This window comes from Phodopus roborovskii, unplaced genomic scaffold, assembly GCF_943737965.1.
Source record: "Phodopus roborovskii unplaced genomic scaffold, PHOROB, whole genome shotgun sequence".
Taxonomy (NCBI): domain Eukaryota; kingdom Metazoa; phylum Chordata; class Mammalia; order Rodentia; family Cricetidae; genus Phodopus; species Phodopus roborovskii.
This window is the reverse complement of record NW_026126482.1, coordinates 10,646,364-10,718,452: the sequence shown is the minus strand read 5'-3', so window position 1 is coordinate 10,718,452 and position 72,089 is coordinate 10,646,364. Positions and strand designations below refer to the sequence as shown.

Below are 72,089 nucleotides of genomic sequence, written 5' to 3'. Positions count from 1 at the left end.
CACAAACACACATATACACTAATTAAAAATAAAATAGAACTTTAAAAAACAGAAAGAGTCCTTCAAAGCATATAGCTAACACACAGCATACTATTACATGACTGAATTTATAAGAATCTCAACAATTGTAACCATAAATTAAACAGTTATCCACGAGGCCTGAAAGGATTGCTCTGGCTGTTCTCTCAGATGGCTTCCGTCCTCCCTGGAAGCCAGCCAGTGTTTGAGAAAGAGAAAAGTCCTAATAACGGACTGAGTAACGACACGGAGTTAAAACAGACATGCAGATAAGTCAACAGAAGTGGTTTTACTCTTCCTAATTTACGCTGCTTGATGGTTCACCTCAGAGTTGTTTTTTAATGGTAAAATTTTTTACATCCAGCTGAGAATTCATCCATCATTCTAAGATAAGCTTAGATGAATTTCTCTCTGCATAGAAAATGACTTCTGCTCCTACTGAGCAGAGCTGAGGTCTGTGCAGGGCCATGCTGGCTTGTGAACACTGTTTGTCTGTGAGTAACCGCAGGGCTGGCAGGGTATGGCCAGCACCGCCGTGGGCAGGAAGTGCTGCTCTTGAGACACTAATTAGCAGTGGCAGCTCTGTAGGGGATTTTCCTCCCCCTGCCTCCCATCTATTTGAAAACACAAACAAGAGTCCAATCCAGTTCTTAGGACAAGAACTTGGCAATGGCTTTGAAGAGGGTATTTAACGGGGCTGAAGGAGGGAGACCCTGGGTGTCAGTATTCTATTTTGCAGAGTTGTGGGTGGCTTACATTCTGTCATTTCCTCTTGGTCTCCAAGCCGATCTGCTGCGCTGTAGTGGCTCTCTTTAGGTCACACAGACAAGCCAATAACATCGGCAGCTATGGGCCTCTGAGACCCCCGTAGAGAAGTTCATGCCCACAGATCATGAGACACTTTACAACTTTTATTTTAATATACTGTATTGAAAATGAACTTGATATCTGTCCCTATAATCTGAGAAACCATCACTTTAGGGCATTTTTCCTGAGCTCAGTAGTTTTGGTAGAATAATGAAATCTTATTTTCAGTTTAAGCCCAAAAGGGAAACAAGACTCTAAAAGAAATTGTTTTAAAACATCTATTTTTAATTAGCAAAATATGAATGCGGAACACTGTGATTTTTCAACTCTGTTAACTATATTTTGGGCTACCATGGTAGTTTGGATGAGAATGGCCCCCACAGGCTCACATATTTAGAAATTGGTCCCCAGTTGGTGGAACTGTTTGGCAAAGAGTTGGAGGTGTGGCTCCATTGGAGGAGATGTGTCACTGGGGGTGGGCTTTGAGGTTTCAAAAAGCCATGCCATTCCCAGTTAGCTCTCTCTCTCTCTCCCTCTCTCCCTCCCTGGCTCCCTCCTTCCTTGTCTTTTCCTCCCCCTCTCTCCCCTCCCTCTCTTTTCTTCCTCTTTCCCTCTTCCTCCCTCCCCCCTCTCTCTTCCCTCTCTCCCTCCCTCCTCCCTTCTCTGTTCTCTTCCTCTCTCCTGCCTGTGGATCAGCATGTAAGCTCTCAGCTATTGCTCAAATGTCAGGCCTGGCTGCCACCATGCTTCCTACCAGGGCCATCATGGACTCATCATCTGAACTGTAAGCAAGCCCCTAATTAAATGCTTTCTTTCAAGTTTCCTTGGCCATGGTGTCTCTTCACAGAAATAGAACAGCAACTAAGAATACCTCCAGCTTTTAAAGCACTGCCTTTTAGCTACACATTCCTACTTAATCATCAAGTCAGACTAGCCCATGGCAGGAAGGGCAGGCATCTGTAAGAGATTGGAAACCATATCTAGTAGTGGGTTGTATTTTAACATTTGTGATAGCAGTAGTAACACAGCCATCTGATTGTGTGGACCCAGTTAAATATCTCCCTCCCCCCAATGAAGAAGTTTAATTGTTTTGAACTGCAGGAGTTTAGACTTGAAACAGAGGTACCTCCTAACACATTCTTTTAGGAAGATTTTAAATATGTCTCCATCAATATAAAGCCCGTCCAAATTTTAAATCCAACTTATACTGAATAATAATTGTTTCTTTAAATGACGACACTGAATTTTTTTGAATATTTTGAAACAAAGAGACTTGATTCAAGAAAAGCAGGAGGTCTGGGGACAATTGAAGATTAGTGTCACTTTGTGGTGATGTCTCGTTTGTGCTCTAACAAATAAAGCTTGCCTACAAATCAGAGGGTGAGCTAGCCACTGTTAACCATAGAGGTCTGGAGGTCCTTACAGAAAGGAAGTGATGTGTCTGGGCAGAGAGAGAAAGTGATAAGGTAGGAGGAGACCGTAACTCAGTCTCTTTGGTCTGGAGATTTCATAGAGGTAGGAAATTTAGTGCCTGGCTGCTCTCCTTTTCTGATCTTTCAAGTTTTACCCCCTGACATCTGACTCCAGGCTTTTATTATTAAGACCAATTAGAACTCATGCTACATCACTTAGCTTCTCCAAAGGGATAAAATATAAAACTATGGGATTGGAGAGATGGCTCAGTGGTTAAGAGTGCTTGCTGCTCTTTCAGAGGACCCAGATCTAATTTCTAGAACCTGCATGACAGTTTAAAACTATCTATAACTCTTGACTCAGAGCATCCAATGCCCTCTTCTGGGCTCATGGAGCAATGAATATATGTGGACATATACAAATATGTACATTTATAAATTAAAATAAGACAGGTTTAAAAAATTAAAGCTCTGTTCTCTAAGATCACTTTTTAAATGAAATAAAGAGCCTTATTGTTTTAACTATGAAGTTAGGTTTTGGTTTTACATTGAAGCCTTTCATTTTTATTTAATTATAGAAACTTTATTTATTATCTTTTGGTTTTATCTTTTACAAATATTCTTATGGCATTTGTCTTCATCTCTCTTTGCCACACTGGGATTGGGAAGTTAGATCATTCAGAGTTTATTTTTAGTTTCAACACAATCTCTAAAATTTTCATATGGATGCCCTAGTCTTAAAACTTGCTCTTTTTAAAACTGATACATTTCTAAACTGCCTATTGATTTCTTATAAGTTAGCAATTGCATGATGTCTTCTCTGAAATGTTGTCAAGTTTATTTAAGTGAACTGTCACCTGTTATCTTCCATTCTACAACCCAAAACTTTCAGCTTGGCACACACACACACACACACACACACACAAACTTGCTTAAAAATAGGGTCTATCATACGTTTATTTTTTTTAAAAAACAGTTGAATTTTCATAATTATCACTCATAAAAACAACTGAAGTGCTTAATGCTATTTTGCTATAAGTCTCCCCCCCCCCATTTTGAGTTATGTTGCCCACTTAATATCTGTTTGTTTTTTTTTTTTTTTTTTTCAGGAACATTTCTTAAAGGGCAATGTTCTACATTAGCTCTATGTACCACTCACGGGAAGAACTCCATCAGGTCTCACTTCAGGAGGGCTGGTCCTGATGGGGCTTGGGTTTGTGCTATAGGTTTACAGGAAAATGAAGGATCTTGAGACACCCAGTGATCATCCTTGTCTTCCCAGTGAGTCCGTGTTCCTTCCTTCACAATGATGGGTTTCCTTATATAAACATTTCATGTCCTGGGTAGTAGTTCCCTTACAGCTCCACCCTTGTAGGAAAGAGGGGACAAATGATTCTTATCTTCAGTGTCTCTTTTTCAACATATATTTTATTTTTATTTATGTATATGCATGCCAAGTACCTCTAAAGACCAGAGAGTGTGTTGGATCCCCTGGAACTACAGTTACAGGCAGTTAGTTGTAAGCCATCTGGTGTGAACGCTGGGAACCAAATGGATACCTTCTACAAGGGCAGTAAGTGCCCTTAGCCACTGATCCACCTCTCCAATCCCTTTCCAGAATCATTTTTGTAAGCTTGTTTGTTTATTTATTCAGTATCGTTGTGATCAGGTACATTATAGATACGTATTTCTAATTTAGACACAATGTCTAAACTACAGGGGGTAGTTGCAAAATGGACAGAAAATGAGGCTGTTAGATACAGGAGGAATGGCATGAGAGAAAGGCAAAATGCTGGCAAACAAATGCGCTTGCTGAAGGCTCTGAAGCAAACAAGAAGGAACCCAACCATGAGCTCAGAACAAAGCAAAGGGGAAGGCAGGGCCTCAGGAAGGCCTCACTGACAGACACCCCAGGAGAGGAATCTCCAGTGAAAGTTAATTGTCCTGAGGGCCCCACACTGGGCACAATTGTCAAGCAGGAAACAGCTCCGATCTCAAAGGAGATACGTTGGTAGCTGTAAACCTGTGGGTCGAGATCCAAAAGACATCGGAAAACATAGATATGTACATTACAATTCATAACAGCAAAATTACAGCAATGAAGTACAATAAAAATAATTTATGGTTGGGGTCACCACAGGGTGAGGAATTGTATTAAAGGGTCGCAGCTTTAGGAAGGGTGAGAACCACTGGAATAAGGTTTTATTCTGAGCCTCATAGGAAAGGCCCAGGAGCATGGATTCTAGTCACCCCAAATGACACCCCAACATAGAAGCAGTTAGAGAACAAAAGAGACCCATGAATCAGGGCACCTGGCAAACACATGGGTGGGGACAGTAGGCCAGTGGGCTACAGCCAAATCCAGGGATCTGCAATAGGCTTGCTATTTTACCTGATGACACTCTTACTCTGGGCTGGTAGGGCCCAGTGCTATGCTGCGAATACACCCAAAGGTATTATCTGATGGCCAGGAGGGATATCCTATCAGAACCAGACGGAGGGCATTTGATGGCTGCCATGGGAGTGGTGAGATAATCTTAACTCTGAATCTCTATAAGGTTCCAATTCTGCATAATCATACCGTTCCAGCCAGCCTAGCTGAAAGGTCATCATATGTGTGACTGTCTTTCTGGAAATGCCCATATGTATGTATGTATGCATGCATGTATGCATGTATGTATATGTATGTATGTATATGCATATGAAAGACAGAATCTCCATAACATTCTGCCTTTGTCTCCTCTGCGTCCAGAGACCATTGAATTTCCTTTTCTACAGACTGGGATGTGAGTGTGGTACTAGCGTATTTTGACTATGAGCTAATGATGATGCTGAGGGTGTTTGGTGTTTGACATAGTGTATGAGAGAGGGAATGTTCTGAATTTAGCAATGGAACTGCAGCTCTCTGGTGAGACAATGCAGTCTGATCCATCTCAAAGCTTGAGGGTGAAATGTAAAGTTCTAGGTGGTCAACAGAGGGTATTCGGGGGAGACCTGGCTAGACATTGGACTTGGCTTTACACCAGAGAGACCCTGCTTCTGACAACTAGAAGCCTTCTGACAGGAAGTTTGCATTGACACTTTTTAATCCATTTAGAAGGGAAAAAAATAGAAAAATAGTTGTCTTGAAAGCTTAAGAAGTGAAATAATTTTAATTCTAGAAGTAATTTGGTAGACTGTGGAGTCTTGAAGCCTTCTGTTGCTCTGGCCTTAGCCATGGTGGCAGCAGTTAATCTCAAAGAGCAACATGATTCCAGTAAAATAAGGAGGAATTAAATGAGAAGAAAATGCAATCCAAAGGTGTATTGTGACAAAATGCCATCACAGTGAGTTCACTGGGACACTAACTAGAATGTACTTCTATTTCTGGAATAACACCCTCCCCAAAGTCAAATGTGTAAACTATTCTATTTTCAGAGTCTGCAGACAGTGCTTGCTTACACTCTGTGTGAATATGTTGGGTATTTTGTTCTGTTTATGTGGTTTGCTGGTCCCTCATGATCACAGAGCTAGACAGCTCATGGAGTCAAGGTTTTTGTACCAAGAAAGCTGACCCGAGTTCAGGCCCTAGGACCCACAAGAGGAGAAAGAACTGACTCCTGCAAGTTGTCCTCTGATTTTTACACATGTCCTGTGGCAGAGCATAGCCCCCCAATAAATAAATAAAATGCAAAAGAAAAAATTGAGAAGTCATTTCTCTTGAACACGCATACCAGCAAATACAGCATAGGAAGATATCCTCCGTATGTAAAGCTTGGGTTTTCGGTATGTTAAGGAGCAAATAATAAGCATTCAGCTAAGAAGGGAAGGAAAGAAATGAGGGGGAAAATGAGAACAGGCTCCTTACTGTGCAGTTATCCTCAGACTTGGGAAGACCTAGCTAGCTATTCCCTAACTCTCTTTTGAGTCAGGCTGGAGTTTTATAATTCCTGGACAATCCAGTAGCCACAAGGCTGTGCTCTGTCAGTGGGACTAGAAAAGGCTTGTACCCCTTCCTGTTCTCCACCCTAAACTTTTTGGGCAAGAATGTCCCTAACCCCTTCCCTTCCAGCTGTGGCCTGGGGAAACACATGTAGAAATGGGTGGAGCAGAGGGAAGAGCCCACGTACTTGCAGGATGAACAGGAATGGTCAAGTGTTTAACTTTGTGCATCTCTCAAATGAGGTCTAATGTGTGGATATCTTAGATGTGCTAGATCTTCTATTTTTGAAATAGTTTCAGTGAAGAAAAAATTATAGACAAATCCATAGGATTCCTCAGGGGAAATATATACAAATATATCTTTAGGTGCATGAACACTTAGGACTGTTGTGTCTTCCTAATTATTTAGTTGTATCTCAAAAGCTTTTAATCTTTGTGCCCATTACCATACAACTCAATCGGTCTTAAAATTTGCTTTATAATACTTTATTTGACTGGTTATTCCCTGGTAAGCATGTTAATTGCCAAATATTTTAGGAATATGTGTGATATCTTTCTTGCACAAATAAAGCCTGTCTGGGGGTGGGGGTCAGAGAATGGAGCTTGCCCTTACCTAACCATAGAGGCCTGGAGGTCTGAACAGACAGACAGGAAGTGACGTAGCTGGGTAGAAACAGAATATAAGCAGGGAGAAACAGGAAGTCGCTCTCTCGTCTGCCGGATGCTCAGGAGGTGAGGTGTGCGGTGGCTTGCTCCTTCTCTCTGATCTCTCAGCGTTTCCCTTTATAGCTGACTCTGGGTTTTTATTTTCTAGACCAATTAAGAACTCCTTTTACATCTCACTGCCACCCCTTTCTGTATTCCATCTGTGTGTGTAGATGTACATGTTTGTGTGAGTGTGGGCATGTGTGTGCACACGCACTGAGGTCTGAGGGTGACGTTAGGGTGTCACTACAGGACTCCTTCAGCTGCCCTTCACCTTAGGGTCTCTCGCTGAACCTAGAACTTATGATTCAGCTAGCCTGGCTGGCCTGTCCGTTCCAACGACCCTTCTACCTTTGCCTCATCACAGTGCTGGAATTACCAGTGTTGCCACACCCACCGTTTTATGTGTGTCTGGGGTGCTTTACTGACTGAACATCTCCTCAGCCTCTGCTATTGATTTTCGTGGCCAAATACATTTTCTGTACTGTAGTCAATATCAACGGGTTGTGGTTCTTATATGGTTGTCGTAGCCTGGTGTGGTTCGTGAAACTCATATCTATTCAGAATGTATATTCCACTCCCTTTGGATAAAATATTCCATAAACTCTTCAAAGCAACACAAGGGAGAAAGGGTTCATTGGCTCACAATTACAGGTTATAGTCCGTCAGCACAAGGCAGTCCAGGCAGCGAGGACTGCAAGCAGCCGATCGTGTCACTCCCATAGTCAGGAGCAGAGAACGATGAATCCACACATGCCAGTGCTCAGTTTGCTTTCTCTGCTCTCATACAATTAGAATCCCTTGCCAAAGGAATGGCGCCACCCACAGTGGGCAGGCTTTCCCATCTCAATTAGCATAATCCAGATACTCCCACACACAGGCCAAGAGAACCACCTCCCATGTGATTCAAACTTCTGTCAAGTTGGCAATGGTAGCCATCACACATGCCCATCAGAGCAGTTGACTGATTGTAATTATCCTTCCATTTTAATCCTGTTAATTACAGATCATTAAAAAAAAAGGTCTTAAAATTGATAATCTGGATTATGAATTTCCTTTCTTTTTTGGTTCTATCAGAAGTAGCTTCATGTGCTTCGGCATTGTAACAGTGCATAAACACTGGTGGTTTTTATTCCCTTGTAAATTAACATCTCTTCACTTCCTGTGATATTCTTTGCTGTAAATAGCATTCATAACGTGATCATAGCGATTTTATGCTCTGTGTGCAAACATTTCCAATCACTTGACTCTCTTTCTCTGTGCCTATACACTTAAAAGTCTTTAGCCATGAACAGATAATCAAATCTCAAGTTTTAAAATCTACTCTTTCTAGCCTTCTCTATAAATAGTGTGGGAGGAATGGAACATCCACAAAAATAATAGCAAAAGTCTTCACCCAAGCCTGATACATGATAAAGATAAGAACTCTGAATGGACAGCGAACTTACATGTACCTCATGAAAGTTTAAAATGTTCAGAAACACCAAACACAGGACTGAGCTTCAGGAGTTAGAGTCTAAGAGAAAATCTCATGATCTATAAGGGGGGAAATAATATAAGAATTCATCAAATTTTAAAACATTTGCTTATGAAAGACTCTCTAATGAGTTCTTCTCTGACTTCTGACTGTGGCATGTGAGCATCTATACATATGCATGCATGACAAATAATAAGTAAATAATAAACAGTAAAGAAGATGCACAAGGAATCTCTGAGCAACAAAACACCCTCTATTCCCACAGGACACTGCACTCCCTCCAGATCCTTCCATGGCCCGAAGGAAGACTCTCTCTCCAAGCATCTCTTCTTGACTTCTCCACTGAACTCGGCTGCACAGTTGCCAAGAAGGAGCAGAGGCTACCAACAGCCCATTGCACAGTCAAGACCCACCCAGCCCCTTCCACTTGTGAAGGGTCCATTGTCTACAGCCCCTCTTTTTCCTCCCCCCTCCTTCTATGCCTCTTCCTTCTTCATGTATATGTACATTCATACGTGTGTGTGTACATATGTGCACATGTTTCCTGAGCAGCACAGAACATGGTCTGAGTACATACAGAAAGGAGGCAGAAAGCTCCCACAGCAACAAATCACATAATGTCATATCGATTGGGTCAGGAGAATCTGCTGCCTCAAAATAAAGGTGAAGAGTAGACAAAGAAGATAGCCCATGCCAGATGTCCACATCTGCACAGACACAGGCACCTACAAGCACATGAACATGTATGCACACATGCACACACACACAAACACACACACACACCAGACATATATGTCACAGAACTACATCTCACTGTTTTCCACAATTCCTGTTACAGTGGTGAACTAGCCCAAAAATATTAAATGGAAATTTCCAGAAATAAATTATTCGTAGGCTTTAGATCATCTTTATTACAGTGTATCATTGCAGTTGTTACATTTTATCACTAGGCGCGCAGACTCATTTCTAACTTCGATTTACATGTCCAGGTCTATGGAAGGTATGTAAATGCACTTGGAGTTACAGTCTTGAGTGTGACCATGCATTGCAGGTGTAACTCCATGGGTTCGTCCATAAAAACAGGTTTTCACAGCCATGCCTCATCCCAGTCTTACCATTGCACAGTTCTTCTTGCCCCAGATGACATAAAGCCATATGGCAAGGAAGTAGTATCCAGGAGCTCCCAGGACTGAATGGTGGAGTCGGGCACTGCATCTTGCCTTCAAATTGTCCACACATCTTCTCTGAACTGATAATGATGTTTTAAAACTACATGACTCACAGCTAGAGAACGGGATATGTTATTTTTCTTTCACTTTACAATTATTGTCGTGGCTGACACATGGCTCAGAAGCCAAGTTGTGTGTGTTGGTTTTGATTTTATCATTGAAAACAGGGTATTAATTACACCCCAGGAGCTGGGCTACACTAACCACATCATCATCTCCATGATACAAAATCAGATTTCCCTTGTTTTGTTGCAGATTGTGATTTTGCAAAACAGATTGCCCACCCTTTCGTGTGGAGAAATGGATTTTAATAAGGCAACTGGGCCTTGTCCATGCCTCCCTCCTCCCTGGCAGCTCCAGAGATAACAACAGGGCCCGAGAGGCAGTACAGGACCAGATGCACATTTCTCCCCTTGGCAACGTGAAGCCAAGCGGAGAAAATGCAGTGAGTCATAGGTCTTCTGGCCCACATGGCCATCACCATGGCAACCATGACTGCCAGGTGGAGCATTCTATCATCCGTCATAATTGCCATGCCCACATTAAGCAGATTAGGAAGGAAAGTGGTCACAATTGTGTCTTGGATTAAAATACTTTCAAGTATCTAGCATGGAAGTGACATCATTACCATTAATGAACTGTAATTATGTCATCATTATGGCTATAAAGAGTATGTATTTATACATAGGAACACTGGATATTACAAACACCCCTGGCAACTCCTGTTTAATATCCGGATAGATTTGCAGTTAACAAACTTGAACCCAAACAATTCTAAGAAAAATGAAGTTTTTCATGAGTTTCCACAAAGATGAAAATGATGTGTTTAATGTCTTACCATCCTTCAAGTGAGGAAAAAAGGCTGCATCAAATTCTGAATCAGTTCCCTGGAACAACAGTATGGGAAAGCTGTCATTGAACCTGCTAGAGAAGATTCTGGATAAGCAATGTGTCCATTTGTCAATATGTCTAAAATAACCTGGGAATGACAGATGAACTCATAATTAAATCCCAGAAATGTAGATAAGGACCCACCTGGGCTCTATAATTTATGTTGTCTTCCAGCTGAAAGTCAGAGCCTGCCTAAGTGATATTTTTTCAAGCTATATAGAAAAGGCAGCCTTCCCTATTAACTTAGGTATCTGCCCAAGACTACAAAAGAGTGTGGTGTTATTAAGATTTGCCTTCACAATGTTTTCTATACCTTTTAGTTTGATATAAGTGTACAGACTTCTCTAAATCACAAGATCCACGTTTGCATTATGTCTATTGGGGCAGTCCAGTCTGTAATGTGCTTTCTGTGGAAAGCACGAGGACCTGACTTCAATCCCCCAGAACACACATTTAAAAAGCAAGGGTGGTGGTGTGTGCTTGTAATCCCATTGCAGGGAGCTGGAGACAGGCAGGTGACCAAGTTTCACTGGCCAGCCATCCTCATTAAATCAGAGAGTTCCAGGCCAAGGAAAGACTCCGGTGGGGGGGGGTGAAGACAATATATGAAAAATGACACCCATGATTGACACCTGGCCTCACACACATATGGGCACACATGCACACTCACCTGAACACACAGTGTTCCTGCACACGTGCACAAAGAGGCAAGTCAGGCCAGCTGCACATCCTGGAGCCATTATTTCCAGCATCCTAAGGAGATTCTTGATTTTGTATTTCAATATTAAAGGGTGGCTAATTTTCTCTTTTGAACTTAAGAGAATATTGAGAGCATTTCTACTGGAAGCAGGAAGAGCACCCTTTAATGTTAATCTGTTTGAAAATAATATGAATTCAGAGGATGCATTAAAAGTTAATGCACACTCTTATATCTAGAGACTGAGAGGTGAGCTGGTGTAATACTGAGCCATCCTCAAATGAATAAAAAAGGGACTGAGCTACCCACTGGAAACACATGCAAAGATTAGGCTAGACAACTCAAGAATGAAATCTGGTTGTTAATTCCAAGGAAGACACAGGGGTTGCTTCATTGACCATCTGAGCTCAACAATTCTGAACAAACAGAACACAGAGAATGGCTCTGTAAACCCTTAAGGAAAGGGTAAGCAGATCAGCAGAGGGCAGGAAGGAAGTTCAGCATCTCTCCAAGCCCCGGTGAGTCCACGATGCCCTGGAGTCACTTGAATATGACTCTAACACAGGTACAGCTGCACCCTGGGTGTGGACAGAAGATCTCTGCATCAAGCTCCAGCTTGGAACAGAGTTTTGTAGTCTAAGAACCAAGAGAAGGGACAACCAAAGATCAGCGGCAGGCTTTCCCAGTGATCTCCCTGGCATGTCTCTTCCCAAGTACCAGGCAGCACCATGGCTCTGGCTGCCCAGCCCAACAATGGCAGGCAGGACCTTTCTAGATCTCTACAGGGAAGATGATCTCCCCTGTAAGGAGAGCGTTGCAAACCCAAGGCTATAGCAAACCATATGGCTCATTTTATTCTCTCTCTCTCTCTCTCTCTCTCTCTCTCTCTCTCTCTCTCTCTCTCTCTCTCTCTCTCTGTCTCTCGGTCGGTCAGTCCTCTTACCTTAGTCTTCCAGGGAGACAGGCACAGCAACTGTGTAAAGACATAAAAGAAAACATCCTCTGAGGAAAGATCAAGGAAGAAGCCTATGGGGGGGGTGTGTTAAGGAAGACACAGAGGGGCATGAATATATGGGTATCATATGTGTGTGAAGCCATGGACTTGCCAGAGTTGGGTAAATATGCTGCATGGTGGAAGTTGCATCTGATGCAGGTGACAATGAGATAGATAGATAGGCAGACAGACAGACAGACAGACAGACAGACAGACAGACAGACAGACAGAGGGACTTGCCAGAAAGCCCTGTGAATACATACTTGAAGATGACATCTAGGGCAGCTACTATTGTCACACTCTAAGACAGAGTATTGGACATGATACACACATATGTCTACTCACCCCAGGGAGTGACCCACCCCAGGGACAGACCCCAAAAAAGGACTATACCAAAGTCCAACTTAGTGGGCCACTGAGTTGCCTGGGGCCATTTACAAGTGTGTGGCTGAGGGCTATTCACAGGGACAGGGATGACTAAGGCAGAAGTGTCGCTGAAAAGTCTACCTCAGCACAGGACTGGGAGGCTGGCTCTCTGCGCCACTTGCAGACAGCTCCATGGGTCTGAAAATGCCCTCTCCGAGGCTCAGCTGGTCACCGTCCTCCCTGGCAGTCGCTTACCGTCTGTCAGTCTGTCATCTCAGGGGTCCCCGGTAAATATTGTTCAGTTTCAGTTTTCCTGGTCTGGGATTTTTTTTTTTTACTTGCTGAGTCTCACAAGGTTCCCCTCCTCCTCCTCTCAGGGGAGAATGTTTCAACTCAGATGAAGTAACTATGAAACAGAAGAAAAGACATTTCTGAGAGGAGCAGAGAGCTCAAACATCACAAGGAATGGCAGGGAGGCGTTTCTCAGGCTGTCATTTTTAAATGCACTGGATGAGCTCAGCAGCAGTAAGGGGTGATGGAGTGGTTGGGCTCCCTGAAGAGTGAGACTTTTTGGACGGCCACAGAAGCAGGAAAAGGACTATGAAAGAGAGCCGAGCAGCTTTGGGTACCTGTGGTGCAACTCCAAAATGCTGACTGTAAAAGGACTCCTAAAAGCAAGGGAGAAGGAGCTGTGTGGAGACAAAGACTCCACGATAGCCTTACTGAAAACTCTCCAAACTTGTCAGAAGTGACAAGTAGAAGCCAGCTGGGCTTCCCCAAGGGGGAGGGCAGGTTAATCAGGAAGGAAGGTGTGATAAGAAGGGCAGCTCCCCAGTTCTAGAGATGTGTCAAGCTCAGAATCAGAATGTTTCTTCTCTAGGTAAAGGGAAGACAGACAAGACCGTGGTCAGAGACAGGAAAGGGTTCTACGGTGGACAGCTGATTCCTAGGAGAAGGGATAGATATGGGAGGGACATTTCATTTACCTCAGTGCTTATGTAAGGACAAAAGTATTTGGGGCAGAAGGGGGTGTCGGGGAGACAGCCCACTGGGTAAAGTCCTTTCCTTGGAAGCATGAAGACCTGGGTTCAGTTCCCAGAACCCACTTAAAATCCAGCCTAGTAGTGTGAGCTCATGCCCTAGTCAGGGTTGCTATGGCTGTGATGAAACATCATGTCCAAAAGCAAGCTGGGGAGAAAAGGGTTTATTTGGCTTACACTTCCCCAGCATTATTAGTCATCAAGTCATCAAAGGAAGTAGAGACAGGAACTCAAACGGGGCAGGAACCTGGAGGCAGGAGCTGATGCAGAGGCCATGGAGGAGTGATGCTTACTGGCTTGATCACCATTGCTCAGTCTGCTTTCTTAGAGAACCCAGGACCACCTGTCCAAGGGTGGCCCCACCCACAGTGGGCTGGGCCTTCCCACATCAATCACTAATTAAGAAAACACCCACAGGCTTTCATACAGCCCAATGTTATAGATCCATCTTCTCAGTGAAGTCTCTCTCCTCTCCAGTGACCTAGCGTGTGTCAAGTTGACATAAAACTACCAGCACAGCTGAGCCCTTGTTAACCTGACACACAAGCACAACACTACTAAGCCACAAACTTTTCTTTCTTTCTTTCTTATCCCCCAAGACCTCACATTAATACAAATATCACACTATAAAAGATCCCAAATTTTAAAAGTCCCACAGCCTTTAAAAATCCAAACATTTAAAAGTTCAAAGCCTCTTTAAAATATCCAAACTTTCTTCTAAAATCCAAATCCTTTGTAAAACTCCAAAGTATCTTTAAAAGTTTAAAGTCTTTCAACTGTAGGCTCTTGTGAAATAAAATAATAATAAAAAAAAAGGAACCAGGGCACATGTATAATCAATTCAAACTCCAACTGTGTAAGTAACACCCTCTTCAATGTCTGAGAGCCACTTAAGATCTTCTGGGCTCCTCCAAAGGGCTCTGGTCACTGCTCCGGCTCTGTCCCCTGCAGCACACAGCCTGTCCTCTAAGCTTGGGTAGACTCCACTGCACTGCTAATGTTCTTGGTGTCATCACATGGTACTGGCATCTCCAAAATGCTGGGGACTTCTGCGGCAACTGGGCTGCACTTTCACCAATAGACTCTCCTGGACTCTCTCCGTGGTTCCGAGACTCAAATTCCCTACAAGACCCCTTAATGCCTTCCAAACCAGTATAACCTAGGAGATTCATACATGACCAAGTTTGGCTGCCAGCACAAGGAACACCACGGGCCTCTGTGTGCTGCTAGGAAATGCATCCTACAAGACTTCACCTCATGGTTGCTGATCTCTTGTAAACACAGCTGATTCTTCTGCCCCAGCTGACTAGACGCCAAAGGTTCTTCACACTAAGGGCCTGGTAGAGTCTTAGCTTCCCTCTGAAACTTCACAGGCCAGACCTCCATTGTCTGCACTGCTCTCAACTTTCTAATCGTCAAAGCTCCAACAGAAAAACCCACTGAGCTCTCAACACTCAATGGATCTTCTAGGCCAAAGTTCCAAAGTCCTCTACGATCTTCCCAGAAATACATGGGCAGGTCTGTCATGGCAATGCCTCACTCCCGGTACCAATGGCTGTCCCAGCTACTTACTATTCCTGTGATGAAGCACCATGACCAAAAGCAACTTAGGGAGAAAAGGGTTTTCTTGACTTCCATTTCCACATCTCTGCTCATCATAGAAGGTAGTCGGGGCAGGAACCTGGAGGCAGGAGCTGAGGTAGAAGCCATGGAGGAGGATGCTTACTGCCTCGGCCTGATTTCTTATAGAACCCAGGACCACCTGTCCAGAGGTAGCCCCACCCACAGTGAGCTGGGCCCTCCCACATCAATCACTAAGAAAACGCCCAATATAATAGAGGCATCTTCCAAATCCTGTCTCCCTTCTCTAGCTGGTGTCACTTGACTAGCTAGCACAGCTTGTAATCCCAACTCTAGGGAGGCAGGCACAAGGGATCCCTGGGGTTTGCTAGCAAGCCAGCTAGCCTAATGGGCAGAATGCTGTTTCACCACCCTAAGGGACCATTAATTATCCTAAACCTGTCTAATAATTAAGTCTTTTACTAACTATATCTAATAATAAGTCTGTTTCTAACTACCTCTAATGTCTTCCCACTTTTTTGGGAGGGATATAAAGGTATAAATTAAAAGTTTCTAATATTTATTTCTACTTATCTCTGTGTGTGAGTATGGGCCACAAATGTGCAGGTGCCCTTAGAGCCCAGAAAAAGGTGTCAGATCCCCTGAAGCAGGAATTATAGATGGTTGTGACTATTTAGTGCAGGTTCTGGAACCAAACTCAGAGTCCCTGAAAGAGCAATGGGCACTCCCGACAAGTGAGCCATCTCTGCAGTCCCAGAGGCCTGAAGTTTTTATACTTATATATTTATTCATTTTATGTATCCAGTGATTTTTCCTGCACATATGTAGTATGTATGTGCACCATGTGCATGCCTCATTCCTGGTGCTCGTGGAGGTCAGGGAAGGTGCCGGATCCCCTGGAACTGGAGTTGCAGGTGTTTGTGAGCCATAGGGTAGGACACTGAATGTGTGCCCATGTGTCCTCTGCCAGAGCAGCCAGTGCTCTTAGTCACTGAGCACCCATCTCTCACACTGCTCCAATCAAAATTCCCAGCTTTCTCTTTTCAGCCTGAATTCTCTTTCATCTCCCCTTCATCTTTTGAGTCCAAGCAAATTGATTTTACCTTTTTTTCCAAGCAAGGATTTGGAGCTAAATTCTGATATAAATCCTAAAACAGTTTGCAAACATATGGTTTCCACAGGAATCTCATTTGCTTTTCCATCCCTCAGTATCATAGATTCATGACCTGAAGCAACGATGACTAACAATTTCATTCAGATTTTCAAGCTGTCTGTCAAAAGTCACAAGTGCCTGTTGAAGTTATCGGCTGTCCTTTGCTTTTCAGTTATGAGATTATAACTCTACATATGCTGACATAAGACAACCTTACCCAGCACATTCACCTGGCAACAAACTAGGTAGGACAACAATGAAATCTCCCTGTCCTGAGCACTGTGCCATCCTTAGGTAGGTTCCAAGTGACTATCTGTCTCTAGCAAAAGGTTGTCATGTCTTGTGTTGTATGTTCTATTTTTTAAAAACTGACTTGGTCATTTTTATGAGCTGACACGAGTAATACCTTGGCTATTTTTTTCTTGCAGAGGTTTCTCATGAGACAATCAGTGTCTATGGTTTCATTACCTTAACAGAGCAAGGCTAGAGGATGGTAAGCTGTGAGGTAGCAGAGTTTCTGTTGTTCCCGGCTATCCCAGTGTTGCAGGGCTCACACTTTAAGATCTCAGCCGAGGGGCTGCAGAGATGGCTCAGTGGTTAAGAGTGTATAATGAATGTCCTTGCAGAGGCCCTGAGTTCCATTCCTACCATACGTGTTAGCTAAAGCTCCAGGGGAGCCGATGCCCTCTTCTGGCCTCTGCAGGCACTGCACATGCATTCACACATCCCAACCCACCCTACCCCACACACAATCAAAAATAATAAAAGTGGGGGCTGGAGAGACTACTGTCTGATCTTAAAAAGCACTGTCTGATCTTTCAGAGAACTCGAGTTTGGTTCCCAGCATCCACATAGTAGTTCACAAGTGTCTGTAACTCCAGTTCCCGTGGATCTGATGCCCTCTTGTGGCCTCTACAGGCACCAGACTTGCATATGGCTCACAGGTCTACATGAAGATAACCTTGTCTACGATGTCTAAAACTCCAATCTCTCTACACTTAATTCTGAATTCAGGAATAGCTCAGCTCAGCCTCAGAAAACCCTTGGTTACTGGCTTTGGGGTAGCTTTCTTCTTTCTAATACTGTTCTAGATCTCACTGCTTAGGGACTGGGGCAATCCACAATAGGCTGGGCCTTTCTATATCAATGAGGCAACAAGACAATCCCCCAAAGACACACCCATAGGCCAATCTGATTAGATAATTTCTTGTTAAACTGTCTTCTGCAGTAACTCTAGGCTGTGCCAATTGACTAACCAGCAAGGGGAGGGGACTGTCTTGTTGTATGGTCTATATATATGGTCTTCGCCAGAAGACCCAATGGGACTAATGGAATTACCAAGCGTGGGACTTAAAACTCTAGAACCATGAGCCAAACATATTGACTTCACTATTTCATCACAGTGACACATGGCTGATGAATATTGGCACAGAACCAATTACTCAGCACTAAGCAATCTTAGCAACCATTCCTTATCCTTTCATTTCTATGAGTCAGGACTCTAGCTGAGGCCTAGCAGGGTTCCCCTTGCCCACGGTTCCCAGTGAGAAAACAATGGAGCTATTGGTCAGAGTGGTGGCCTAGCTAGCCTACGCACTCACACCTCAGTCCTGAGCCACAGAGGCTTTCTGTAAGCTACATCAGGAAGAACAAAACCAATCGTGTATGCTAATTTGAAAGCAGCATCCATCACGTCTGTCATTGTCTATCCATCAGAATGAAGCCAACAAGACAAACTTAAGAGATTACATTGGACATAATAAATATCAGGAGATATGTTTGATTACTGAGAGCCCTTTGAGGGCCAAGTTGGCACAGATTCGATTTAAGATGAAGAAAGAACATAATTCAGGTTAGTGCTGTTCATTTATGGTGACTAGAAAAGTGTAGCTAAAAGGCCTTCTTTTCTTTTTAATCGAATGAAAGTCAAGAATAAGAAAATGAGCCAGGTGCGGTGATGCACACTTGTATTTCCAGCATTAAGGTGCCTGAGGCAGATGAATTGCAAGTTCAAGGTCAGTCTAGGCTACAAAATGAGACTGTGACTCAGAGGAGGAAGAAGGCGAGGGAAGTCCTGGGAGGCTGAAATCAACTCGGTTGGGGATAACGGTGGGAAGATAAAACCAAGATGCTGACAGAAACCCTGACAGCAAATGTAGAGAATGACCATGGAGGACACGGGATGTCAGCCTCCGGTCTCCACATGTGTGCATGCGCACATGCACACACACACACACACACACACACACACACACACACACACGCATGCAAGCACCCACACGCATACACACACACATGCAAGCACCCACATGCATACACACACACACACACACACACACACGCACACACACACGAGCCTAAACACACATGTGTATCCCCATACATGCAAATAAGTATCCATGCACAGAAGGAGCAAGAAAGGGAGAGGAGGAGGAGAAGAGGAGGAGGGGAGGAGGAGGGGGACGAGGAGGAGGGGGAGGAGGAGGGAAGGAGGAGGAAGGGAAGGAGGAGGAGGGGAAGGAGGAGGAGGGGAAGGAGGAGGAGGGGGAGGAGGAGGGGGAGGAGGAGGGAAGGAGGAGGAGGGGAGGAAGGAGGAGGGGGAGGAGGAGGAGGGGGAGGAGGAGGAACAGTGGGAGGAAAGGGGGAAGGAGAGGGGGAGAATGTTCCATAGCCTAATATCAGAGTTATTATTCTTTTTTACAAGAAGTAAGTTCAAAGTAAGGTTAATAGAAATACATTTTGATGTGTACAACTAAGCTGTATTTCTCATGAAAAAATAACGCTCTCTTAGGAAAACCACTTGCTTCTTATATAACCAACAAGAATCACGGTTTTCCTGCTTGCAGAGGTCAAGAGGGATACAGGCCATCTCCCCCTCCTTCACATGCCCATCAAATCACCTAGGAAGGACCAGTGCCCGTTATTTAGCACACTAACAATCCCAAAAGCCTGTCCACGCGACTGAAAAGCAGAGCTTCTCCTTCCGTCAGCGAAGGCATGGGTTATCAGGGACTTCAGACAAAGGGCCTCATTAAGGTTTGAGTGCAAAGCATTCCTCATAGGCTCGTGTGTTGCACACCAGATTTCCTGAGGGCGCTGAAGTTGTGGAACCTTTGGGAATATAGCCAAGCTACAAGAAGAGGATTACTTTTAGCCTGGGAGGTAGCCTCTGCTAGTCCTGGCCTGAGCTTTCTGCTTCCTGATCCACTAAACATCAACGCTGTGCTGCACCACAAACTGAATCCTGGCAGCCACTACGCCTTCCATGCCATGACGGACTGAAACCTTGGTTTAGGATTCATCCCCACCCCGAGGCTGCTTTTGCCAAATGTTTGTCATAGTGATGAGAAAAGTGACTAATTTGAAACCAAGGTGAGCTATCACGAACCCTTTGTGACCAGTTTATAAGAATAATGTGGGAGAGTTGAGAAGGCAAGAGAGGCCCTGGGGGCTGAAATTAGAATGTGATTGGGGATCATGGCAGGAAGATGAAAACCAAGATACTGATAGAAACAGTAAAGGTAGAGAATGGTCAAGGAAGACACTGGATGTCAGCCTCAGGTCTCCAAATGCATGCTAGCACACACATACACACACACGCTCATGAACCTAAACACACATGTATATTCCCATACATGCAAGCTTGCATACACACCACACATACAACACACAGCAAAAAAAGAAGGAAGGAAGGGAGGGAGGGAGGAAGAAGAAAGAAAAATGGAGAGCATTCTCAGGAGGCTTCAGACAAGAAGACTCGATAAGGAATTGGACTCGTAGTCATTTGTGTGTGTAACTCTCTGGCAAAGAATCTGCCTACATGCTTGCTAAGCATGTGTTGAAAGTTTGAGTGATGCTGAATTTAAGAGCAATAGACTAGCTTATTTATCAGGGAAAGTTTCATGAGAGCATGCCATCCAAGCTGTGACATGGTTGCTACTCAATGCATTTACCCAGATTTATAGTGAGAATTCAGAGCCAAAAGAGGAGAGGGCAAACAGGAGGAGTGTCCAGTCTGATGGGGAAAGAGACATAAATACACTAAAAGCTGTAGACAAGACAGGAACAGGCAAAGAACCTGTTACTGTTAAGGAAATAGATGTTGCACAGTTTACACTGGGACAACAGGAGAGGCGGTACTGGAGAGGGCTGCTCAAACAGGGCAGCCTAAGGACTTTTGCTCGGATTCAGCCAATGGGTGATCTGAGTGGACCCAACTACTTACTTGCTTGAGCTATCAGCACGACTTAACACTGTCTGTGTGGTACTGCCTTGAAACAGGAATTTTGCGGGGCAAAACTTCAGAGGCCTAGGAAAGGATAGGAGGGCAGGAGTCTGTGTATGGACAGCTGTGTAAGCAGCTGTAAAGGGGAACCTGGAGCTGTAGTGGAGACCACAGTGTGTTGGTGATGCCAGCAATGTAGGACATCTACCAAGTCAAGGCACAAGAAATAGGCCAAGCTGGCCCAAGGGGATGCATATGCCGCGGAGAGCAAGGCTAGGGTGGTTTTGAGAGTATTTCTTCTTCTTGGGAGGAGGATTATTTAGATTCCCCAGATGTTCTTGCCTCTAGGAGGCTCAGCTAAATATCGCTGATCCAGTTAAAGGGGAATTGAGACCCAGCTCACAGACCCTGAACAAGTCAAGGGTGCTTGTATCCAGACACAGCTCCTCCATAGTCACTAACCCCACTCAGGGCTCCAGGAAGGGGCCTCAGATGATGGGTCACTGTGACAAAGTGACCTGTTAGCTTTCCGGATTTAGCAAGGTAGAAGTGAACTTAGGAAAGGCTTGCCCAGGTTTCAATAAAAAGAATCCAAAAAAGTTAATTCTCTAGAACACTGGAAAAATTAATTATTATTTTCCAAAACAAAAGGATCCTGTGAAATGAATGAAACAAGACTGGGACATGCAGTTAAGTAAAGCAATTGCCTTTGCGAGCAGTTAAGCCGCTCTTGTCCTCACACAAGCCCTTTGTGTCATGTTGTCCAGAGGGCTATGGTTGGTTTGGAGAAGAGGGATGTGGGACAGAAACTTGAGACCCATAAAGGAAACACACTGATAAGTTGCTGAGATCCGCCGTGAGCATGTAGCTCAAAGAAACATTGAGCCTTGGAGGAAATGGCATTTTAAGAGGAGCCAGAACTTTTAAAGCCCTTGATTGTTAAGTCTTGGACCAAGATATAGGACGTCTCTTTGGCTACTCCAGATGCATGAGCTAGAATTGGGCTGCAAACCTGAGTGGAAGACAGAAAAGGCCATTGGCTCTTGGTCCCAGACATGTCTGTAGGGGTCTGAGTGTGGGAAGAAGCGGGTGGGAAGGGACACAGTTCCTCACAGTCCTGCCCAATACTGCAAATACTGTACCGCTCAGTGTCTGGAGAAACCTGAGAGTATGAGCAGATCTCCTGCCATTGCAGCCCACAGGTGAGCATCTCTCAGCTCCCTCCTTTCTGCCCCAGTGGAACACAAATGGCAGTCACCAAAAAACAAGAGCCTGCCTGGATCCTGAGCCCATGGTCATCCTAAGCAACTCATAAAGTCCCATTGTCCAGTTTCTTTGTATTGTTTAGTTTTCAGTTTGTGGGATGAGGTCCTCTATATAGTCCTGGGTGGCCAAGAACTCACTCTGTAGATTAGGGTGGCCTTGAACTTCTGGGGATCCCCCCTGCCTCTGTCTCTTGAATGTCAGATTGCACACACCTGACTCTGACTTCATTTCTATTTATTTATTTATGTGTGTGAGACAGAGTCTGCGTGTCCTTGCAAGTGTGTATTGACATTCGTGTGTACATGCACCGGTACCTGTGTCCCCTTGTGTAGTGGGTCTGAGGTACTTTACTGATGAGTGGAAGTCTGTGGCCTCTGACCTTCCATCTTTGATGGATAATTACTTTTTAATTAGAACGTAATTTTTTTGTATTCCCTGGAGGAACGTATGTCCTGTAGGTACCAAAATGAATGGTAATTAATACAGCTCTAGTTAAGCGGATACTCAGTGGCACTTCTCTGGAGACATGGGACACACCACTTTTGTTTTTTACAGTTTTTGCCGCAGCCTCACAGAGTTCACAGGCGATTGTGCCCCACACAAGACAGCTATTATCTTGAAGTGGCATTCAATCGATCTGTTCGGAACACTCAAACCTTAGATTCTTATACTTGTAATTGAGTTCTTGCTGTGTTGTACGGCATTCACCAGAGAAGACTACTTGGGTATGGGTTTAAGCCAATAGGAAGTCTTTATCAGCTGGCCAGCATCTACACTGGGTGTGCTTTTAAGCACAAAACCATATCTTGGGTTGACGTACTTCAGTTAGCAAGTTAGCCAGAACCAGAGCTACAGAAGCCAAAAGGCGAGCGATATTTAGAGATTTCCCAGAACCATGAACTTTTGATGGATTAGGCCTTTGTTTTCATTTTGGCAGGTGGTACCATCTCCATGCTGAGTTTTATGGCCTGGATGGAGCCTCCATCATGGAGTCAACTGTGCTAAAACCTGGGCCCTACAGCTGTAAGTAGAAGCTAGGTGCTCAATTGCTTAGCAGCCCTAAGATTGTTCTAGAAATGTGCTGCTGGGGAACAGGTTCAAGACTGTAACACAATGTTCAGTGTTGTTGTGTGCATACTCAGTGGAGTCACAACTTGAGCAAGGATTGCTGCACCTTGAAGACAAAGCTCATGGACATCTCGAAGGGAACTCAGTTTTCCTTAGGGTCCACTTTTCCTGGAATCTAGTGTGTCTATGGTCATCTCCCACACCCACATGCAGACTCACACATTGCCGTGTGTAACTGGAGTCATTAGATTTTCCTGTGCTGGGGCTGTCTGTATCCATCTCATTTCTAAAGCAAATGGGTAGGGGACATTTCTTGCTGTCAGTGTGAGTATCCCAGATGAACTCACACCTGACTAGTACAGCTAGGCCAGGTGCTCTGAAAGACACAGTTACACAGCTAACTAGTACAGCTAGAGCAGGTGTTCTGAAAGACAGTCACACAGCTAACTAGTACAGCTAGGCCAGGTGTTCTGAAAGACGTGGCTGCACACTTATCTTCCCAAGGTCTAACTGTGCTGCTCCACAAAGTCTGAAACACAGAGAGTTTTACATCTGTGATCTTTTCAACACACTGAATATCTGAATACCAAAAATACTGGCATAGCCAACTCGGGCCTTCCGTTTCTAGAAAGGAAGACAGCCATGCTGTTTGAAGAAGGCATGAAAGACATGGTGTAGGGTTCAGGGCCAGCTGATAATTAGCCAGTGTTTTGCCGTCTGCTGTTGCAAGCTGAGTTCTGCATGACTGAATCAGCTTAAACATGAATCACCTCTCAGTCCCCCAGGGGCAGGAGCTTAGCTGTGACTCAGCTTGGGCTTAGGCTATAGCTGAGATCTACAAAGATGCCAGCGTGGCAGATAGCACTGTGGTCACGTCATGCCCTGCTCATGTCTATTGGTCCCACTTTCTCAAGTGCTATTGGCCGGAAGCATCCCTTGTTCCCACTTCATGCAGGCCTCTGTATGATGGGCTTCACAGTGAGCAAGCCCAGAGAGAGAGAGAGAGAGAAGACGGGACAGAACCAGAACCTCCCATACCATGATCCATTCTCCAAAGCTACCTCCCATTGCTTTGCCCAGTTAGATCTGTTAGAAATGAGTCTATTCAGTCCTTACTGTAAGCAGTTGATGGCACAGGACTGAACACCAGAAGGTGGCAATCACCGGGGACAAAAATGGCAGGGTTAATTTGGGCTCATATTTTGAGGAGATGCAGTCCACTGTGACAGAAAGACTTGATGGTGGGAACTTGCCGTGGCTGTTCACATTGTATCCGCAGTCAGGAGAGCAGAGAGAGAAGGCCGGTCTCCTTTACACACAGGGTGGGTCTCACGGGGGAGCAGAGGAAACCCTGAGAGTGTCCAGCCCTGAGTGGATACATGTTGTTGACATGAGCATGGCCATGCCAAGGGCTCCAAAGCCTCAGACCCATGGGAAATGTGACAGTCCCCCCTCTAATGTTGATAGTATGTGCTGAAAATGTCCAGCATAGCTTTCTTCCCCCCAGATACTTATAGCCTCAAGATTGCTCCTTCACAGAGACTGCTTCTAGCGAGGCCAGCTGCCTCCTTTATCCAGCTGGAAGTCTTATTTATCTAAATGTAACAGCCCTCCTCCTTGTTTGGATGTAAGCAATACCACACCTCCCTGCTCAACTCTATACAATAAACAACCCAGGATGCCGTGTGCGGGCCCTCCATCAGGGAGCTCAGTCCATCTGAACCTGACTTTCTGTGTGCCGTGTGTTTGTGTTTTCTTCATTCCCTCACCACCCAAGTCAGGTCAAGTCCCTATTGCTGTGCCGAGCATGGGAGTATGTTCCCTGTTAGCATCTTTCCCGCCAGCCTGGTCCTACTCCGCATCAGCCCCAAATGAATACACAAGACTTATATTAGTTATAATACTGTTGGCTGTTGGCGGGAGTTTCTTATTCGCTAGCTCTGTCTTAATTATTAACCCATTGCTATCAATCAATGTATTGCCACGAGGCTATGGCTTACCCAGTAATGCCTGGCATGGCGTTACTCCTCAGGCATCCTACAAGTCGACAAACTCTGCCTACACTTCCCAGAATCCTCCTTGCCTCCTAGTCCCACCTATCTTTCTGCCTCATTGGCCATAGTGCTTTATTCATCAACCAATAAGAGAAACATATGTACAGAAGACATTCCCCCATCATTTACATCCTCAGTTCAACCTTCCTGGGCACCCTATGAAACCCCAGAGGAGAGTATCTGAGGTGATTCTAAATCTTATGAAGCTGATAATCAAGATTACTCACAGCAGGAGTCGTCCTAGAACCGATGACTACCGAGGAAAGGAAAAGATGCTACGGTGAAAGAGCACGTGGGCACTGAGTGCCCCTGAGTAAGCTGCCGTGCTGGGAGAGACAACACCGGGGAAGTTATAATGAACAGGACTTTACTGTAAGTTTGCGAAGTTCTGGAAGCAGGAAGTTCAGGGTGGAGTCCAGGGACCTGTGGACACTTCTTGCCAGGTCACCGTATGGAGAATGGCAGAAGGCCAAAAGAGGCCCCGACCTGCCCTTTATTGTCACTTCTTAATTTTCTTTTTGTCACAACGTTGTGTTCACTTCTAGAACAGGTAGGTGAGAAGGGAGACCTTCGTGTACCTGGTGTGCCTTGAACCTAGATCCCCACAAAGGCACTTCAGATTCTCCTCTGTATCGTGTACATGTTTCCATCCGCATCCTCATCCTTTACATTTTTAACAAGGTATTGTAAAACTGTATATATATTTGATATCTGGGAAGCATGATATATTCCTTTGTAAGTATGAAATAGTTGAAATGTAGAAATATAAAGAGACATTAGAATATTTCTTTTTTAAGTATGTGTATGCGTGTATGCCTGTGGGGTGGTGTGCACATGGTGTGTGGTGACCGTGAAGGTTGGATGATGATGACAGATCCCCTGTCACTGGAGCTGAAGGCACCCAACATGGGTGCTAGGAGGTAAACTCACGGCCTCTGGGCACTCTTGGCTGCCAAGCCTCTGTCTTCCAGCCTCTGAACTTGCCCGTTGAAGACAATAGGAATCCATCCCATCATGGAGGGTACAGCTGCAAATGAAAGTGTCCGAACTGGCCTTCTGGTTTCATCCTGTGCTTTGCAGGGCACAGACACTCCAGTCCCTTCAGTGACTAACTTGTCCCTGGGGCCCTATAGCGCGGCGCTGTCCTTGCAGGTGGCCACTGCCCTCAGACTCAGCCAGGATAAGAAAATCAACATTTCCCTCCTTTCTATTCTTGCTACGCGATAACATTCAGGTGTTACATGAAGAAGTCCTTCCAGGGCTGCAGAGACAGCACAGTGGTTAAGAAGGCTTACTGCTCTTGCAGAAGACCTGTGTTCAGTTTCCAGCAACCAGGAAGGATAGCTTACAGACACCTGTAACTCCAGCTTCAGGCGATCTGATGCCTCCTACTGGCCTCTCTATGCAACTGCACAGGAGTACACATACTCAAACACAGAAGCACAAATAAAAGTAAAAATTAATCTAATTTAAAAAGAAGTGGTTTGATGATGGGAGATGCCATTATATATATCTCACTACAATTTGATGGCAAAAAACAATTATAAATACAGATACGAGATCCTAATGCTATAACACAAAATAACAAAGCACAATTGACAACAAAAAAACTTAATTCTTTAGAATCATATCCAGTATTATTAAATAAAACCTACTGGCTATCCAAAGGTCTCTACAAAATTGAAAATGGGAAACAAATATTCTGTATTAGTGTTTTAATATTTTCCACTTAGAGAATACAAAAATTAAGAATATATAAGTATATATATTCTAACCCTAAAATAGTGTGATCCAAATGATGGGCATGTCAGTAGAGTGGTTGTCTAGCATTCCTAAAGCCCTGGGTTCCATCCCCAGCACCACATGAACCAGGCCTGGTGGTGCATACCTGTAATACCAGGGATATTGCACTTGAGGGGTCGAGGCGGAAAGATCAGAAGTTCAGGGTTATCCTGAGTTACATAGTGAGTTAGAGGCCCTCCTTGAATATGGGAGACTAGGTCAAAGGGAGAGAAGAGAGGGGAGGGAAGGGGAGTAAGAGGGAACTGCACTGTCTTTCTGGTTCACAGATTTAAAAGGGTTTGTGGACCACCCACCGTCAGCATGGCCCTGTATTCAGTAAGGTACATTTCCATGGAAACCGCTACCTCAGGAATATAATATTTGGTGCTGAGTCTGGAAACCCCATAGACAAGCAGACTCCCCTCTGGGCCTCTATTACAGTCCCAGGAGCAGGTGTGGAGCAGCACTCAGACCCTCCAGGAGCCTGCTCTCCCCTGAAGCCAGGCATCTCAGCTCTCCCCACAGCGAATGCTACTGGTGCTCAGACAGAGTATTCTACTTGCTGGTTAGCTGCAGAAGGTCCCCAATCTGGTGGGCTTACTTTCCACTTCAACTGTTTTCAGAATAATCAACTCAGCCCCAGAAATCAGCAAAGGAAGAGCACAGATGGCAAGGGATGGGGGACCAGTGTCCCTGCAGTCAAGCACCCGTTAGTCCTGAGAGATGTACTCATGTTATTTCAGCAGGGCAGGGGGTCACCATCAGATCTCAGATGCCAGGCGCCTCTCCATACTGATCATGGATGTGAGGGTCTTGCTCTCCTATAGTTTCAACTCATATTTAGCCCATGTACTAAGTTCTTACAGGGCAAGGACATCGTCCCACTTCTAAGCTACAGAGTACTTGGATCGACTGCTTGCTGTAAGATATGCTCACTAAGAATAAAATGGGACAAGATATACAGAGATGGCCCAGAAATTCTAGAGGAACCAGTTCATTTCCCAGAACTCAGGCTGCAGATCTCCACTGTCTGTAACACCAGTTCCAAGGGACCCAATACCCTCTTCTGGCTTCTGTGGGCACCAGGCATGTGTGTGATGCACTAACATGCATTCAGGCAAAACACCAGTACACATAACATAGAAGGAGGAAGAGTAAGACGAAAAAGAAGAAAATGAAACTGAGAAGACGGGTTAGCAGGCAAAGGTGCTTGCTGTGAAGACCCAGAAAACTGAGTGCAAAGATGGAGGGAGAGAACTAACTCCACAAAGGTGTCTTCTCACCTCCACACTCACACACATGCACGATAAAATTTCAAAAGTAAAACTTTCAATTAATACAGGCGAATGGTGAAGCAACTATGTGAATAGTTCGCTCTCAAGACCAACATCTTACAGCTGACATCGAAGGACTTTGAACCTCTCGTGTAGGTCATAACATGACATCACACACGTCTGTGATTTCTGGCTTTGTTTAATAAATTAACATATTAGAATGTTCTTTCCTGTGCTGTTAAAAGTTTCCTTAGGTTTTTCAAATGCTTCCAAGGACAAAATATAAAAAAGACTAATGTTTTTTTTTAATTCCCTTATATTCTAGATAGATTCTCAAAGATAGTCATGTGAGTCATTGTAAGTCCTGTGTGTGTGTGTGTGTATATATATGTGTGTGTGTGTGTGTGTGTGTGTGTGTGTGTGTATGTAAAGAGGATTTATTAGATTGTGATCAAGCTAATCCAATAATGCATGCCTAGGAGTGGAAGGTCAAATAATCCAGTAGTTGTTCAATTCACAAGCTGTTCTTCAATATATGGCAGAATCCTAAAGAAGCAGGCTCTAAGAGTTACTGTCTTCCCACCTCAAAAGATCTGGATTAAAGGTGCATTTTCCCACCTAAAAGATCCAGATTAGCAGTGGATCTTCCCACTTCAACTTATTTACTAAACAAAAATCCCTCACAGGTGTGCCAAGCTTTTGGGAGGGTTTTAGTAAATTCTAGTCAAATTGACAACCAAGATAGCCATCACAGTAAGTGTGAGGATCTCTTTGTGCAACTGATCAAGGGAAATCTGTCAGTGGCTATACCACTAAGGAGTATTACTCCTTCCTCCTCAGCAGCCAGTAACTTCCAAGAGATCCTCCGGAGCCTGAGGAGCCCTTCCCTCATCCTGGATGGAATGGTCATGGGCCCAGTCTTGTGCAGGCAGACACTGCTATGAGCTAACTGGTACATTGGCCATAGCATGTCTGGAAAACAGCTTCTCACAGAGCCCATTCCTACCTCCACCATTACATCCTTTCTTTTTCTTCTTCTGAGATATCCCACTGAGCTGTAGAAGGTTGTACTGGTGTCCCATTTAGGATGGAGTGGCATTTGTTCTCGGCGCTTTGACTCAATCCAAGTCTCTAATAGACGAAGGTCCATTGCAAACAGAAGCTTATCTGACTCAGGCTGACACTGACACTCATCTTTGGGCATAGACATCACTATTTAGAAGGCAGTTGAGCACCTTGTCTATCAAGCATTCGCTATCTACCTCACCAACATCAGGGTTAATGGCGTATGAGCTCAGAGCACCATACATTGTCTCCTCAACTTATCAGAAAGTTCTCTGATGCAGAAGGCATAGTTGGGGGATTTATTTTTACAGCAGCATTTTATAATAAGAACAAACAAAAATCTATTTCTGGCGGCCTTCATTAAGGTGGCAATGTTTGCATATAGATAGCTTAAATGCCTGCAGAAGATGGATTGCAACAATTTCAACACATAGAAGTTTCCCAAAACTAACCAGGCAGAGAGGAGACAGTTGAACAGCCACTGAAGTAAGAGAATTAACAGTAACCAAAGTAAGACCTGATTTGGCTTTGAAGAGTATATGACTAGCTTTACTGAAACTATAAATGTCTATTTCTCCATAAATCATACAATATAAATGTATAAATTGGAAGCCTAAAAATAAAAGAGAATAATTTAAAACAACCATGATTTATTAATGGGTGTTAGTATCAGGAAATTTGCAAGTATCTTAAATCCTTTAAGCCAGCACATCTCAGAAGTTAATATGCTTGAGTATTGACCATGGATCTCATTAAAGGGCAGCCCAGTCCAGCTGACCTGTGGTCAGGCTCAAGGGGGTTTGTAGGAATTCAGAATATTTCGTGTTCTAGATACTGGGACTGTGGGACTCTGTGTGCATTCAAATTCATGACACTGCATATCAAAAATAGCTTAAAGAAATAAACATTGGGGCTGGAACAATGGATTGGTAGATGGGAGTGTTCTGCAAGAACAATGACTTGAGTTTCAATTCCTCTCATCATGGTTGTTTGTGGCTTTAACTCCAATGTTGCGAGGTAGAGACAGGTGTAATCCTGGGAGCCTACTGGCGAGCTTTCAGATTAATGACAGACCCTGTCTTAAAGGAATATAGCAGAGAACGGCAAAGGAAGGCACCCTATATCCTCCTTCAGTCTCTGCATGTGTGTACTCATGTGTAACCTTGAATATGTAGCGTGCATCACACACCACACACACAAACAAATAAACCTAATTCAAAAATCATGCACACACATTTTAAAGCATGAATGTCTCTTGATACAATGCCCTGGGAATATCACAAGATCACTTTTCATTATCAGTCTTCCTAAAATAATTGTAGTCCCAGTCATAAAGAAACAGTGCTTGTCCTCCAAGTGGAGAGATTCTTCAAAATAATTAGCTAAGAATATGAAAAGTGGGCAGTACCGTGAAAGGAGAGAAGGCAGAGATTCTGCTCAGACTGAAAAGCTAAATAAATAACCAAATGCAAGGTGCAGTCCTCAGTCTCCTTATGATGGGGCCATGTGGCTGGGAAGTAACGTATTGGCATAAAGCACAAATACAACTGAGTTCTGAAGGTGAAGTACAGACTGATGTGCTTATCACTGAATATACTCAGTGTATTTGCAGTAGAAGAACGTCTTTGTTCTTCAAAAAATTCTGAAATATTAGGTATTAACATGATGCTGTCTATAGCTCGTGTAAAAAAAGCCTCAACAAAAGCCACATGGTAACAAAGGATTTGGAACCAGCAGTCTGTTAACTGAAGTGAAGTGTTTATGAACAAGTGTCATTCTTCCTTCTAAATAGGGGTGCATTAATTCCCTGTCTGCTACAACAAAGTGTCACACGTGTTAATGGTGCGATGCAATACATGTGTCATGTTGTGACTTCAGAAGTCAGAAGCCCACGGTGGCTCCTATGGGCTAAACAGCCTGGTTCACTCATGAAATCCCTAAAGAATATGCATTTTCTTTCTTCCATCTCGAATCAACTGCCTTGGAACCCCACGACTTCCTGTTGTCTCCTGGCCCTTTCCCCATCACCCTTCCCCTGTTGGAGGTCCTCTTTGCTTCTTCTGAAGACCTCCTGGAAGATCCAGGATTGGCTCCCTGTCTCCATGATTTTAATTTGGTCATGTCTGCAACCAATGGGTTTACTCAGGCATGACCAAGACACCTTACAGACAAAAGTTTATTTGGGGCTTACAGTTTTGAGGAGTTAGAGTCCATGGTAGTAGAGCAAAGGCATGGTGGCAGACATAGCTGAGAGACTATGTCTGTGTGTGTGTGTGTGTGAGTGTGTGTGTGTGTTTGCGCGCATGCGCACATGCTAGAGGCCTTTGAAACCCCAATGTCTGTCCCCAGTGGCACACTTCCTCCAACACAGCTACACCTCCTAATCCTTCTCAAAACGTTCCACCAACAGGGGACCAAGTATTAAAATATATGTGAGTATTGGGGCCATTCTCATTAAAACTACCACATGGGGTTACTTACAGGAGCACGGGTAACTCAGAGGTAGTTGTATCACCAAAAGACCCATGGCAGCTCAGCCAAGGACCCGAGAAAAGATGTGCCTGTCTTGGAGAACTCTACAGAACACTGCTATTCCCAGCAATCATTACTGCTTTGATAACCTTGTGGATCTTGGAACTTTCTGAGTTCCTTGAGCCTTTTGTGAACTTTCTAAGTCTTACAAGGCCCCTTTCTTCCCCTTCCTTCTTCCAAGAATGTTTCCATTCAGAGGAAATTGCTACATGAATAAGACAGTAGCCATTACTATGGATCCCATAGATATTCAAAGGCTGATAAGGGAATTCAACAACAAGCGACCATCTATCTGTATGTAGTAATGCATGAAGTAGACCCAGAGACAGCCTGTTGCTTCCTGTCCTGGCTCTATCTGTTTGAAAGGGGCAATTCTTTGATGAGGGATGCAGACTACTCTCTCCGTGCACATAAAGACAAACATTTAGAGATCATGTAAATTGTTGGTTGTAAATTCTCCTTCAACAACCAAGACTTCACTAGAACTGAGTAGTTAGTTGGTTTTCCAGTACCAGGCATATAGTAAGTATCCTTCTTGTTGAGTGAGTCTTAAGTCCACAAACTGCCCAAATATGAGCTAAACAAGGATGACACTAATGATCATTCTAAACTGGATGGAGAAAGGCCCACGAAGCTTTAATCCTACACAAGGAACTGAGGAAATGGGAGCGGTGGCCTTTCCCAGGGAAGAGTACACAAACTGATTATCCAGACAGTCATCCCTGAAAATGTGCATACAAGTAACACTATACAGACTGAACACAGTTTATATAAACAAGAGCAAAAAGAGGTATCTTGATAGAAGGAGCCATTGTAGGGTTAGTGAGAAACCTGATACTAAGGAAATTCCCAGGAATCCACAAGGATGACCCCAGCCAAGACTCCTAGAAATAGGGGAGAGGATATCTGAATGGGCCTTCCTCTTTAATCAGATTAGATGACTAATGACTACCCTGATTGCCATCATAGAATCTACATACAGTTACTGATGGAAGTACTAAGGAGATGCCAGGGATATCTGGGCATCTCCTCATTAACTCTCTTTGTTACCCAGTCTCTCTGATGTGGATTATAGCATAGTTACCCTTGATTTTGCAGCTAATATGTGTGAGTATGTACCATGTTTATTATTCTCAGTCTGGGTTACCTCACTCAAGATGATTTTTTCTAGTTTCATCCATTTGCCTTCACATTTCCTGATGTCCTTGTTTTAAACAGCTGAGTAGTACTTCACTGTGTAAATGTACCACATTTTCTTTCCCCATTCCTCAGTTGAGGGCCATCTAGGTTGTTTCCAGGTTTTAGCTATTATAAATAAAGCTGCTATGAACATAGTTAAGCAAGTGTCCTTGTGGTAGAATAGAGCTTCCTTTGGGTACATGCCCGAGATTGGTATAGCTGGGTATTGTGGTAGATTGCCAGTTTTCTGAGAAACTGTCACACTGATTTCCAAAGTGTCTGTACAAGTTTGCACTCCCACCAGCATGGAGGAGTGTTTCCCTTGCTCCACATCCTCTCCAGCATGAGCTGTCAATTGTGTTTTTGATCTTAGCCATTATGACAAATGTAAGATAGAATCTCGAGAGTTATTTTGGTTTGCATTTCCCAGATGGCTAGGATGTTGAACATTCTCGATCACTTGAGATTCTTCTGTTGAGAATTCTCTGTCTTGATCTGTACCCTATTATTTAATTGGAATATTTGGTAGCTGATACCTAGTTTCCAAATAAGCTTTATCCCAGAGAATTACTGATGGTTCAACCCATGAAAATCTGTTAATGTAATCCAAGAGACAAATGAAAGAACAAAAACCACATGATAATCATGTTACACTTTAAAAAGAAATCCTTTAACAAAATCCAACAGCTCTTCATGGTAAAAGTCTTGGTGAGATCAGGAATACAATGGACATATCCAAACATAATAAAAGCAATATACAGCAAACCAATTGCCAGCATCAAACTAAATGGAGAGAAACTCAAAGCAATTCCACTATAATCAGGACTAAGACAAGGTTGGCCACTCTCTCCATACCTTGTCAATATAGAACTCAAAGTTCTAGCTAGAGTAATAAGACAGTTAAAGGAAATCAAGGGGATACAAATTGAAAAGGAAGAAGTCAAAGTATCATTATTTGCCAGTGATATGATAATATATATAATCAACCCCCCAAACTTTACCGGGGTGAGGTTTGAAATGATGCAGCCATCTTTGAGAATACTGCTCCAGTAGGTTACCCCTCACCCAGACTCCTTTAAGTAACTCTAGTAAATTCAGGGTTCCTCCAAGTTAATTGTTAATATAGTTACTACTTTGATCTATTTGGGGTTCCCTTTTAGCCCTGAGTAGCTAAGTGTGTATGCCTGCATGTGTATGATGTCTTCCCAGGAAAAATCCCACATGCAATATGGATTTCTGGAACTTTGGAGCTTATAGAGCAAGGCATTATTCAGATATGGTAAATCCTTGGTTACTCTTCTCTTTATTTACAGAAGCCTGCATCTGTGTCTCTGGAAGAGGAAGTGCTCCCCCCATTGGCTTCTGTATTTGATCCTCTGCTCTCCAGCTTCCGGTACTGAACTGAGAGGTTGTGGAAACTTCAGGAACTGGAGCCTCCCTGGAGGAAGTGGGTTTGATAGTTTGGCCCCACTTCCTGGGTGCACACTGCTTCCTGACTTCAGATGCAATGTGACTAACTTCTCTCATTTCTTTGATGGCCATACCTTCCCAGCCATGACGGACTATATTACTAACTATTTTAACTTGTTTTCTGTCAAGTATTTGGTCACAAAAATGCCAATAATACAGTGTTTGAACAGTTTTCCTTTCCTGTGTTTTGTTTCTTATTATTGTAGGGAAAGAACTAGAAATCAAGCTTTGTCAGATCTAGACAAAGTACCCATGGCTGCTAACTGAGCTTACATTTTCCTCTCCATGCTTCAGAATGAAGCAGATATTATACACAAAACTTTAAATGCCATTTAATTACACCTTGCAGAATTAGACGATGTGGAAGCTGTGTCTATTCTCTCACATAATCTAGGATTCTTCTTTTGAAAAACGGCCTCAGCGTCCTCTGACAAATTGCCATAGCAACAAGTTTTAATATTTAGAATCATTCTCTTCTCCTGGGCACTATTCCAGCAGTGGCTACTCCCAGAATGTCTTAGGATAACCTACCTCATCTTTCCCACCTCTTCCCTGTCTTTTCTGATTACTGATTTTCTGAGACAGGCATTCTTGCAGGCCAAACTGGCCTCAAACGCCCTCGGTATCAAAGGATGGCCTTGGGTTTCTGGTCCTCCTTAGTGTTGGGGTTACAGGATGAACTACTCCACCCAATTTGTGCAGTGCTGAGGATGGAATGCAGGGGATTTCTAACACTAGGCAAACATCCTATTAGCTTAGCTACATCCCTACCTCATCACACCTTTTCATTAACAAGGAGATAAATTATTTTTTCTCTACCTGCTGGATAGGATTGTCTTGCCTCCAAGATCTTACCCAAAAAACATGAGACTTTGACCATCTGTTCTTGTCTGAGTCCTTAGCAAATGGGTACTGTGTAAACTTGGAAATAATTGAAACCAAATGAATATGAATGTGCCACACTGAGAGTAGTGATTGGCATGGAGGGCATGCAGGCACCACCCTTGCCATACCATGTGAGGTCCTGTTTCTTATTTCCCACCCCCTATGGTGTCTCCTACTCTGCATAGACTTTTCACTCTTCTTTCTAAATGAATATCTTAAAGATTATGGATTTCGGGTGGGTATAGTCTAACAGAAAAACCAAAAACCAATTTTAGTTGTGACTGTGGACAATATTTTTGTGTGTGTGTGTGTGTGTGTGTGTGTGTGTGTGTGTGTGTGTGTGTGTTTAGATTTTTATGGGAGTGTATTTGGTTGGATTATGAAACAGTGTCTCATTCCGTAGCATAGGCTGGCTTCCAATTTATGATCCTCCTGCCTCAGCCCTCAAGCACTGGAATTACAGGAATGTGTCACTGTGGCTAGATTTTGTATTGAATATTTTTTATTGCAATATACAGAACTTTCAAATAAGGAGGAGGTAGGGTGCACACACATGATTTTGTAGCATGGTGATGGAGATACCAAGTGGACAGCCAGTCACATCTCCCATCCCCACCCTTCCAATTTCATTTTGACATTTGAGTTCTACAAGGGATGTCCTTCCCCAGAAGATGAGGTGATCAAGTTAATCCCAGGCAATGCAGTATAAGGGCAGGCTGCAGTCCAGGGATTTTAGAAGGCTCCCACACAGAATACTTACTTGGCTGGTGTTCCTTCTCATTGTTGCCTTCTCCCTGTGGGCTGCCTACTTTGACTATCTTTACCTGTAACCAAGCTGGAAAATCACAAAGAAATCCTCAGGTCCCCTGGGAATCTCTCATAACCCAACTAGAAAATCCCACCCCAGCTTTTGTCTCAAAGGTTTCTGCTACACAAACCTAGTGTAGGCTTTCTGGGGGGATGACACTTGTTGCCCATTACAGCCTCTGATGATGATGATGGAGAGAAAAGGACCTTCAGGAAGTCCCCATCCCTCAGCTATGTCCAATGGTCCTGGCTGACCCAGCACCTGGATCAAGGGGTCTTCCCTGGTCCTAGGAACAGGAGCCCACCACATACCATCTCCATAGAGAACCTAAAAGGAAGGCTTCTTTAATGGGAAGGTAAAAGGCAGTCTCAAGCTTCCTATATTTAGCTCTTCCTGAGAGCAGCTATTTCGGTCTATGTGTGAATGGAAGCGGGCAGCCTGGATTTGGAGCGTGGAATGAAGCAGTAAAATGTGACCTAAAAAAGGCAGATGCCAGCAGAGCAGTCCCATTGATTAGTGGAAAGCCCCGCCTGCCTTGCAGACAGAAAAGGAAAGGGAGGCTTGCATTTTGATGGTGGATGACAGTCAGGGGTCTACCTCCAGCTTCTGCCTGGAGCAGCATTTTCTCCAGGGAACACTGCATATGGAGAGCTCACCCTGGGACAGCTCAGTGCTAAATTGTGTAAGCATTTGTGGGCCTCACTCAATCCAAAGAGATGGTTCCTAATTTCCAAGCATGGTTGACGGTTGAGGGGACTGGGTAATCCCTGCACCCAGTCACAGCTCTGAGGTTATTCTCTCCCTTCACCTGATAAAGGCTACACTACCTCCAGCAGAAAGCAGCAGTCTTGCTCCAAAGACACTGCAAAGCCCATTTATGCAGAGGGGATTAGAAAAAAAGAATGTCAATTAAGGCTCCTATTCAATTCTTTGGGTGTTCTGGTAATTTAATTCATTCTCTGTTTGGCTTAATCAAGCTCTAGCCAGTAAGCCTTTTCCATTAAGACTATGTATGTATGTATGTATGTATGTATGTATGTATACATACATACATATGTATACACGTGTGTGTGTGTGTGTTCCTGATTTGTTAATCCAATTTAAGTTTTCTCTGATTGAGTCACCAATGGCCTGGAGATGACTAGTGTGAAAATATCATCATCATCTGGGAACACAGAGCTCGAACATAACATACATACATACATACATACATACATACATACATCTGCAAGGACATCTCTTGCTGCTACAGATGGGATGTTTCTGAGTCTCAAGACCTTTGTGGCACTTCAACTTCTCAGGGAAGTCTTGTAAGTAGCAGCCAGTATACCCTTTCCCTATGGGGACCAAGGGGACCTGCTTGCTGTGGTTATCTCAATAGATGGAAACAGCAGGGTAAAGTAGCAATAATTATGAGATGGGAAGAGGGGTTGCCAAGCAGACAGTAACTGAAGGAAGTGGTGTGCAGACACCTTGGCCAGAAAGCTGTCAAAGGAATTCTAAAATGATAAAGTTTCTGTGGTTTTATATTTGCACAGGTCAAATTTTGCATTACAGACTTTCCAATAGTATGTAGCCCACAGCAGGGATTTTGCTTTCTTCCGCTGAAGGCTCATAGGTGACAAGCCAAAACCCAGAGCTTTGTTTATGCCATTAAATGAACCTCATATGCACCTTGCAGATTCTGTTGAGCCACATTCTGTGGAACCACAGAGAGTGTAAACTAACCATTGTCAGTCAGTGGCAGAGTCAGGACTATCATTTCTGGTCTGCTTCCTGGTATTAAAACAAAAATGCGTTTTATTTCACACTCCGTGAAATGAGGAGAATGAAGAGGAGGCAGGAATCAGGTCCAGGAACAAACATTATCTCAGTGTCTGGATGGGAGGGGGTGATTCCTTGCTATTTCATCCACGTCTTACCCCCTTCCTTCTCCCCTGCCCTTGCCTGGGGCATCTGCTTCATGTCCACCCAGGGACAGGAACAGTGAGGGAAATGGCCTAGCAAACATCCAGGCAGGCTTCTGTTTCTACCCAAGACAGCTTAGAGCCCACCATCCTCCAAGGTCTGTGGCTGCAGCCAGCACAGCAGCTAGTCTGAACCATGCCGATCAGATCAACTGTTAAAAATCAAAAGGGGCTGGGCAGATGGTTCAGTCAGTAAATTGCAAGACCCGAGTTCACATCCTCAGATAGCCACATAAAAACCCAGGCATGCATGGCAGAGCACAGAAATCCACCCGTAACCTGACTTCATAGCCCTCTATATCACAGTGTGTGTGGTTTAAGTATCTTTCTACTATAAAAAAAACATACTTAATCATTCCCTCCCATTTGGACTCATCATTTTAAACTTGAAAATATCAACTTACATTCATTCTGTTTGTTTTTTGTTTTTGTTTTGTTTTGTTTTGAGATATTGAGGCAGAAAGAAGCTTACTTGTTAATATGGGTGGTGTGCAAAGATGAGACCCTGAATCTGAACCCAGAACCCATGGTTTTTGTTGATTTTGTTTGTAAAAAATCTGGGCCTGAGTAATAGGGAGGTGGATAGGATGACCCTTGGGGCTCCCTAGCTGGCTAGTACAATTGACAATCTTCATGTTCCAGTGATAGACACTGTCTCAAAAAACAAGGTGGCTGATTCCTGAGACAAAACTTGAGGTTGGCCTCTGACCTCCACAGGCATGAACACACACACACACATGCATGTGCAAGCATGCACACACAAAATAAAAACCCAAACCTCTTTTCAACCAGAGTGCCATAACTGAGCTTTATTGTAACTGGTTCCACGGTTTGGGGCCATCACTGCAGTTAGGACCTTGTGTGAGGTGATCTTCACACATGTCCAACATAACTTATGTCTGGGACCAGAACAGCAAGTGTCTGATGTGGAAGAAGCATGTGCCAGCATCTCACATGTCAATGGTCACTCTCTGCAGGTATTTGATTGACACAAGGCCTTTGTGGGCTACTGAATCCCAGGATGTGGCTTGTAGGAGTTTCACATGCCCCCTTGGCTATGGTATTTCCAGTCGGCTTGTGTAAGAGCAACACTTTACAAATTTGGGACAGGGAGGAAGATCACAGCACATTTTAAAATATTTAATACATTTTTTTGTTCTACAAAGAATGAGCAGTTCTCAAATATTACAAATAGTGAAACAGATATACTAGCATATGGATATATAGAGATAGATATATATATACAATTTACTACTTTATACTTCAAAAGTGCAGGAAGATAAATTACATAATATATATAATTTTAGATCTAGTGGACAATTGGATATTGCTCTTTGTTGGACTTGATGCATTGGATGCATGCCCATGGCTTGTCACTGAATGGAGAGGGGACCGGTGGGGACTAGGGAACTCATGGAGTCCCGTGCTTAACCCCAGAGTGCCATCTTCAAAGCAATATTTCAAGTTTTATAATGAGCTGGGGCTGGGTCAGAAGTTTCCAGTCCCATGTGCAATGTAGGATTTTACCAAGAATCTCAGCTTTATGACTTGGAATGGGACCAAAGCAAAGCTGAAAGCCATTGGTCCAGTGGTGCTGCACCCTCAGCTCCTGAGTCAGGGAAGTTTGCAAGGGGTGATGTTGAGATTGGTACCCAGTGCTCGGCTCAGCAACGAAGCCCAGGGAAGATGCCCGGGGCTCCCCGCCCTCTAAACTCACAGGCAGAACAGGCAGGAACAAAGACAATGAGGGCAAGAACTACAAGGTTCTCATGTGCATGGGGACTGAAATGCTTAGAAACTGGAAACTGACTTAGAGAGCTAAAAGAACCCAGACATGTGGTCAGTGTGAGTACAGAAGCTTGTGGCATCGTTCCATCTAAAGTCTGGTTACCATCAGTGGGAGAGGCAGGATTTTGGTAACTGTGAAGGGATATATATGTATATTCATTCCTATGTCAGCCATGGAGTCATGGCCTTTCCTTCACTAATCCACACCTTCGTGGCAAGGTGATACATTTTCTCTGAGAACGGAAATAGAAAGAAATGGAGCGACAAATTAAAGACATTCCAGAAAACTCCATAACTCGATCTTCCCATGATAGGGAATGGCCTTTGTGAACATAAGGAGCCAATAGGAGAGGTGCTCTGAGCTCATGGATGACTCCTGGCCTTCCTCATTTCTCAGTGCCCCTGCTCGCTCAGGTGCCCACGGATTTTGTTCTAGAAGTCCACAGAAATGGTAAGATCGCTGAGCCATATGGTTTCTGAGGGGCCTCCCCAACCCTCAGCATATCACCAGGGTGACTTACAAAGCAAAGTAGGTCAGGCCAGACAAGGAAACCAAGTTACAGAGGTCTGAAGGAAACGAAGGTGTTTGGACACAGTTTGCTTTGGAGCACAGACAGAGTAAGAGGCCTAGCACATATGCCAGCAAGGGGAGGTCTGCGCATGCCCATAGGCCACCGTATGGGCCCTCACAGTGCTGCGGTTTCCTCTACCAGCTGAGCGGGTAACAGTGAGATGGCTAAGAGAATGGTCAAACCAGCACCTGAGGCCAGCGTGGGTTTGTCCTAACGGGAAGAAAGAGCTCCTTCTCATTTGGCTGTAGGAGGAAGAATTATCAAGAACCAAAACCCAGCCAGACTCCAGGATGGCAGGCAAATTGGGTTAAGCTGGGGGCACTGTGCCCAGAAAAGAGAGAACAGCCTAGCCTCTCTGCAGCTGCTATGGCCTCTGATGCCTCAAGCAGTGGCTGATTTGTTCTGAAGAATCCAGGGTACACACACGACCATTAGGAAGGAACTGGTTCTAGGGCGCACAACACACTGAGGGACTTCAGGACATTTAGCAAGGAACAAGGGAAGAATTTGGTATTAATTAAATGCATTTTCTAGCAATCTACTTCCAATGTAGACAAATTGTTAAAACACAGTGAATGATGTCTGTTTCAAAGTATTCCATTAAGGTGCAGTGCATGGCATCTGCATGCTCATGTCCTTTAGAAAAAACGAATGTGCTTCTGGTTATTAGATGCTGTTGGTTGGCTGTTTGCCAGCTGGGTACACATGGAGTTATTTAAGACAACCATCTTAGGGGAGGAGAAGGTGGGACTCTAAAAAAAATGCCTACTTTATTCACTTTCATTTAAAAATCTGAGGGCAGGGAGAAGTGGCAACCCTCCCTCAAAGATCAAAAGAAAGCAAGTTCACGTTTCTAGGACCCTCAAAGTAACACACACACACACACACACACACACACACACACACACACACACACACACGGGCATTATTGCGATGCTTGCATGATGTCACAATATCCTGACCCAAAAACTGAAAAAGTTCTGACAAAGCCTCATGCCACAAGTGGCCTTGCCTTGCTTGAGAACTGCATACATATTCTTGACAGGCTGACACAGCTCTTGCAAGAAGGCTTTGAGGAAATGAGGGCATCCCCTCACTGTGTGTCATTTGTAGGGGGCTATGGTAATTCATCTTTAATCCCACTAAAAATGCATCGACGGAAGCCCCTGGGGCCCACAGGTCCATGTTGGACCCACCCACTGGTTTCTCACCTCCTTTGACAGCCTGCTCCTCCCCCAAAGTGTTAGTGGCTTCTCAACGGAAGTTTCCTGGCATGGGATGGTACCAGTAGCTATGGGCTAACCTGCGCACACGCACTCATCACACAGTACTCTGTTTCTCCGGTGTCCACAGCTCTGAGCCCCCCGTCTTCCAATGGCTAAAGCCCACTCAGGACTGGCCTCAGTTTCCCGGGATGCTGAGAGCATTGCAGATTCTGCATCTCCTGAGGGGTGGGCTGGTGGGGTGTATGGAATGCCTCTTGAGGACATTGCAGGGTGCGTCACAGCCAAATGCAATGTTTAACACACGGGCATCAGACATGCTGCCCTGACGACAGTGGGATTTACGGGGGGGGGGGGGGGACGAGAGAGGCCCTAAGGGCAGCAGCTCTTCTACAGGAAAGCCTCTCACATGACCACACACTTGCCCTTGAGCTTCTCCTTCCTCTTCTGCTGCTTGCTCTTCTTGCCATCGATTTGGAGGCTCACGGTCCTGCGCTTCTCCAGGTTGAGCAGTTCCTGAAAGAGTTCCTTGACGTTGTGGTTGAGCTTGGCTGACGTCTCCATGAAAGCGCACTTCCACGTGCGTGCCAGGGCCTCCGCCTCACTGCTCTGCACCTCACGGTTGGGGTTCTCATCACACTTGTTCCCCACCAGCATGATGGGGATGCTCTCCACATCCCCCTTGATCTCACAGATCTGCTCATAGATGGGCTTGAGTTCCTCCAGGGACTGCCGGCTGGTGATGGAGTAGACCAGGATGAAGGCGTGGCCTTTGGAGATGGACAGCCGTTGCATGGCAGGGAACTGGTGGCTCCCGGTCGTGTCGGTGATCTGCAGTGTGCATATGCTCTTGTCACAGCTGATCACCTGCCGGTAGGTGTCCTCCACAGTTGGAATGTAGCTCTCCCGGAAGGTCCCTTTCACAAACCTCAGAACGAGGGAGCTCTTGCCAACACCACCCGCCCCAAACACAGCCACTCGGTAGTCATTGCTCTGTTCCGGCATGTTGCTTCAGAACTCCAGCTACTGACCAGGAGGTACCTAGCAAACAAGCAGACATTGAGAGAATTCATTTGAAAATCCCCAAAGCACGGTTTTGCCTTATTTTGCTGAAGAACACCAGGTGATGAAATTTGTGTTCAGAATCCCCATCTAAAGACCATTCTGGATTCCATTTGTCTACTTCCAGACTTCAAAACCCAAATTCACTTCACAGTTCTCAGGCTCCCCTAAGATCCACTGTGAATGCTAACTGGAGTCAGTCCATTCTTTTGTAATGACCTTGACTCTGAGCATGTTTGCTAACACGTAGGCCTTTTGCCCAGGACGAAGATAAACAGGCTGAAAGAAGGCAGAGCGTGAGGGATGAGTCATTGACACACATGACACACGCCTCAATGTGCAATACCCTCACAGTTTCACCAATAGTGTTGCGTATACAACATGCCAGACCTATGAATAAGGTGTGCTGGGCTGAGAACCTGAGTTCAAATCCCCAGCCAACATGCAAAAGTCAGGCATGGTGGCACGGGTCTCTTAGCCCAGCACTGGGCCGGGTGGGAGTGGAGATGGGCAGATCCATGAAGCTCACTAACCAGCTAGCCCAGCTGAGAATGTGAGCTCCAGGTTCAATGAGATACTGTCAAAACAAGGAAGAAAGGAAGAAGGGAGGGAGGGAGGGGGAGGGGGAGAGAAGAAGGGGGGGTTGGCCATGCTACATTTGACAGTCTCACACCCATGTGTGTATGTATAGTAAAGATTGGGCTCAATAGATTGAAGTTGGAAATAGGGAGTAGGCAGGATTGTGTTCAGTATGAAGTTCTCAGAGGATAAATTAAAACTCAAAAATAAATGAGACAGAGTGAAAGAGAAAGATGCCTAATGTCAAACTTTGGTCATCACATGTATGCACACACATGTGCATGTATACTGTAACACATGTATGCACAAATATGTACATAATGCCTACAACACACACACACACACACACACACACACACACACACACACACACACACCTGGTCTGCTTTCTTTCCAGATTCTGGGAGGAATAAATAGGCAAAAGGGAAGTTCTCAATGTGTGGCCTTGAGTATTCTTAGAATTTCTATCAGCCTGTGAAATCCTCCACCTCATAGAGAAGCTGGTGTCATTACCACCGCTGAATAGTGACACACTGGAAGCAAGGAACCAGGGATGCTCTGTCCCCAACACCATATAGCATGGAGGGAGACCATGGGCAAACACAGGCTGCCTCAGGCAGGCCTGGCCACCGTGTCTTCGGTATCACTCAACTCACACGATGGACCGTGTCTTTTGGGTAGGAAGACTTAAATATTAACTTAAAAGTCTGAATAAAGTTTAGTCATCAGTAGCTAACAAGTTTAGTCATTGAATTAAAACAAGGACATGCTTTATGTTTTAAAAATCATAAGTAACTGACATTATGAATACAGTAATACAAGGTATGCCCTGTTACTAAGACTGCATCCAGTGACCTTTCCCTTCCCAGGAAGCATTAATCACTAGCATAAAAGGTGTGTAAATGTACTGTCTTTGGGGCTAGAGAAATGGCTTGCTGGTTGACAACACACTCTGCTCATGTGGAGGGCCCGGACTCTGTTCTCAGGACCTATGTTCAGCAGCTCACAGCTGCCTGTAACTCCAACTCCAGGAGATCTGACACCCTCTTCTTTACTCCACGGGCACCTTAATCACATGTGTGTACCAATACACAGACATACATACAAAGAATCAAAATCACATACTCAAAAGCAAAGTAGTTTTAAAAGTACTTTCTTCATTTACAAACTGTCAAAAACCTTCCCTCCATCCCTTCTTAGACAAAGAAAGGCACACCACACACAAAAGCACAGAAAATTCAGCCATGCCCATTTTTTTTTTAAAACTAAAATTGATGTAGACGTGGGCACATTCAGCACGGAGTCTATTGTTTTGTGCAGGCAAACAGAAAGCTACCTCTCCACTTTCTTAGTTTTTGAGTAACTATTAAGGATTGCTGATTGAACTAATCTTCAGAGTCCAGGAGAAGTTATTAACTGACAGTAATCTAGGCAGGAAATGGTTTTGCACCAAAGAACAGCAGGCCCAGCTCCCCGGCTTCCGGTAACCCTCTTTTGACTTTGTCCCGCAAGTTTGCTCACATACTGACTAAGCTGGGTTTTCAGCATTGCAGAATGTACTGGAACATACCAAACAACTGAATCAGTTAAGGTGTCAGTTGTGGAATATACTGGAACTTACCAAACAACCAACTAAACATCAATGCTAAAAGAGGAAACAGGAAGATGTCAGGCCATTAATTAATGGAAGTCTGTTCAGGAGTTTGATTAAGTCTATTAGATGTTCATAACATAATTAAGACAGATCTAGGCATGCAGCATTATAACAAATTGTCCTACAATTCAGGTTCAAAAACAAAATCAATGACATCTGGAATCTGATTTGAAATGTCCCCTTTCAGCTTCAGTGTGGGAGGCTCTGACTACTGGGAAAGCTATGTCCTCACTCACTCTTGTCTAGTACGATAACGATTTATCTCTAGCTTGAAGGGAAGGGTCCATCTATAGGGTAACATGCCATTAGATTGGGACCTTAATGTTGCCAAGAGTGCTTGGTCCATACCCCAGGAGTCTGAAGAATCAGCTAAAGTGGTGCCTTGAGTTGCACTGTCCCTATAATTCAACGTTAGGCTTACTAGTATCCATGGCTACCTAAGTTTATCTATCTAAAGAATTATCTGCTGTGAGAGTCCAGGAAGCTACTGTGTTTGCAGGGACTTGAGACAGGGCCTTGTCTGTCTCGCAGGACTCAGATGCGAATAGAGGACTCTGCAGTTTTTCAGAATTAGTAAGCGTGTGCTTGAGAGGTCTGAAAGAGCTGAGTGAAGGGTGGGCTGTGAGGAGCTGTTTTCCTCCTGCAGTGCAAAAGCTGGAGTCTGGAAGAGGATCAGGAGTCGGGTACTCAGGGGGTGTGGAGTTTGATATACAGTTCAATGGGAGAGAGGTCTGAGGTGATAACTCCATCTCCAGCTTCAAGTATAAGGGCTCCAACCTGTATGTAATAGCATTCCACCAAAAAAAAAAAAAAAAAAAAAAAACAAACATTTATCTAATTCACATCAGTGAAATGCCCTATAGACACTGCAAACTTGACATTTACCCATAAGCAATCTGGGCCCAAAAGCCCAAGAGTGGATTCAGTATGGCCCACACAGCACATGCTGCTACGCAGTTACAGGGGAAAGTAGGAGGGTCCACTGGGCATATGACCGTCTGGAGCTGAAGGAACATCTCATGGAGGAGCGGGGTTGGCCAGATGGCAATTGGATGCTTGTGTCCATTGGCACCTTGGGGTTGGTGTGAGGAACTGTGTGAATCCTAGTGGCAGGAAGCCCTCAGATTTATGGTGGAATTGAATAAATGGGGCATCAAAAGGAAAATATCCTCAAAGTTGGGTCATTTAAAATTTTTAAAAATCAATTTGTCATTAGCTAAGATAACTACACAAATAGGTGGGAGCACTCAAATTACTAAAATGAGAAATAAAATGGTGACTAAATGACTGGCCTTACAAAATCAAAAGACTGTAAGGACTGAAGGCCTTCTAGTCCCCTGTGTGCTAACAGAGCAGATGACGGAGAGGAAATAAATGCAAATTGGAAAAATTGACTCAAAAAGAAATAAATAACATAAATATCCCCTAAGGTATTAAATCAGTAGCTAGAAGCTAACCACAAAAAAAAAAAAAAAAAAAAAGAAAGAAAGAAAAAAAAAAAGCCCCAGGTCGAGACAGCTTCACCAGTGAGTTCCACAGCCCTTACAAACCAAACAGTATCAATTCTTCTTAAACCCTTACCAAAGAAAGTTAAAGAAGAAGTATTATTCCTATTTTTTCTTAAGTTTAATATTGTATGATCTTCATACAAAAAAAAAAAAAACCCAGACATGTCACAAGAAAAATATATACCAGTATCTCATGATGATAGACGGAAAAACCCTCAACCAAAACTAGGCACAAGATATATAAAGAGATTTTACAGCATAACTAAGTGGGGTTTGTACCAAAAAGGCAAGTTACTTCACACTTGAAACTTAAATAATATAATGCCAGCAAGATGGCTTAGCCGGTAAAGGATCCTGCTGCTAAATCTGATGATCTGAGGTCATTCCCCGGGACTTACATAGTAGAAGGAGAGAACTGACCCCTGCCAAGGATTACCACCATGTGTTCATCACAGCAAGCAATACACACACACACACACACACACACACACACACAGGCATGCATGCACACACACACACACACACACACACACACACACACACACACCAGGAATAAATGAATATTTCTCAGACAAAGAGGACATTGTGGAAACTCAGTGTGGACGGTATCAGGATAGACTCAGGTTAGCCTCCCTAGGAGACTTGCTCCTGCCATGCCCAGCCTGTGTTCAGCACTGTAAATTTAAGCACAGAAATGAAGCAAAAGCTTGTGTCAGGTTCATGTGTGTCTTCTAAAGAGTGTTGTGTTAATGGCTGTGAACCCTTTAAGAAATGGGGTTTAGTGAGAAGTTTGGGGAGGAGTGAGGGTTTCTTCTCAAAGGAGACTGAGGGACCACAGTCCCGTTCCTTTTCTCTTTTGCTCTGTCACACATCCCCACCATGAAATATCACCGGGCTCAAAGCACGGGGTTATCAACCAATCACTGGGTGGAAACCCTAAAATTTATGAGTCAGCATGAAGGTTTTCTCTTCCTAAACTGATTATCCCTGCTGTTTGTTATAGTGCCAGACAGCTGACAGACAGGGACAGAAAGTGTATCGTGGGTTACCCTGGGATATAGTGGGTAGACATTGGGGGATGGGGGACAAGAAGCGATTGATCAGGTGTGGTTCCCTTTACAACAACGGAAATCCTCTACTACTAATGCTGGTGACGGGCCCAGTCCTGGAAATACACCAAAACCACTGAATCATACATTTTAATTAGGTGAATTATACCTCTGTAAAGTTGTTACTTAAGAAAGACACTGATAGAAACAGTAATCAGCTGTGTGCAATATGGTGTCTGCTGGATCTAAAAACAGCTCCTAGACATGGAGAAGCAGAAACGAACCCTTTGTGAAACTAATACACGAAATACAACAGGCCAGGCCATGTTCCTAATAGACAGATAATGGAACTGACCTGAACACTCACAATAGAAGAGCCTGCTGTGAGAAGCCGCGTGCAGAGTAAATACATTCCTCCAGGAAGCTCGGGAGCTAGAGAGAGTGCGCAGACCACAGCCTGATTAAACTTGACAGTTGCCTGCTGGGGACTAGGAAAGTGGAACATCTTGGCATGGGGGGTGGTGAAACCGACCTTAACACTGCTGTTACATAAGGTGGTTACCTAGATCATTCTCGGTAACATTTTTATTCACTTAACGTTGGCATAGAATTAAAATCTGAAGTTGTAAAATGATTCAGAAAGTTCTAGGGATTCCACGAGGATCTGCTGTCTGACTCTTGGGTCGCAGGCTAGTTGTGCAAAGGACTAGCTATGAAAGAGAGACTGTGAGGCTTTGAGTGCGAGGAAGTGGTCGTTGGGTGAAGACAAGGTCAGTCTCGTTCAGCAGACACAGAGCTGCGAGTGAATGGCAGAGCAAGCCAGGGAATGAAGAATTCATGTTGGGAAGAGTGCAGGAGTGCTGATTAGGAAGAGATTCACAAACCACAGAAGACACGTAGCTAAGGGAGGGAGAACAAAGAGTACGGAGTTATATAGGGCTCAGAGTGGGAAATCCTGTGTACACATTCAGTGTTGCATAGACCACGGAGCACATCTGGGAGGGTCCAGGAGGCCCAGGAATCTGGTATGCAAGTGACAGGGTGGTCTCTATTCAGAGAAAGGGCCAGAGGGAGGGAGGGAGGGAGGGATGATAAGTAGGTAGGTAGATAGGTGCATAGATAGACAGATAGATTGCAATATTTAGATTTTCTAGAGCTATTTGCCATTTGTTCTAAACTTTGAAATCAGTGTTCCATTCCTTGTCTTTGGGTTTTTTCCAGTCCCTGTCAAAGGACACCGTGGGCAGGATGTCACACAGGAGTAGACGACAGGACAGACCATCTGCGCAGGAAAAGACACCTGTTCCCATCCCACTTTGCTGACTGAGGATTAATTTGCTGTCTGTAACATTTGGAATTATTTGGACATTTTTTTCCCTAAATCATTCTCAGTTTCCAAGTTTTTCAAATTTAATTTGTCTGCTCTCTTGTATACATTGTATATTTGGGGAATAAGCATGACTGGTAAATTATTTCCAATGGTGCTATAACTTCGATGTGATTTCAGTACCCCTCAGATTTTGACCCCAGGAATGAGGACTTGGGAGGGTGAAAACTCATTATGGGTCTATTGTTTACAGTGAGAATTTGAGAAACTGGTTCTGTGAAAATCAGGGTGGCACCCCACAACTGAATCTTGTGGCTTTGTAGGAAGGATTGAAACCATGTCATGTGTGTATATACACCATGCCCTGTACCATCTGAGGATGCTACCATCAAGAAGGCTGGATGTGCCTCTCCATCGTGCACATCAAGACCAATGGGCTACCATCAAGTAGCCTGTCGCAGGTACTTCATTATAGTAACCAAAATGTGGCAACTGCAGGTGATATTCCTTCAAATGCTAGTGCTCAAGTCCGCTCACTTGATTGATTGTGCACCTCCCATAGAATGACTCCTGTCTATTGAGACTACTTAACAGGCCCAGATCCAACCAACCCCAGATCAAAGATGTCAGGAAACAAGATTGTCTCTATCTAATATGTACAGCATACATATTGCTTTCTCTGTTATTGTTCCCTAAACAACACAGTGTGATTGATCTAGAGTTGATATTATTGAGTGTACAGTTTGAAGTCTATGGGAAGGTATGTGGTGGTCCTGGGCAAACACTCTATGTTTTAGATGAGGGGCCTGATCACTGTGAGATGCTTGTATTCTGGGAGGGGTGTTTGCTGGGACACAAGGATAACAAATATGAGGAGTTGAAACTAGAGATAAGTGAAGGAGCAGAGGAATCCAGTTCTTCATGAGTCGGCATTTGGAAACACCCGCCAATTTGGTTTCTTTCCGTACAGACAGCATCCACACCCCAGGCTCTGAGGTTCTCATGTCTCCTGCAGGCACAGACACTTTCCCTGCTAAGAGGTCACATCGTTCTCTCATGGTGCTTGCGCCTGATTGTAACACCAAACCATTACTCCCTTTCTTGTTTTGTTGTTCAAGACAGGGTCTCACTATGTAGCCTTGGCTGGCCTGGAACACACTCTGTAGACCAGGCTGGCCACAAACACACAGAGATCAGTTTGCCTCTGCCTCCTGAGTACCAGGACTAAAGGCATCCCATGCCAAGCTCATTGCTTTCTTTAAACATTTCCATAGAGTCCACATTTGAGAGCCGACCTGAACTATTTATAAAAGGTAAATGAAGAGTTTGTAATTGATATTGCAACATGGGAAAGTCATGGTTTTAAAAGAAATTTCAAAAATGCACCTATAAATTTTCTATGTAAGCCATATTTTGTTAGATTATAATGTGGACAGAGAGAATCTTGTGTAGCCTACATACACAGCTGGTAATCTTCCTGCCTCTGCCTTCCAAATGCTGAGCTTCTAAGAAGGTGATCACAGGAAGATGGGCCACCACATACTTGTCTAACACTGAGGTATATACTTTCATACATTTTTTTAGAATCCTGATATAAATGATGACTTGTTCTGTGTTTCAGGTACCTTCCCAACTGCTTGTAAAACACAATGTACTTGTCTGATGATAGAAAAATGTTTCCCTTGTCATCAAAGACACAAATACACAATCCTTGTCTTTCTCTAAAGTGCACACTCCTTTTGCTTGTTTTATATGTGACGGAGATGCCTGTCTGGAAACATTTGGGCAAGTGTTGAAGAGACAGACAGGGCAGGAGGATGCTGGGTGCTCTTAGCAAGGGGCATGGTGTCTGAAAAAACAAGGAATGGAAAGAATGGGATCAATTTATTTTGTGAGGCAAATACGCTCTCGGTTTAAACTTGTCTGAAAGTAGGATGTCAGGAGCCTAGGAAGTGTTCTCAGGATGTTGCACAGACTGGCCAGATCCCGGTTGCATTCATGGGATCTTCCTCATTTCTTTTCTTTGGCAAGGCAAACCACATAAATAATAATGCTTTCTCCTGGTCAAAGGACCAGCTATCAATGTCATTTGTCACTTGTTCCAACTTTTGTTATTGACAGTGTAGGGCCCTTGTTAAAAGTAAGTCAACTGGGGGCCATCAAGAAGGCTCAGTGGCTAATAAGATTGCTGGTTGCTCTTGCAGAGGACCTGAGTTCAATAACCAGCCCTCATGTGGAGCAGCTTACATGCACCTTGAACTCCAGCTCCAGGGGATGTGATGCTCTCTTCTGGACCCCATGGGCATGCGTGCCTGCTCATATATAGACACACACATATACAAATTAAAAAAAAAAATCCAGAAATGTTAGCTATCATTCAACTGTAAACAAGAGCCTGTGTCTCTGAATTCTCACTTCTACCCCGTCAGTCCCTAGGTCTCTGCATATGCTAGTGCCACACTGTTTGGATTTGTGCAACTTTAGAACAGATTTGTGAATGGGTCTATGGGTGCTCCAAGTTTTTTCTCCTCTTTTAAAGATTGTTTTGAATCACTAAGACTCATTGCCATGACATGTAATTAGGCTTCATTCAGCCTCTGAGCAGCACGGATGTTACTACATAGGTGAAGAGGGAATCCAGAGAAGAGGTGCCAACATACAATCTCCAAAGGACCTAGCACTCACAGTATGGAAGGAATGCCTGTGACTGAGCAAGCAAAAGTTAAACAAAGCAAAGCACCAACAAGGAATCTCCACAGACATTTCTCTAAAGCAGGTGAAGAGGGCCTGACACCAGCCATTGGATGCAGAAAACCCAAACCACAGTGAGGGGCTGCTTTACACTCACCAAAAGAACAATGAACAAGAAAATAATAAATGAGGGCTGAAGAAATGACTCAGCACTTAAGAGCATTCGTTGTTCTTCCAAAGGATATTCGTTAAGTTTCTTATACCCAAATCGGATAGCTCACTACAACCTGTAACAGCCTCCCCCCACTTCCACAGGCACTCACTCTCACATGCACATACCCACATACAAACACACACGTGCACATCATTTTTTAAACAATGATGACAAAGATGTAGAAAAACAGAAACACTTTCATTATGATAGTGGGGCTAAAATATGACGCTGCCTCTGGAGAGAGCTGACTGGAGAACTACTATGGGGGTCAGTAACTCCACTTCCCAGAATGCAAGCTGCCAGCAGACTGCTAGTCCTCCGATATTCACAGCCACCGTTATTCTCAAAAGCTGAGAGGTGGAAGCCTTTCAGATCCCCCTGGCAAATGAAGAGATATGTGAGATGAAACACATACGGGAGAAAGAGCATCATTCAGCCTGGGGTGGGAAAGAAGTTTCAATAGTGCACACCAACCTAGAGGATAGCAAGAGTGACATATAAGCTAGCTACAAAAAGATGAGGAGATGGCTTGGTGGTTCAATTCCAGGACATACTTTTTAAAAATCCAGCCCAGGGGTTGTGGTAAACACTTAATTCCAGCATTTGAGAGGCAGAGGCAGGAAGATCTCTGTGAGTTTGAGGCCAGCCTGGTCAACAGAGCAAGTCCCAGGACAGCCAGAGTTGTTACACAGAGAAACCTTGCCTTGAAAAACAAAACTAAACAAACCACCACCAACAACAACAAATCCTTGTGTGATGGCGACACTTAGAATCCCAGCACTGAGGAGGTGAGGTGAGGATGGGAAGAGCCCTGGGGTTTGCTGACCATCTGGTCTACCCTAATTGGAGAGCTCCAGGCTGGTGGGAGACCATGTGTCAAAACATGAGGAAGATTGTGTCTTCAAGACATGTATGCACACATGCACCTGCACACACACCAACATGAAAAACACATACATAGATCCTGTGATCTCCTCTGTGAGGAAATGTAAGTTGTGCTCAAATACACAGAGACAAAACACAGAACAGGGTTGCGGGGCTAACAGGAGTTGTTGAATGATGGTGTAATTTTGGCCCTGCAAGATGGAGTGCTCTGGAAATGGAATCTGTGTGGTAACAAACTGTATTACTGCCAAACTATGCACTTGACATGGCTTATGCAGAGTTTATGTTGTGAAGGTTTTCCCACAACAAAAAATATAAAACTATATGCGCAAAGTTTTCTTTCTAGTCCTTTAGCAAGAAATGACAGTAAAAATGTTAGTACTATCCAAGCAGACACTCCTCTTCTGTCATTGTGTTATACAGTATAAACAGCAAAGATCTAATCTGGTCTGACAGCCACTTCCCCAATCTGATTTCTCCAGAAGACCAATGAAAATACACGCCTGTCTCTGGCTCTAATTTGATATTGTTAATGATGGTGAGAAGCTGTAACTGGCCATGGCACTTACAGCCAAGCTCAAGCTTTTAAACATTATGGCCACCAGCCACTGGAAACCCATCTGCACTCGGATGCTTTTGATTCAGACAGCTCACCCACAACCCTGATATGGATCACATATTAAAATGGCAATCTTTATTTTTATACATATATTATTTAAATCAATATCACCTCTGTTTATTTATTCATTTATTTACTTTGCATGTTAAAGAAGAGTGTTGTGTGTATGTGGAGGTCAGAGAACAACTTTTGGGAGTCCTCTCCTTCACACTGTGGGTTCTTGGGATGGGACTTAGGTCATCAGGTTTGGTGGCATCTTGAGCCATCTTGCTCACTTCCATCTTTTTAGTTGTTTAAACGTATTTACAGGAAGGATGTGGTAGCTCACATCTATAATCCTAGTATTCATGAGGTAAAGACAGGAGGTTCAGGAGTTCAAAACCAGTCTGGGTTATATGACCTTATCTCAAAAAACAAACAAACAACAAACAAAATACCCCACAGTTACAAACCCTTTGCATGGCTTGCACAGTGCATGTGTGGGTCTGCATTGCTCACCTGCATCTCTCAATCAAGTTGCAAATAACCCCTCCCAGGATCTTATTAAAACAAACAAAGACATAAAGGTCCAGCAAGTGGCTCAGCAGGTAAAGGCACTTGCTACCATAACTGCAGACCCATGTGACAGAAAAAGAAATCATTCCAAGTATCTGCTGACCTCCACACCTCACTATGGCACACATGTGCATACATACATACTCATACAACAACAACAACTCATACAACAATAAGTAAGTCAAAATTAAGTTTTAAAATCCCCCAATGACCAGTAGGAGTGGTAAGGGACAAGGGGCAATGGAAGAAGAACATGACAAGATGATATATTACATACATGTACAAATATGTCATGATTATGCAGGGTTGATATATGCCAATATAAAGATGACTAAAATCCAAAAACTTAATAGTAAAAGGATAAAGCTACAAACCACTGGGGGAAATGTTTATTTCTTGCCATGGGAAAATATGTAAAATATCACCCCAGCATATACACTGAATTACTGAGACCTTCTGTGTACTACAGGAAGAGACGGGGAGCACTCACCAAAGGCCAGGGGCAGCATTGTTAGAAGCCACCAGGAGGAGGGTTTACAAAACACTGGGACCAAGGCACAGATGTTTTTGTGTGTCTCAGGATTATCTATTGATACTCGCTAGAGTGAGGCTCTTTCAGTAATATGGTGCTTTGGAGCATGTATTCTTCTCCAGGATAATTTATATGTCTACATGTACTTGCTCCTCTTCTCTGCTACCCATTTTCTTCCTCCCCTTCTCTTTCTTCTCCTCATTCCTCCTCAACCTCTTCCCTCTTCTTCTCCTCATATCCACCTGCCACTCTGTTCTTAAACACCAGGAGGTCAGGGCTGCAGGGTCAGCCACCATTACGTACCTGGATGCCTCAAGCCTGGGAAAGGTGCATGAGAAACACTCAGAATTTATTGGTTGTTCGCCGAGACAATCCACTGTATGCTCAATTACATCAGTGACCACTTCAAAGGAGCAAAGTAAGAGCAAAGCTCTCTTAAGGACTCCCTCTAAGAACAAGCCCTCCCAGCTGGGCGGAGGAGGTACACACCTTTAATACCAGCACTTGGGGGCAGAGGCGGGAGGGTCTCTGAGTTTGAGACCAGCATACTCTACAAAGCTACATAGAGAAACCCTGTCTCAAAAAAAAAAAAGAAAGAAAGAAAGAAAGAAAGAAAGAAAGAAAGAAAAACAAAGAAAGGAAAGAAAGGAAAAGGAAAGAACAAGTCCTCCCAAGATTGTTGGTATCTACTGAAATGGAAGTCACACAGAGCTGCACATCACTATGACAAGAACAGGTCCTGAGTGAATTCATTGTCTGAGCCACTAGTTAGCACTGCATCACTGGTCAGCATTGCATCACTGGTCAGCGTTGCAGCTGAATCTGGAAGTGGGTGCAGTCACTAGACAGGAAGCCTTTAGGCTTTTGTGCTTGAGACCTGAGAGACTGGTAGACTCTAATAATCATATAAAGATGAGGGCAACCATGGAAGCGAGCACTAACATACAGTGGCGCATGCTATGGCCACAACCCTGGCATGGTGGCTATGGTGGTTTAAATGAAAATGGCCCCTATTAGGCTCATATTTTCTTGCTTGGTCCACAGTTGATAAACTGTTTCAAAAGCATTAGGATGTGTGGCCTTGCTGGAGGAGATGTATCAGTGGGAACGGGCTTTGAAGTTTAAAGAGCCCACACTAGTGCCTTGTGCCTCTCTCTCTGTCTCTGTCTGTCTCTCTCTCTCCTCTCTCTCTCTCTCTCTCTCTCTCTCTCTCTCTCTCTCTCTCTCTGCTATTATGGATCTCTTTTCTCAGCTACTGCTCCCGCACCATGCCTGCCTGTTTCCCACCATGGTGGTAACAGAATAACCCTCTGAAACTATAAGAAAGTCCCTATTTAAATGATTTGTTTTATTAGAGTTGCCCTGGTCATGGTATCTCTTCACAGCAATAATACAGTAACTAAGGCAGTGGTGTGCATCTTTAATCCCAGCACTGGCAGAAGGAGGAGAAGGAGGATCAGAAGTTGAAGGCCATCCACAGCTACATGGAAAGTTCCAGGGCAGCCGGAGTGACATGAAACTGTCTCAAAAAACAATAAAATTAAATTAAAAATCATTTATCTTCTTTGAAAAACAAATCATGGTGGGGAAAGAGTATTCTGAGAAGAGATACATGAACATACATAGCAAACTTACAGGTGTCCCTCAACATCCATGGGTTCAGTGACCAACCTGAGATCAAAATGTTCAGGAAAAAAAAAAAAGATGTATTGGTTTATGGCCCCAGGAATCAAAGCCAGCACTTTGTGGTTGCCAAGTGAGCACTCCACCAACGGAGCTTACCACCCACCCCCTGCCCCAGGTACTATTTAAAATACTAACTTTATATCAGAGTCTGTATTGTCTTAGGTATCATGAGGGTCCCAGAGATGGTTAACATAAGAAGGATATATAGAGGTTATATGCTAACATCATTCCATCTTATATAAGAAATTTGAGTACTGGCAGAGTACATCCTAGAGCTTGAAGGAGCAAAGAGGGGGATGAAGAGAAGGAGGAGGAAGAAAGGAAGTACAAAAGGAAGGAAGGAAGGAAGGAAGGAAGGAAGGAAGGAAGGAAGGAAGTCCCTCTTCACTCTGGGCCAGTAAGATTGCTCAGCTGCCAAGCACCTGAGTTCCATCCCTTGGGCCCACATGGTAGAAGAAGAGAACCAATATCCCAAAAGTTATTCTCTGTACATGCTCATGTGCAAACACTCACACATAGTAAATAACTGAATGAATAAATATAATAAAAAATTAAAGTCGATCTACATAATTAAAAACTTGAAATTCCAACTATTAGAAAACGCTTCCAAATGGAAGGTTTTCAACAATGTGGGTCCATTTCATTAAGACAAATCAATGCAGTGTGTCCCATTCCATTTCAAGAGCATACCGTGTGACAGAACAAACAGGATGTTTGAGCAATGTTGTGAGAGGTGATGCCAAGGGGGTGGGAGCTGTCCAGCACTGAGCAGCTGGTGCAGACACAGCCAGGGGCTGACAGGCTCTGAAGGGGTGGGGTGGGGGGGCTTCCAATGGATAAAGCACATAAGCTCAGCAAAGTCACCGACAGGAACAAACACGTCCTATGGAGACTTGAGGGAGTGGGCCAGAGGTCAGGTTTTACTCTGAGCTGAATGGGAAGCCATCAGTTTGTTTTACCCAGGGAAGCCGCAGAGTTCTACTTCTGTTGAAACAACCACTGCGAAGACCCAGCAGGTAGAGGGCAGGCCTAGAGACAAGCCAAGTCATAAGACGCCAGCCATTCCAGTGCATTCTGAGAACAGTTCCACCAGAATGGAGAGGGAAGGGAAGATGAGCTCTGCTCATCTAACCATGAGGACTCACTCCCCTGCCCTGGTTACTCATTCATCTCCACCACCACAGAGGTGGCATGTCTTCACTGATTTAATCACCATCCCTGCGCCAACAACTACCATTCTCATATACAATGGCCAGGACCTTCCCTCTAGACTGCAGACTCACAGGTCACTTCCCTGATTCCTTCAAGAGCATCCCATCTGGGCAAAGCCGGGCTCCCCACACAGCCACTCCTAATTCCCCTGCAACATCATCTCAACTACTGCAGGAGGTTCCTTCCAGTTACTCAGGACAAGCACCCTGCAACCTTACTTACTCCCACATTCCCCCAGGCCTCACATCGACTCCATTAGCAAAACTTTCAGGAGATACCATTCACAGGTCGCTCTCCACAGGCACCACAGCTCTCTCTGGTATCTAGTACCAGGCTTTCTGAAGCTGTCTTCCAAATGGCTGATTCCATGTGGTCTTTGGGCTCTTCCAATCCACTCCAGAGCATCCACTTATGCTCAAGTTCCTCAGTGAACCCCTATGCTGTCTTGAATGTACAAGCCAATAATTTGACTTCCCTATGCGTGCGCACATGCATGTGTGCGTGCACACACCTGTTTCTACCGTTGTGCCCATAAGTCACTTCTTCCCAGCCACACAAGTCTCTACTGCTCCTTGACACATTGAACATGCTCCTGTCTCAGGACCTTCCTATTGGCTGATCCCTCTATCTAGACCAGTCCTTCATCACTCTTCTCCAGGGCTCACATCAGGGTCTCCTACAGGCTTGTGCCCAAATATCAGCTTTTCAATGAGAATATCTCTGGCAAAGCTGCCTCAGTGTACAGCCCAGTCTCATTCCCTGGTGGATTGTGGCCTCCTCTTTCTCATCTCTGGAGCACACAGGCCTTCTTGGCTCCCTGCACAGCTTCCTTGTTTTGAAGCTTGTTTACACTTCTGTTTTACAAAACCTATCCATGGGCTTTTTAGCTGCTCCATTCATCACCCCTGCTGGACCCCCAAGGGGTGAGAATTCCCAGCCCACAGGAAGTGTTTACAAACAGTCTATTCAGGGCATGAATGAATCTACACTGTGCTTCTAAGGATTGAACTGAGAGGTGGGTTAATCAGCTGGCTGTGGGTGAGAATCCCTGGGCACAGGATTCTGCCCCGGTCCCCATGTTTCCTGCTCTGGCTCCTAATCTGTATTTGAGGACAAGTGTTTTGGTGACTGGTTGTCCCTCCCCCTTTAAAACTTGTTTAGACATTATTGTATGTCTGTGTACATGAGTGATGGTACCTTGGAAGGCCAGAAGGGGACATTGGATTCCCCTGGAGCTGGAGTCACAAGCAGTTGTGAACTGCTCAGTGTGGGTGCTGGGGCCCAGGCTGGGATCGTCTGTAAGAACAGTGTAGGCTTTTAATGGCACAGACATCTCCGCAGCCCTAAGTTACAGTAGCAGGGGACTATGTCATTACCACCACAGCTAGACAGTGGCACTGCTGCTGCTGTCCCTGACTCTGTTGAAGGATTGTCTAAGCTGGTTGAAGGCCACGCATTTTGCACAGGGGGCAGTGTGAACCTCACAGGTGATAGAGGGAAAACTACTGTCAGCAAGAGGAGGCCATACAAAAGGATACCAGAAGGGAGGCACAGACAACATCACAGGGCTACCCAAGGACAGTGTGCTGCCCTTGGAGGGGTCCTTGGTATTCTGCAGAGGGACAAAGCAGGTCTGAAGCAAGGGAAGGGCAGACTAAAGCAGAGGAGACAGGAAGGAGTGGGACATTGACAGCAGCTATCGATGGGCAGAGGGGCACTGTTAAGAGGTAAAGCACATGCCATGCGGGCTTGAGACACTGAATCTGAGCCCTGGAACCCACACAAATATGCCGTAATGGTATTGTGGTGAATGCCTGTAATCCCAGAACTGGGGAGGTGGAGACAGGCAGATCCATGGAGCTCACTGGCCAGCCAACCTAGCTGAATCAACAGGTTCCGGATTCAGTGAGAAACCCTGTCCCATAAAACAAAGTACATGACTCCTAAGGAACGGCACCTGAGTTTGACCTCTTACTGCCATATCCATGTCCACCAGCACATGCACGAACATGTATGCACACCTACAGACACACCTATTCTCCCTACCCTGCATACACTCAGCAAGAGTCTGAGTCTCCTAGGCATCACTGGCCTCATTCTCCATATAAAGGAAGTGAGACTCTGCGGCAACTTACTCAACCTGATTTTTGACTCAATTGCCAGAAACACTCTCTTTCAAGTGTATAAGTGGGAAAGAAAGGGAATATTTAGCATGCAAGTTAATAGCTTGGGCAGACACTAAAGTCTAGAACTGTGTTAAGGCTACAATCCAGTGGTGACAGTTGGAGAGAGATCAACCAGAGGTAAGGAGTCAGAAGAAACTATGCTGCCTGTCCAGGCTGAAAGTTCTAGTTGTCTGTCCAGCACTGGTCTACTGTCTGTCCAGTGCTTGTCTACTAAGAGAGACACAGTTTGCCCACTATCAGGCATATAGAAGTCTACCATGGGAAGTCTTTCCTCAGTCAAGAACCTTTTTTACATAAATATCTCATTTTTAAAGCATATCCATGGAGAACACTCTCTTATGCATGGAACTGCTAGGCTAAAGGACGTAGTCAATCTTACCCTTAGTTCATCTGCACTTTCCACTCCAAAATCACTGCCAGCTTCTCTGCCCCTCACCCTCCATGGGATGTGACTACTGATCCCTCAAAGTTGTCTGATGCAGTGTGTTGTCAATTGTTTGTTCCTTTCTGGAGGTTCACGATATCTGAACTCAATGAGCATCTACTCAAGTGTTAGACGAAGCTGGAGTCTGCATCTTCAGACGCTGTGTGTTCTTGCCCTCTGTTCAGATATCTCCTGATACACCAGGAGACTACGGTATTAGCCTTTGTGTTTTGAGGTGATTCTCTGAGAGTCTAAGACCATCTGAGTCTACGGGTCTACACAATGAGTTCCTCTCAAAGTCCTCATGGCCAAGCAGGGTCAGCGGAATCCAGATGGTGAATTAGATGGAGAGAGCAGAACACCAATGGCCTCTCTCTCCGGTAGGATAAGACCAGGTGAAAATACATAGATTAACAGAAATGGGTTAATACTTAAGACAGAGCTAGCCAATGAGAAACTAGTAACTGGCCAACAGTATTATATCTAATACAGAGTCTCTGTGTGTTGTTTGGGGCTGGCGCGGCGGGATAAGACCAACGGCGGGCAGAAAAACCTACTCCTTACAGATTGAAGTGCTGAAACCAGAGACTCGGGGTTTTGCTTGTTTTTGTTTTAGTTATCTGTCTATTTTTCTTTTACAGTTCTGAGGCTCAAGTCCAGAGCCTCCCACGTGTCAGTTAAGGATTGTATTCACTGAACTATACTTCAGCTCCAAGTCATAGAGCTGTGAGCCCAGCAAATCCATCAAGGGATTCCAATGAGTCTAAGCCACAAAACCTACCCAATTAAAAAAAAAAAATCAGGCTCAACTGAAATTGATTGCAAATATCTATTCTTTGATGTTGCTCTTGGTATTTGGGCAGAAATGCAGAAAATGTATTGTCTTAGTTTGGGTTTTTATTTCTGTGATGAGACATCATGACCACAACATCTCTTACAAGGAAAACATTGAATTAGAGTGGCTCGCTTACAGTTTCAGAGGTTCAGTCCATTCTCATCATGGGGACATGGTAGAGTGCAGGCAGATGTAGTGATGGAAGTAGAATGCTACATCCTACAGGCAACAGGAAGTAGGCTGACACACTGGGAGGTATCCTGAGCATAGAAAACCCAACACCCACCCTCACAGTGACATACTTCCTCTGACAAGGCCACACCCACTTCAACAAAGCCACACCTCCTATCAGTGTCACTCTCTACAAGATTGTGGGGACCAATTACTTTCAAACTACCAAATGTATGAACCTGCTTTACCAAATCTTCTCTTTTTAGTATCCCAGGTTAGAAAAACCCTCCCTAGTCTCAGATTACTATATGCTCTCTCCCATATTTACATTTGCATTCTTAGATGTTTATTCCAACAACCCAATTCATTTCTCCCCCCCCAAAAAAAAATTACAGAAATTACTGCACATGCCAGTGGAGGGATTCAGTCCGACATTCTAAGGAACGGTAAGAACAGGGGAGATGACTCCCTAGTCCCTTCCTCTTCCTCCCAGCTGAACATACCTGGGAAAGTCAAAACACCAAACAAAATGCTTGCTTGGTCATCACAATAATGTAGGCAATTTAGGAGCTTTTCAAATCTAGGTCACCCAGCCATTTCCACCCTCCGGTAATTCCACGCTCCTCTTTGCTCTCAAGCACTGACACAGACCTCACTAGCATGGTCACGTGGGGTTCATGTAGGGCACACAAGTTCTCCTTGCATTTGTTGCCTTTAATTAAATCTTAAGTGCACTTGTGGGGGCGTGCACTGCATGTTCACATGTGCACATTGGCACCTGTGTGCACGAAGAAGACAGATAAGTGTTACCTTCAGAAATACCTCCTGCTCCTAAGACAGAAGGTCTCTCGGTGGCCCGGCACCCACTATTACTCTAAAGTGGCTGCTCAGTAAGTCCCAGGCATCCTTCAGTCTCTAGCTCTTCGGCACTGGGATGGCAAGCTCATGCCACCACACTGCATTTTTTTTTTTTTTTGCTCACTTTCTAGGGCTCAAATGCAAGCCTTCCTGCCTGTGATGCAAGCACCTCACTAGCTAAGCTCTCTCCCTAGCGCATCCTTCAAAATTTTCACTTACATTTATTTTAATTACATATAAAAGTAGCAGTTATAAACATACCCACACACACGTGCACACACGATGTAGCATTTTGAATGTTAATACCTGAGTATGTTGTATATAAGGCTCAGTATCTCCCTGTCCTCAGACACTGTCTTCAGGGTAATAACCCTGCAGGTCAGCTCTCCCTGCTTGTTGAGATGCACAGTTCGCTATTTTCAGCTGAGGTGATTGCTATGCACACCAGAGCACCTTGCTCCTATCAGTGAGCAGAAACCTACTGGTTGACCCCTCCCCGTCTAACCTCCTTCTGCTCTCTAGTGTCTAGCAACCACCAGTGAAGTTCAAAGTGGTCCTAAGAGAGAGGCAAAGGTCAAGACAAAGGAGCCAGGTGTTTGGCCATCTATTAAGCAATGAGGGGTTATTATAGATACCTCTCTTTAAGTCTCAGGGAACCATTTCATTGGTGAGTAGATGACCTGCTGACCTCAGGTGTGTACACTTAGGGTGGTTGGGGCTAAGTAGTCACACCAGGAAGGTGAATTCATGCTTATGAAGGTCCAGCCTCGAGCTGGGCTGTCCCCAAGGACCGGACCTGAATGCCATAGAGAGCTGAGTAGATCCTGTCTGGCTTTGCCTTGAATGCAGAAGCATGGGTTCTGACCATCTTCTTCCCTCAGGTCAAAACCAAACTCAAAAGTTTCAAAGCTGTTACAATAAGACACTAATTGAAGGCTCCAAGTTCGATCCCAGCATCTAACACACATACAAATACCCAGAAATCTAAGGGTCATGGGTAGGAAGCCTCCCCCTCCACAAAGAACTCTCAAAGCTTTGATGAGTGTCTGAACCTTACTGCTCTGGAAACATTAAAGAAGGAAGTGTGGCATGTGCTTTTATGAGTGAGTATATACACATGGGTACGTGAGCATGTATTGTGTGAGTGTGTGGATGTGTGCAGATGTGCAGGTATGTGGATATGTGGGTGGGATGCAGGGTATGGATGTGTGTATGTGTGTGTATGGATGTGGGTATATGGATATGCAGGCATATGGGTATGTGGTTATTCAGATATATTGGTATATGGATATGCAGGGTATACATGGGTGTGTGGATATGCAGGTGTATGAGTGTGTGGATATGCAGGTGTATGTGTGTGGATATGCAGGTGTATGAGTATGGATATGCAGGTGTATGTGTGTGGATATGCAGATGTATGGGTGTGTGGATATGAGGTATATGGGTGTGTGAATATGTGGCTATTTGGGTGTATGGTATGTGGATGTATAGTGTGTAGATATATGGTGTGTAGGTGTGTAGACCTGTCAATATATGATTGTGTGGGTACGTGGAAGTGTGGGAATATGGGTGTGTGGGTGTGTGGATGTGGGTATATAGGTGTGTGGTTTAAGGATATGTGAGTATATAAGTGTGTGGGTTTATGGATATGTAGATATACAGGTGTGTGGGTTTGTGTGTTTGGATATGTGAATTTGTGAATGTGTGGGTATTTAGGTGTCTGGGATTATAGATGTGTAGGTTTATGTAGGGTGTGTGAGTATGTGGGTGTGTGATATGTGGGTGTGTGGGTGGGTGAATGTGTGATATGTGGGTGTGGGTGACTGGATGTGTGGATGTGCACTGTATAAATCCCTAAAAAGTTCTTAAGTTTTTCCATTTTTTCTAAGAAAATAATCACTTTCCAGACATTAATTAGCCTGAGTTTTTTGTTTGTTTTGTTTTGTTTCATTTGCCTGAAACCCTTTAACACAAAATGCTGCTCTCTTTCAAAGTGTCCCATCACGAATTCTGAGTCAGAGGTCCCAGTGGCATGAGCAGGTGCCTCTCCTGCTTTGGCTGGACTGCCAAACCACACTGAATCCCTTCCATTCAGGTCACTCATGGCTGCTTCAAACTGCAGGAAGGTTTCAATAGTCAAGTGTAGAGAGTTACATTTCACACAAACATTATCTAGTGACATAGAAACAAGCATGTTTAAACACTGATAATGCTCCTGTTAGTGGCAAATGGCACCAAAGACCAGAGACACAGTATCTAGCCACACAGCAAGTTACTGCCTGCCCAATGTTCATGAGCTTACCAATGGGTTTGCTGGTACTTCCTCAGTAAAGGAACTTAAAAATGAATCTTGGCTGAAGCAAATCCGGGCCAGTACCTCCTGGGACAGAAGTTAGAGCCTGGCCTGGCTTCTGGGATAACAGACCTCTAATCTCCTGGAAGATTGGAGGCAGACAGCTAATTCTCATAGAATCACAGCAACTATGTGAGCTGGGCCTCTTTATTTACTGGCACAGAGGTAAATAAGAGGGCTGGCCAGACAGCTCAGTCAGTACAGGGCTGCTGTGCAAACAGGACCTGAGTTTGATGCCTAGTGCTCATAAAAAAGTCAGAACGTGGTGCACATTTGAAATCCCAATGCTGGAGGAATGGAGACATGAACTAGACAGCCAGCTAGTTCAACCTATCATTGAGCTCCAGACTCAACAAGAGACACTGTCCCAAAAACTAAGAACACCTGAAATGTCTCTCCAACCTCCACATACACTTATACCCACATGGGTGTGTACACACAGGCACACGCTTGCACGTGCACACACACAGAGAGAAGAGGCTCAGGTGTCTACAAAGAAGGGAGAGCCTGGTCTCATATCAGTGAGACTCTACTTGCTTATTTCTTTCTTATGGTGTTAAGTTGGCAATGGGCCCTGACATTTTAACTTTTAGTATTATTTTGTACTCTTAATTACATTGTATTTCTTTATCTTGCATCATGGAGGAACTGCAAAGGTGAATGTTTGGAGGTTAGAGGACAATGTGCAAGAGCTGGTTCTCTTCTTCCACCGTGTAAACCCCAAGGATGACCTTGGATCAATAATAGTCTTGCTGGAAGGCACTCTTACCCACTAAGCCTTTTCACTGGCCTCCTTTAGCTCTTACTAGTCACTGGCCACACTGAGTACCTGATCTTTATTGAGATGCCTTGTGGATCTAAGATTTAGCATGGGGAAAGAAAAGGAGAGAAAGGTACTGATGTCTTATACTGGCTAAACCTTTAATGGGTTAGTTTTGATATGTGAGGTACTAAATTTGGAAATATTAAAATTGATTTCACCTGCTCCCCTCTCTCTTCTGGTGTGATGAATGACGCATTTGAATTATGCATGTAACACTACCATTCCATGCCTCTTAGACAGCACTGATTCACGGGGCAGTCCTTGTCACCCCAGGGAGAGGGCTGCAAGGCATCTCTTTTAAGAAAAGGAGAGAAAGAGGACATCAGCTCCCATCTCTTCTAAAACTTCTCACCAAGTCAAGGCAGAGACACTTGCCTGACACATAATTAAAAACTAAAGAAGTATTTGAAAGCAATGGGATGGTATTATGTTCATGCCTAAATATGTATGCAGACATTAATAAATTTATTAATTGAAAGAGCCCCAGGTCTGAAGTTAGTATATACTGGCTCAGTCATTATAGCTCTAGTCAAGGAAGAAAGAAAACCTGAGCTCAGATCTGTGACACCCACATAAAAAAGCCAGGCACAGCAGTTCAGGTCTGTAATCCAGGAGACAGAGTCAGGGGGGTCCCTGGGGCTCACTGCCAGCAACTCAATCAAATCAGTGAGCTCCAGATTCAGTAAGAGACTCTGCCTCAAAAACTAAGTAAGAATGCCACCAAAGAAGACCTTCAACAATGATCTCTGGTCACCATGCAAATTAATGTACATGTATGTGCATGTGTGTGCACATGTACCCACAGGTACTTGTGCACACACACACATACACAGAGAGAGAGAGAGAGACAGACAGACAGACAGAGAATCAGCAATTTTGACAACATGGAAACCTTCGTCTTCGGTTTTTGAAAGATCAGCCGTTTCCTGGAAAAGTCATTACCAAAATCAATTAATGTTATAGAAATCAGTTTAACCCTGAAGAGACATCTGCCCATGGCTGATGGGCCCCTGCTCAGATGACCAATGGGAAGGTTGGAGCTAACCTGAGAGGGACAACAGATACTGGTTATCTGCACTGAAAAGTCAATGCTGAGCACTTTCAACACTTGGACAGTAGAGCATTCACACAAGGGGTGACAAAAATTCTCTCTTTGTCGAATAGAAATTTCCCGGTGTGAAAGCATTCATCTTGGATACAAGATGATTTCTATCTAAATCCATCAACTGATTTCAACATGTCAACCATCCCTTGGGTGTTGAGAAGGAGCAATATATTTTTAACTACAAGAGTTATCTTTTCTTTCTGTATAGAACAAAGCCCCATTATTTTTTCAGAGATTTGGGTTGTCCCATCTAACGTCTGTCATTTGTAGCTAGGATATGTCATTTCTAGTGAGATACAGAATTCCGTGTGTTGGTGAGGATGAAACTCTTACGTGAAACTGGTAGCGAGGTCCCCATCTGCCCTTCTCGGGCTGAAATAGTTCTGTTGGCAAGGCTGGTTGCTAGCCAGCTGCTGGAGTCCCCACCCTGCCCGCCCAGCATGCCGTTCAAGCCCTGTGCCCCAAGCCTGGGGAGCATCCCTACTAAGGCTTCTGGAGGCTTCCTATGAGCCCTACACATGGCTTTCCAACGCAAGAAAACAGAGCAGTGATTCTGAGCCTGGCTACTGTCAGGAGTGGGTCTGGCTCTCCCCATTCCTCGCCTGTATTCTCCAGGAAGCAGCCACTAGAACTAGATTCAGTGTTCTCGGTCAAACGGGCCTCTTTTCCTGTACCGTCTTCTGCTTCTCAGACAAATTGAGGGTGAGAGACACGGGGGTGTCGTGTCTTCTCGTGCCTCAGCTCAGAGGCCTCTCAAATATGAAGGGCTAGGACAGATAAAACTGAACAGTTTGCAATTTCAGGCAACAACAATAAAAAAGTATGATTCCCATACAAATTTGTTAAATTTATTCTAATTTTATCCTCTGTTTCTCTCCCGCCCACTCCACCTCCTCGAATCCAAATGCCAGTGGGAAGGAGCACATTTGGAATGATTTGAGATGTAAAATACTTCAGCTCTTTGTTGTTACTTACAAAATATTCCTTTAAAATATTTTTTGTGAGTTTTGTTTGTTTGTTTGTGTTTTAAGCAGACAGATCATTAAACTTCTGCTAGCATAAAGTAGAATACGGGGGGGGGGGGGATTTAAAGCCAACAAGGACCAAAATGTGAAATAAATCCCTAAGCAAAGCCGGCTGTGCACGAATTCCTCCACTGAAGTTATACTGTGTTTCACCTTTGAAAGCATGGAACAATCGAGACGCGGGGCGTCCGGTTCCAAAGTCTCCCCTAGCCCCAAAGAATCTGGACTGGGACTTGAAACCGCTACACAGGGTGGAGAAGTCCAACCCCTGGGCAGCCAGCTGTCATTGTTCTTTCATGCAGACCCACGTTCTTGCATCTAGGACGAGATGTGGAGCTTTGCCTGAGCTCCCAGCTTCCCACCCGGAGAAGAAAGGGAACCCCATGGATATCTCAAGCCCGGTCTTTTACACAGGAAAGGAGACGCTTAGGCGGGGCTATTCCCAGAGTATTAAGTCTTCAGAGGCTGGGGTCCAAGCATGAGGAATCCCCCAGCAGACTCTTCTGGGCTCTGAAAGCTTCTTTCCCTTGCTGTACCTTTTTCCGTGACTTTTCCTAAATCCATGAGATCGACTTCCGCATTCATGACAATACCTGCAGTCAAAGGATTTCCCAACTGCAACTCCTATTAGGACGGGATCCCTAATCTGTGTAAAACCCAGAGATTTTGCTATTCAAAGCAATGCTAGATGTTCAGTCTAACGTTCATCCAACTAAGCTATGGTTTTGTGCTCACCCTTCCCTTCCTTTCCTGGAGGATGCCGGATGAGGCTGATTGGTCCCCCTCTCCCAATTCTGGGACGCAAACCGATCTTCACCCCTAGAGAGTAATCTGGCTCCTGGAACTTGCTAAAAGCGCCAGGCACCCGCGAGCTACATCCAGCGCCAGCTGAAAGCCTAGGTTGCTTACCTGGGGAGAGCCGGCTCAGCGCTGCAGGTCTCCAGGCGCAGCTCCCGGACCCGCTGCGCGCAGCACGATGCAGTGGCTGCTGAGGCGGAGCGCGCGCTGCTCCTGGCTGATGACGCTGTCAGCTGCCCTGCGCCCTGCACCGCCCCTGTGCACCTCCCAGAGTACTGCACGCCCCGTGCAATGCCCAAAGCCCTGCACCTCCGGTGCAACGCCCAATGCAACGTCAAGTGCAACGTCCTGCGCCCTACTCTGCCCCTCGCTGCCTTTTGCACCTGCCCAGGCTCTGCACAGTCTTGCAACCACCAGCACCGCACCACGGCCGTGCACCGCCAGTACTCGCGCCTGGCCCCGCGCGTTCCTCCCACGCGGTGCTCTCTTGCTCTGGCCTCCCGCCTCCGGCTCCTCCCTCCTGAAGCTCTGGCTTTGGAAAGGCACCGTTGCTGCGGTAGCCTCTGGGGCTCCAATGGCGCCTGCTTTTCGCCAAGAGCCTTCAGCTGCCCTCTACCGAAAGCTTCTGGAATAGATGGCAAGAGACCGGAATTTTCTGAAAATTTAATGACTCAAAATCATTTCGTTGAAAGGACACAGGATTCTTCTGCTTTAAACCGTGTGCCCAGCCTAGAATAGTTAACCACTATTTACCACACAATAAGCCTTACTTTTTCGCTGGGTAGTTTCTTAGTTTCTGTTCCTGAAGCTATAATGACAGCAACCTAAAAAAAAGAAAGAAAAAAAAATAGGTTTGTTCTGCCTCGTAATTCACGGTAGGAAAGTCAGGCCAACAAATGCCTGAAGCAGCTGATCCCATCACATCAGTAATTGGGACTTAGGGGTGGGAGATGCTGCTGCACAGATCCATTTGTATATTCCAGGGCCCCCTGCCCAACGAATGGTATGGCCCACAGTCAGGCCATTGAAGTAGTCAAGATATTCTCCACACCCACATGCCTGAGGCCAGTCTCCCAGGTGAGTCTAGCTCCTGACAAGGTGACAGCACTAATGACATATGCTAATCTCGTGACAACCTGTCACTTAGAAGTACTAAGAAATGCCCTGCTAACCATTCATCCACCATGAATCAACACACTCCAGCAGAAAGTCTTTTTTCCTCCTTACTTTGTCCTTAGTGGGTGGTAAAAGGACTACAAAACTGGGATTTTCTCCTCTAAATTTGGCTTAGCTTATAGAGACTATTATAGAGAAAGTCGCTTTTCCATGTGCTGTTTCTGAGGTCCTGTCATTTCAGATGACATTGTCCCTTGAAGTTGGTTTCTAAAGTGAATCTCTGCCCTGCTAGATTTAAATAAAATCTTACTTAGGGCGTGTTTTCATCATTTGTAGTTAAGAAAATGTCTTTTTTGTTCCTGAGGTTAGCCTGATTCTGGCCTTGAAGCTATGACCCCTAAACTATGAAAATAGCAGACCACTTTTAACAAAGCCATTTGAGGGTGGCCTCCACAATTGTCACCCTACTTCAGTTATAGCTTCGAGCAGGGTGTCCACATGCCCATGGTCTCTTCATCATACAGGGCTGTGTGTGGCCAGGAAGATGGCTTAGAGGCTACTGTGCGTGTTGAGCACTCACCTGAGTGAGCGGGATCCCACCCCAGAGTTGTGGAATCAGAGAAAGGATCCCTATCCAGACATCCTGAACAAATGGGTGGGTTCCAGGTCAATGGGAGACCTTCTCAAACAAAAAAAAAAAAAAGTGTTTGACACCTTAGGTACAAGACTAGTGGTTGACCTCTGGCCTTTACATGCATTTACATACATGTGCACTCCTTTGTGCATCACACACACTAAGAAAGGAAGGATGGATAGACCTTTGACCTTTGTGACATTGGGAAAACTGACCCAGAGAAGGGAACCCATCAGTCGACAGGCTGATACTAAGTCCAACATCTGAAAAAAAAAAAAAAAAAAATACCCAGGCTAACACACCAGGCTGCTGCTTGCCATGACAACCAAAAAGTAGGTTATCTGGTTAAATGATAAAATGAAGCCTGAGACATAAATAAGAGAGTGGAAAGACTGAAGAGGGAGAAACTCTGCAGGCCAAAGCCTGTTCCACTCCCAAAGCTGGAGCAGGGCTCTCTCGGTGGGGCCCTGCGCTCAGCCATTGGACATCACCATTCCCTCCGAGAATGTGACATAAGGTACCCAGATGCCCTAGCTAAAGGACAAGCAATCGAAATGATGTCCCTGGCCTCTCTGACATTTGTCATGAGCCCCTTGCCCCAGAGGCTAGGCTAAGCTTCCTGTCAGCTGAGAATCCCAGCCCAGCACGATTGAGACCCTTGGCTGTGAAGACTGCTCTCACAGCAACTCTGTAGAGCAGTCAAACAGGGCAGAACCATGCACCACGCCTGAACCTGTATGCCCATAATGACACCTCCCTCTGTGCTCAGAAAACTCCAGGGGCCTTCCATGGGAAAACTTTGTTAACAATAGAAGACCCCAACTTCCCTGCAATGCTGTGATCCTACCAGCAGGGATCCCATCCAATACCTAGGACCCCTCCTGTGACCTTATTTGAGCTCCTTAGCAAGCCTTGAGGTTTAACTTCAGAAGCCACCAAATTCACTGTGATACTTGGCAACTGTGAAGACACTCCTTAGTGACTGTCCCTCGAGCAGCCCGCGGCAGTGCTCTGCAGTGGGCCTCGCTCCTTCTCCAGGCACCTCTCCCTTTCCACTAACTCCTGTTCTTAAGTTTCTTGCAAATGCTTAACAAGCAAACAGACCCCTAGTTCTGCTTCCTGATGGCTTGTCCTGAAATTCTTTCCTGCAAGGAGGTCAAGAATTGGGATTTATGTCATAAAGGACCAGGGAGCTGAGCATGTGAGTGACCACAGGCAGCATGGAGCAGAGCAGTGTCTCACCCTGCTGGTTCTGGCCCCTGTCGCCTCCCCTGATGTCCCCCTATGGGTCTGTCCCATTTGCTTCTGGACTGCCCTCTCTTGTCTGTCTGTATACTCCAAGCATTCGGGTAAATACCTCTTAAAACAAAACTTCAGTCCAGCAACGTCAGTTCAAAAAAAGGGGTGGCATGTGCTAAAACCATTACACCACATCACCCCAAAGTTCATTTAAGTAATACGACCCCACCTCAGAACTCCAGCCTCAGAATCTCCTTTTAATTGAGACACCTTCCCCCACCCCACCCCCTCCCAAACTACTTGCCTGTGGGAGGAGGGACTTCCAGACACGGACTTCTGAACATTAGCAAGCATCAGGATTAACTGGACAGGAGGGAACTTGTTAAGTGCCACGAACACAGAGTCTTTGATACCGGGGAGGAAGAAATAGTTCCCCTCTGTCAAAGGCAAGTGTAAATAGCTTGCCAATCCAGTGTCAATCAATTTAAGAAAAGCCGGCCCTTCATATTGCAGGGCTCTTGGGTATACATGAAAAGAAGCTCCACACCTCTCAGAACTTGGGAGTGTGCAAGCTTACTCTTGACCCATGCTCATGTTTACAGAAGGCACAGTTTCTCACCGTAACCAAACATGCATGGCTCGAAGGAAGGAGGACTCTGGGCAGGTGTAGACACCTCCAGATATCTAGGCTGCAGAAGGCCTCTTCTGAGGCGACTCTGTCCCACTACTGCCCTCTGCTGGTCATCTTTGTGTTCTGTACAAACTGCATCTCTCAAGGCTATGGCAAACCTGTTTCTCCTCCAGTCTCTATCAAGGCCATCAAGTAACCCCAGGCAGGACCTGAGTCCACAGTGTTGGTAACCAGCCATCAGGAAGTGATTCCAATGAGGGAGCAGAAACTGCTGAAGACAGACAGCCATGCTGCTAAACAGGAGCATTTGTGGGGAGTGAGGGAATGCACCTCCGATGGTGTTCTCTGGCAGTTTGTGTGCTTTTCACAACTTTTTCCTAAGCTGTGGTTTTCAGGGCCAGCAGCCTCAGAAACCATGGGAAACTGTTAGAAATGCACATACAGAGCTTTAGCCGAGCGAGGCCCAGGGCTCGCCACATACACAAAGTTCCATCCCAACACTGCATAAACTGAGCATGCTCATCCCAGCACTAGAGAAGTGGAGGCAGGGGGAACAGAAATTCAAGGTCATTTTTTGTCACATATTGAGTTTGAAGCCAGCCCCATTGTACATGAGATCCTGGGGGTCCGGAGTAGCCGGAAGAAAGGAAGGGGGAGGAGAGGGAGGAAGTGGGAGAGGAAGGAGGAAGGGAGGCAGGAAATGAGGGAGGGAGGGAGGGAGGGAGGGAGGGAGGGAGGGAGGGAGGCAAGCACATTCCAGTCTCACCCCAGGTACACTGACACTGAGACCCTGAGGCTAGGTGCAGCATTGGTTTTTTTGTTTGTTTGTTTGTTTTGTTTTGTTTCAGCAAACAATCCTGGAGCTCCTG

The 72,089-nt window shown here is 44.7% G+C and overlaps 1 protein-coding gene across 2 annotated transcripts; it reads right to left on the bottom strand.

The window, feature by feature from the left end:
- Positions 1–41,804: 41,804 nt before the first annotated feature.
- Diras2 (DIRAS family GTPase 2) lies at positions 41,805–68,374 on the bottom strand. Of its 2 annotated transcripts, none has more exons than XM_051194282.1 (2): positions 68,354–68,374; positions 41,805–42,490 (listed from the first exon to the last, which is right to left on the bottom strand). In XM_051194282.1, exon 2 carries the CDS (start codon positions 42,452–42,454, stop codon positions 41,855–41,857), a length of 600 nt encoding a protein of 199 aa, XP_051050239.1. In that variant the 5' UTR covers positions 42,455–42,490; positions 68,354–68,374; the 3' UTR covers positions 41,805–41,854. The 2 variants fall into 2 exon arrangements, with proteins under 2 accessions (XP_051050239.1, XP_051050238.1); XM_051194281.1 differs by lacking the exon at positions 68,354–68,374 and adding an exon at positions 67,712–67,762.
- Positions 68,375–72,089: the final 3,715 nt, after the last annotated feature.

What these genes read in the sequence shown, in the direction of transcription:
- Diras2 (XM_051194282.1), bottom strand. Translation starts at nt 42,454, where the DNA reads ATGCCGGAACAGAGCAATGACTACCGAGTGGCTGTGTTTGGGGCGGGT.